The following is a 71,645-nucleotide window of genomic DNA, read 5'->3' as shown; positions in this document are numbered from 1 at the left end:
AACCAACATATCTCCTTCAATATAAGGTCAAATGGAGTGATTCAAGAGCCTAAATTGACTAGAATTTCACAATGAATCCATTGGAGGAATCAAAAGTGAGTTTTCAGATATTTTGGCACAAGAAACGAGGCAGAACGGTGTTAAAACGAGGGTTTTGTTCATTTAACATATTTTGAGTTGGGGAGCTCGGAATTGGGCAATTTTCGAGGCAATTTTCAGCATATAAATTGGAGTAAGTGTTCTCTACTCCATTTTGGTTATATTTCGTGAATCTATCTTCGATTTTAGCTTTTGGTTGATGAATTTTAAAGAAGAAACTAGGGGTTTTGGCCTAAAGTTTCATAATATGAATTTTTGAGTTTTGAACACCGATTCAGAGTCGGATTTGAGTGAAACTAGTATGGTTGAACTCGTAATTAAATGGGTTGATAGATTTTGTGAGTTTTGTTGGGTTTCGAGGTGCGGGCCCGAGTTGGTCTTTTTGGCTGATTTTGGGTTTTTTTACTAAAGATTCGATCTTTTTCGATTGGGATTGGTTCCTTTAGCGTTGTTTGATGTATTTGAGCTGTTTTTGATTAGTTTCGAGCCGTTCGAAGGTCGGAACACGCGTGATGGCATTCTTGGAGCATTGCTTGGCTTGCTCGGTGTCGGAATTGACTTGTTTAAGATAAGTAACTCTTCTAAACTTAGTACGGAGGGTATAAAACCCCAAATTACGTGTTATGTGATTGATATTGAGGTGACGCACATGCTAGGTGACGGGAGTGTGGGCGTGCACCCTGTGAGTTGTGAATCTATTGTCTCTAGGGCACTGTTTAGTGGCCCACTTTGGTGATAATTGTATTTTTCACTATGTGATAAAGTAATTGAGCTGTACATCACGCTAGATATCACGTTTAGGCTTTATATTGATATTGTTGGGACCCATAGTGGTCTTTTCTTGCTGTATTCTCATTGAATTCATTGATATTTTGTACTCAGTCACATCCATGCATTCATATTATATCTCAGTCTCAGTTGTTACTTATTGATACATCATATCATTTTTCCGGGTCAGTTTTCATGACATTATGAGCCCGTGGGTAAGACTGAAGAGATTGATGACTGAGTGAGGCCGACATCCTGATTATGAGTGACAGTTACGGGATCGGGTTGCACGCCGCAACATATTTTATTGATTATTAAGTAAGGTCGAGGGCCTCATTGATTTATGCCATGATTGGTTTATTATAGCGCTTGGGCCGTAGGAGCCCCTCCGGAGTCTGCACACCCACAGTGGGCGTGATTGATTATTTTGAGGGATGGATCTTCCTTAGACATGAATCTTGTCTGAAGCATTTATAAGCCTGGAGATGGATCTTCTCCATGGGGACGGATTGGCCTTCCTCTGTACTGAGTGACTAATGGTCAGTGATATATATATATATATATATATATATATATCTTCCCTGGGCCGTATAGGCCATATACAGTACTGAGTGGTTGAGTATGATGAGTGAAAAGTGTGATACAGTGAGGTTGAGTACCTTGTGAGTGTGAGTACATGATTCATCTCTGAGATATGGCATTGGCATGCATATATGACATACATGCATAGAGACGCATTTTCCTCATGTTGTACGGTATCACATCATTCATGACTTTGACACATTGGTATGCGGTCATAGAGTGGTATTTCATACTTGTTATTTGGAAAGGAAATGAAACATGTTTACTTATTGTGGAAAGGATTTTTCAGGAAAAAATACTATTTTCAAACTATCTCATGATATTTCGATGATTTCGATAAAGGATTTGGATTTTTCACTAATATTCTTGAAAATCGAAACTATTTTTGGAAAATTGTGTAAAAGTTGAACATTTTTATCTCTAAGAGTATTTACTTGTTTATTTGCTCTACGTTGTACAAACTGCTATTGGTTATTTGTGTTGGACCCAACGTATGTTCCAGCCCGTCACTACTTTCAACCTGAGGTTAGGTTTGTTACTTTTTGAGTACATGGGATCGGTTGTACTCATACTGCACTTCCTGCACATTGCGTGCAGATACCAGATGTCGATATTGTTGTGTTCGACAGTTGTTGGAATTGAAGGCGTACATGCGTTCTTACTGTAGCGCCCTCTTGTTCACGATAGCCTTAGATTATATAACTTTGTTTATGTACTTTTCAAACAGAAGATGTATTTGTTTCCTATCAGTTTTGAAATCTCTACTCTTAGAAGCTCATGATTTGTACTACCAGTCCTTGAAAAATGTAATAGATCCACATAATTTATTTTGTTTAATTGACTTGTTAAAGTTATTAAAATTGGATAGTTATTAGTTGGCTTACCTAATGGGTTGGGTTAGGTGCCATCACGACTAGTGAATTTTGGGTCGTGATAAACATTTACTAGTGAATAAAGTAAAATACAATAATTGTTCGAAATACAAATTTGGACAGAAAAGAAAATACAAATACTCTAAACGAGACTCTGCTGGCTGTGGATCGTACACAAGATGCAGCTCGCCTCAAGTCCCCGTATCAACCACGTTGTTGCGTCGACAAGGCCACAAAATATATATATGCCTATACAACAAGTGTAGTATGTGTACGAAAACAACGTGTACCCAGTAAGTATCCAGTCTAACCTCGAAGAAATAGTGATGAGGGGTCGACTTCGACACTTACTAGTGGTCCAATAATGTCAGGTACAGTAAAGAGGTAAATAAATGTGAGACACTATAAATAAATAAAAGAAACAAGTATAAAATACGTAGTAAAATTTCCCTCTTTACAATTAACTCAAGCTTTCAACTAGAAAATTTCCTCCTTAACCAGAGCATATATATACATACATACATATATATATATATATATATATATATATATATAGTGGATTTCATCAAAAAGGTTGTCATAATTCAAATCAGGGTAAAAACCCACAACTACACTCGCTTCTTACCAAATATTACGCACGATTCCATGAGAATATTTTATAGGAAATGATGAGGCATACGACCCGATCCAACATAAAAGTAAACTTTGCACTGCTGAGGGTCGAACGACACGTATCAAGATGCATCTATTAACCTGCCAAGGCGAACGGCCTGCTCCTAGAGTATCTCGTACTACACCCAATAGTATCTCAATCATATCAAATGAAACTAGAAAAAAAACTGTAATGCTTCAATTTAAGGTCAATTTGATTAGTATTAAGAGTGATCGAAAAAATTATTTATTTTTAATGAATTATTCATATATGTCTTTAAACTGGAATAAAGACATAAACTTAAACTTTCTTTTTGATGTTGCGATCACATAAAAACATAAACTTTGAGGAGCAATATCTCCCGAGAGTATCTTTTCTCTAACAAAGTGACAGTTAGTCTCAATGTGTTTAGTTCTCTCTTGGAACATTGGATTTGACACAATATGAAGAGCAACTTGATTATCACACACAAGTCTCGTCTGACTAATCTCACCAAATTTCAACTCCTTAAGCAACTTTTTGATCCAAATTAGCTCACATGTCGCCATAGTCATTGCTCGATATTCTGCTTCTGCACTAGATAGGGCAACCACATTCTGTTTCTTGCTCTTTCAAGACACCAAATTTCCTCCTACTAAGACACAATATCCAGACGTAAAACGTTTATCAAAAGGTGATCATGCTCAATCAGCATCTGAGTATCCAACGATCTGCTCATGGCCTCGATCCTCAAACAATAAGCCTTTGCTTGGAGCTGATTTTATATACCGAAGAATGCGGACAACTGCATCCCAATGACTATCACAGGGAGAATTCATAAACTGACTCACAACACTCACAGGAAAGTAAATGTCAGGTCTAGTCATTGTGAGGTAATTTAATTTACCAACCAACCGTTTATATCTTCCAAGATCGCTAAGAGGTTCCCCTGTCCTAGCAGAAGTTTAGAATTCGGATCCATCGGAGTGCCAACAGGCCTACAACCTGTCATTCTTGTCTCCTTAAGAATATCTAAGGCATACTTTCGTTGTGCGATCACAATACCTGAGCTAGACTAGCGACCTCAATACCCAGAAAATACTTTAATCTGCCTAGATCCTTAGTCTGAAAGTTTTGAAAGAGATGTTGCTTCAACTTACTAATACCATCATGATCATTGCCGTTAATAACAATATCGTCAACATAAACGACCAGATAAATACAAAAGATTTGAAGCAGAATGTCGATAAAATTCATAGTGATCAGCTTCACTACGAGTCATGCCAAACTTCTGAATAACTGTGTTGAACTTACCAAGCCAGGCTCGAGGAGACTGCTTTAGACCATAGAGGGACCGGTGCAACCGACATATAAGTCCACTAGACTCCCCCTGAGCAACAAAATTAGGTGGTTGCTCCATATAAACCTCATCCTCAAGGTCACCGTGAAAAAAGCATTTTTAATGTCTAACTGATAGAGAGGCCAATGGAAAACAGCAACCATGGATAGAAAAGGGCGACTGATTCTATTTTAGCCACGGGAGAGAAAGTATCACTGTAATCGAGTCCAAATATCTGAGTATACCCTTTGGCAACAAGACGAGCCTTAAGTCGATCAACCTAGCCATCTGGACCAACTTTAACCGCATACACGCAACGACAACCAACAGTCGATTTACCCGAATGAAGAGAATAAGCTCCCAAGTACCACTCGTATGTAAAGCAGACATCTCATCAATCATAGCCTGTCGCCACCCGGGATGAGACAGTGCTTCACATGTAGACTTAGTGATGGAAACAGAGGACAAAGATGACACAAATGCACAATGGGACGATGATAGACGATAGTAACTTACACCGACATAATGAGGATTAGGATTAAGTGTGGACCGTATACCTTTTCGTAGTGCAATCGGTTGATTAAGAGGAGACAAATCCGCAGTATTAGTAAGGTTAGGTGCAGGACGTGAATCAGCTGGGCCTGATGCTGGATGCGGGCGACGATGATAAGTCAGGAATGGTGGAGCTGTAGAAGGTTGAACTGAACTAGGTGGTGGCACTGGAGCTATAGTTAGTGGCATTGGACTCGGTGGTGGAGCTGCAACTGGAGCTATGGAGGAAGATGAATGGGAGATAGTGACTGAATCTCCAAAAGACGGAACTGGTAGCACCTCAGAAATATCTAAGTGATTAACTGGACCTGTGAAGTATGATTGGGTTTCAAAGTAGGTAACATCAGCAGACATAAGAAATCGCTGGAGGTCAGGAGAATAACATCGATATCCTTTTTGTGTTCTCGAGTAACCCAGAAATATGCACTTAAGAGCACGAGGAACTAACTTATCTTTTCCTGGAGTAAGGTCATGAACAAAACACATACTCCCAAAGAAACGAGGTGGAAGAGAGAATAAAGGTAAGTGGGGAAACAGGGCAAAGAATGGAACTTGATTCTGGATAGCTGAAGATGGCATACGATTTATAAGATAGCAAGATGTAAGAACTGCATCCCCCCAAAAACGCAGCGGAACATGAGATTGTTGAGTAGGGTATGAGCAGTTTCAATAAGATGTCTATTCTTTCTTTTAGCTACCCCATTTTGTTGGATGTGTACGGACAAGATGTTTGATGAATAATCCCATGGGAGTAAACTGCTGAAATGGGGAAGACAAATACTCTAGGGCAATATCACTATGAAATGTGCAGATAGAAACCCTAAATTGATTTTGAATTTCAGCGTGGAAGGTCTGAAAAATAGAAAACGACTCATATCGATTTTTCATCAAAAATATCCAAGTGCACCTGGAATAATCATCAATGAAATTGACAAAGTAGCGGAATCCCAAGGTAGAACTGACCCGACTAGGACCCCAAACATCTGAATGGACTAAAGTAAAAGGTGACTCTATCGATTATCAAGATGCCGCGAGAAATGGGAGCGGGTATGCTTACCGAGCTGACATGACTCACACTCTAGAGTGGACAAGTGAGATAAGCCAGGTACCATTTTCTGAAGTTTTAACAAATTGGGATGTCGCAACCGTTTATGTAATAAATCTGGTGAATCACTAACGAGACAAGTTATTGAAGGAAGACAAGATGCGAGTCTATGTAATTTTGCAAGGATAAGGTAATAAAGTCCATCTGATTCGCGTCCGGTACCAATGATCCACCTTGTACTGCGTTCCTGTATAAAAATAAGGTCATCAAGAAATAAAACAACAGATTTAAGTGATTTGGCCAAGCGACTAACTACTATGAGATTAAAAGGACTACCGGGAACATAAAGAACATAGTCTAAAGGTAAGGAAGTAAGTGGACTTGCTTGACCTATTGCAGTTGCCATGGCTTGAGACCCATTGGCCAATGTGACAGTTGGAAGAGATTGAGAATATGAAATACTAGTGAAAAAAGATTTGTTACCAGAAAAATGATCAAATGCACCTGAATCAATGACCCAAGACTCAAGAGGCTGAAGATTAGGAGACACAAGTCACGCTACTATCTATTGGAACAACGGAGGCTATCCCGAAGATGTCTGTTTTCGTGCTTTGTACTGAAGGAATTCAATATAATCCGGTAAAGAAACCATCTGGATTGAATTCAATGCATTAGATCCAACGGATTGTGAGTTAAAGGCTTCTGATACGAATGTCATTATAATATTGCGCCGGAGAGAGCACAAATTTTCCTGGAATTACTGTTCTTGCCGAAAAACTCACTGTTCCTAGCAAAAAATCACTATAACTGCTAGAAAAAGTTTAAAGTGATCAGAATAAAAAGAAAATATAATGGGTAGGCTCAGATTGACAGTCGAACACACTGTCCAAAGGAACTTGTGCAAAAACTGACCGGAATAGTGCCCACGCGCACAGATACATCGCCAGTGTCAGTGATTTAACACGCGCGTGATGGCGCATGTTAGGGTTTCTGCCGGGGTGGTTTCTTGGGGTTTGGTCGTCGCAGCCTTCCAAGTATGTTGGTGGTGTTGGTTTTAGCACAACACTCACTAATAGAGAGGTGGTGTAATCAGATCTGGAAAACAGTTGCCGGAAATTGATGCACAATGATTGTCTGACCTTTTCGGAGTTTCTCATTGATGCTCGTGGATGGAGAACACTGTGGTGGTGTTGGTTTATGTAAAACACCAGTAAAAAGGTTGTTTTGACACAAACAGCTTCTCAGGTTATTGGAAAAGTGCACGGTGACGACTGATTTCTTCCCAGATGTCGTTGGAATGATGCACAACGACAATTATCTCACCAATGCTCTAATACTGTGATGACCCAAAGGGTCAACACCTGTTTTTAATTGCATTCTGTGCTTTCGGAGCCTTGAAAACCTCATTTAGAGTCGCCTCAATTTGCGTACGCAGTTCGGGCGCGTAGCCGGAAAGCTTAAATATGAAATTCTGTGAAAAATGATGAAATTTGAGTTTAAAATAAATAAATTTGACTTCGGTCAACATTTTGGTTAAACGGACCTGAACCCATGATTTGACAGTCTCGGAGGGTCCGTAGGAAAATATGGGACTTGGGCATATGCCCAAAATCGAATTCCGAGGTCCCAAGCTAGAGAAATGAATTTTTAAGTAAAATTATTTTCTGAAAATGTTTAAGGAATTTTGAAATGAAATCTTATTAGAAAGCGATGGTATCAGGCTCGTATTTTGGTTCTGGCACCTGGTATAGGTCTTATATATGGTTTAAGTCATTTTTGTAAAATTTGGTTGAAAACGGGGTCCGTTTGACGTAATTCGGACCTAAATTTCTAAAGTTGATGTTTTATGAAGTTTGAGAAAAATCATTTGATTTTGAGGTTTGATTCATTGTTTTTGAGGTTATTTTGGCGATTTGATCGCACGGATAAGTTCGTATGAAGTTGTTGAGTTAGTACGTGTGTTTGGTTAGGAGCCCCGAGGGCTCGGGTGTGATTCGGATGTGTTTCGGAGGGTTTCGCACTTAGAAAATGTTGCAAGTTTCTCAGCTGTTGGGTTTGTGGTACTTCTTTCTTCGCGTTCGCGGGAGTACCCACGCGAACGCGATGGGTTAATTGTTACTGAAGGAATTTCCTTCTACGCGAACGCGTAGCTCAGGTCGCGAACATGAGGCTTTGGGGGGATAACCCTTCGCGAACGTGGTCCTGGCCACCCGAACGCGAAGGCCAAATGGGCCTGGGCAGGGGGTGGGGTAGTTGTCTTACGCGAACGCGAATGCGAGGGCTCGAGGAGATTACTCTCCGCGAACGCGAGCCCATGTACGCGAACACGAAGGCTCACCCAGCCTGACCATCGCGAACGCGAAGGGTCAGTCGCGAACGCGAAGGGTCAGTCGCGAACGCGAAGGGCATTTTCGCCTAGTGATTTTAAAAAGGCGGGATTATATAAAAATTTCACAAACATCTTCTTCTCCAAAGCCTTTAGGCGAAGCTTCTCTTCACCATAATCTCTTGGGTAAGTAATCTTTAACTTGTTTTCTTCATTTTCCATCAACACCCACTAGATTTTTAGGCCTAAAACATGTAATTAAGGGTAGAAATTAGGGATTTGGGTAGAGTTAGGGCTTTTTGATTATTTGTGATTTAGACTTCGTTTTGGGGTCGGATTTGAAAACAAATTATATATTCGGGCTCGTAGGCGAATGAGTGATCAGGTTTTGGTCCGAACCTCGTGTTTTGACCAAGCGGGCCCGGGGTCGATTTTTGGAATTTTGGGAAGAATGATTGGAAAGTTATAATTGAACATTGGAATTGGATTGTTTAGCACTTATTGATGATATTGAGTCAATTATGTATAGATTCGATTGGGTTAGAGCCGAATTTGAGAGGAAAAGCAGTGTTCGAGGCTTGAGTTGGCCGTGAAAGTTTGAGGTAAGTGTTCGGTCTAACCTCAGCTTGAGGGATTAGGAGTTGAGTCCTATTTGCTACTTGCTTCTTGTTGAGTGCGACGTATAGGCATGGTGACGAGTATTTATACGTTGCTGTCAAGCATGACCGTGAGTCTTAAATTTGAACGTTGTTGTGCTCTTAGATGGCACTTCGGATGCTTTAATTAATGATCTCCTATATTGAGTAAAGATTGATTTTATCCTCGTAGATCTTAGTTATGATTGAGTATTGTCATTAATTGAGTTGAGTACAAAATGAGTAAGGATTTGGTTATAGTTGATTCTCCCTTGCCGGGATGACTGTTTCGATATATTGTTGTTCCCTTGCCGGGAAGTTATTATATTATTTTTGTTCCCTTACCGGGATTTCTTGAAATTTTGTGATGACTTGTAAATGGGAGAGGGTGGTATGCCTACCACAAGATATAATGAAATGGGAGCGGGTGGTACGCCTACCACAAGATATGATGAAATGGGAGTGGTGGTATGTCTACCACAAGATCGATGAAATGGGAGCGGGTGGTACGCCTACCACGACATATAATGAAATGGGAGCGGGTGGTACGCCTACCATAAGATATGAGAAATGGGATCGGTTTGCACGCCTGCAACAAGATGAAACTGAAAGTGAAAGTTGCCTTATTTCTTTTTATCCGTGTTAGAAGTTAAATTGTAGTTTCCTTATTAGTCTTTGATATTCTGTTTTATCTGCTACCCCCGAAGCATGTTCCCCTTCCCCAGCTTTGATTGCTTATTACCTGTTTACTTTTTTCGCTATATATTATATAACTTTACAGGTTTATCTGGAGTCTGGTCCTAGCCTCGTCACTACCTCGCCGGGGTTAGGCCACACACTTACCAGCACATGGGGTCGGTTGTGCTGATGCTACACTCTGCACTTATATGCAGATACTGGAGCAACGTTTGAGCAGCAACATTAGCTCGGGAGTCAGCCTTTAGTTCACCTAGACACCGAGGTAGTCTTGCATGCGTCCACAGGCTCGGCGTCTACTCTATCCTATTTTATATTCTGTTATCTCATGTATTCGAGACAGACAGCGTTATCTTTCGTTCAAACTAATGTATGTAGTATTCTTAGTAGTCCGTGGATGATGTGACACCAGGTTCTGGGTAGAGACATATATTGGTTTCTAGATATTTGGGTTTCATATTTATTTAAGACTTTCGCTAAATTTTATTTTTCGATGTCATTTAAATGCTTAATCATGGATAATTTAACGAATGAGTTAGTGGTTTCTAAGTTCATGGCTTACCTAACTTCTACGAATAGGTGCCATCACGACTCCCGAGGGTGGGAATTCCAGGTCGTGACAAGTTGGTATCAGAGCTCTAGGTTACACAGATCTCACAATTCACGGACAAGCTCAGTAAAGTCTGAGGGATCGGTACGGAGACGTCTGTGTTTATCCCCCAAAGGCTACAGAGTTAGGAAAATTTCACATTTGTTCTTTCCTGTTGTGCGGTTTTGTTTCTGAATACTGATTGCCTTCCTACTCTATTCTTTCGTAGATAGCGAGAACACGCACTTCCTCATCTACCGCTCAGCAGCCCGAGCCCCCAGCAGCAGCTCCTATGAGGCGCAGAGGGCAAGGCCGAGGCCGTGCTAGAGGCCGAGGTAGGGGAAGATCTCACCCCCGAGCAGCAGCACCAGTGGCGGAGCCTCAGGCTAATTTTGACGAGGAGGTTCCGGTGGGCCCAGCTCAGGTCCCGGATGGGTTTATTGCTATCCCAGTTCTTCAGGATGCTCTGGTCCGATTAGTGGGCCTCATGGAGAGTGTCACCCGAGCAGGTTTACTTCCTGTAGCACCAGTCGTCTCTTAGGCTGGAGGAGGGGCTCAGACTCCTGCTACTCGCACTTCGGAGCAGGTGGCTCCTCAGATTTAGACTCCAACGGTTCAGCTAGTTGGGGCAGTCCAGTCGGGTGTAGTAGCTCAGACCAGCGACGGAGCAGCCATGTCTACCGATGCTTTGTGGAGGCTGGATAGGTTCACCAAGCTCTTCACTACTACTTTCAGCGGTGCTTCTTCTAAGGATCCCCAGGATTTTCTATACAGTTGCCACAAGGTTGTCAGGAACATGGGTATTGTTGAGACCAATAGGGTTGATTTTGCTACATTTCGCTTTTCTGGATCTGCCAAGACTTGGTGGAGGGATTATTGCTTAGCTAGACCAGTCGGTTCGCCATCCTTGACTTGGGAGCAGTTTTCAGTGTTGTTTCTGGAGAAGTTTCTCCCCATTACTCAGAAAGAGGACTATTGGAGTCAGTTTGAGCACCTCCAGCAGGGTTCCATGACTGTTACCCAGTATGAGACCAAGTTCATTGACTTAGCTCGCCATGCTCTTGTCATACTTCCTACCGAGAGAGAGAGAGGGTGAGGAGATTTATTAGTGGTCTGATTCAGCTAATTCGTCTTCAGATGGCTAGAGAGACTGGGAGTGAGATCACCTTTCAGGAGGCGGCCAATGTGGCCCGCAAAGTTGAGATGGTTCTGTCGCAGGGAGGTGGTCATGGGTCAGATAAGAGGCCCCGTCATTCAGGTAGATTCAGTGGTACCTCGTTTGGAGGTAGAGATTCATATGGTTTGAGGCCATCCTCCTAGGCCCTTTAGCTTTCAGGTTTCTCACGGTGCTTCAGGTAGTCGTGGTCCGCCGATGCAGTATTCTGATCAGCAGTCCTTCAATGCACCACCAGCACCTATAAGTCCACCACCGCTTCAGAGTTTCCAGGCTCGTCAGCCCCAGCAGTCGAGGGCTTGTTTTACTTGTGGCGACACGAGGCATATTGCTAGGTATTGCCCTCGAGCTTCGAGCAGTTCTCCGCATCAGGGTTCTCTTGCTATGGTTCAGGCCCCAAGTGTTCCACAGGCCACCCAGTCAGCTAGAGGTAGGGGTAGAGGTGCTAGAGGTAGAGGTAGAGGTCCTAGAGGTGGAGGCCAGCCAGCAGCAGGCCGTCCCAAAGAGGTAGTTCAAGGTGGTGGGGCCCAGCCCCGATGTTACGCCCTTCCATCCAGGCCCAAGGCTGAGGCTTCAGATGCAGTCATTACAGGTATTATTCTGGTTTGTGATAGAGATGCTTCGGTGCTATTTTATCTAGGGTCTACGTACTCGTATATGTCGTCTTATTTTGCATCGTATCTGATCATGCCTAGTGATTCATTGAGTGATCTTGTTTATATGTCTACACCGGTGGGTGATTCTATTGTGGTTGATCGAGTCCATCGTTCTTGTATTGTGGTGATCGGGGGTCTTGAGACTCGCGTGGATTTGTTGCTTCTAGACATGGTCGATTTCGATGTTATATTGGGGATGGACTGGTTATCCCCGTACCACCCTATCTTGGATTGCCATTCCAAGACTGTGACCTTAGCCTTACCGGATTTGTCCCGTTTAGAGTGGAGAGGGACTCATAGTCATTCTACCCGCAGTGTTATTTCATATGTGAAGGCTCGACGTATGGTCGAGAAGGGGTGTTTGTCCTATTTGGCTTATGTTCGTGATTCTAGTGTTGAGGTTCCCTCTATTGATTCTGTGCTCGTGGTTCGTGAGTTTCCTGAGGTTTTCCCTTCAGACCTACTAGGGATGCCACCCGATAGGGATATTGATTTTTGCATCGATTTGACTCCAGGCACTCAACCCATTTCTATTCTGCCATATCGCATGGCCCCGCCAGAGTTGAAAGAGTTGAAGGAGCAGTTGCAATACTTGCTTGAGAAGGGTTTCATTAGGCCCAGCGTTTCGCCTTGGGGTGCGCCGGTGTTGTTCGTTAAGAAAAAGGATGGTTCGATAAGAATGTGCATTGATTATCGGCAATTAAACAAGGTTACAATCAAGAATAAGTATCCACTGCTGAGGATTGATGATTTGTTCGATCAGCTTCAGGGTGCCAAGGTATTTTCAAAGATTGACTTGAGATCTGGCTACCATCAGTTGAGGATTAGGGCATCCGATGTCCCTAAGACAGCATTTCGCACTTGGTACGGGCATTATGAGTTCTTGGTTATGTCATTCGGGTTGACAAATGCCCCAACAACTTTTATGGATTTGATGAACCGGGTGTTCATGCCTTATTTGGACTCGTTCGTGATCGTCTTCATTGATGATATTTTGATATATTCCTGTAGCCAGGAGGAGCACGAGCAGCATCTCAGAGTGATTCTTCAGACTCTGAAGGATAGTCAGTTATATGCTAAGTTCTCAAAGTGTGAGTTCTGGTTGAGTTCAGTTGCATTCCTGGGTCATGTTGTGTCAGTAGAGGGTATTCAGGTTGATCCGAAGAAGATTGAGGAAGTCAAGAACTGGCCTAGACCAGCATCAGCTACAGAGATTTGGAGTTTCTTGGGATTGGCAGGCTACTATCGTCGGTTCGTGAAGGGGTTTTCATCTATTGCAGTCCTGATGACCAGGTTGACCCAGAAGGGTGCCTAGTTCAGATGGTCGGATGAGTGTGAGGCGAGCTTTCAGAAGCTCAAGAAAGCTCTGACTACGACACCGGTGTTGGTTTTGCCCACAGGTTCAGGGCCTTATATAGTTTATTGTGATGCATCTCGCATTGGGCTTGGTGCAGTGTTGATGCAGGATGGCAAGGTCATTGCCTCTGTTTCGAGGCAGTTGAAGATTCATGAGAAGAACTATCCGGTTCATGATTTAGAGTTGGCATCCATTGTTCACGCATTGAAGATTTGGAGGCACTATCTGTATGGCGTGGCGTGTGAGGTGTTCACGGATCATAAGAGTCTTCAGTATTTGTTCAAGCAAAAGGAGTTGAATTTGAGGCAAAGGAGGTGGTTGGAGTTGTTAAAAGATTATGACATCACTATCTTATATCACCCGGGAAAGCCAATGTGGTGGTCGATGCCTTGAGTAGGAAGTCAGCCAGTATGGGCAGTCTTGTTTATATTCCGGTCGGTGAGAGACCGCTTGCCTTGGATGTTCAGGCTTTGGCCAATCGATTTGTGAGGTTGGATATTTCTGAGCCTAGTCGTGTATTAGCTTGCACGGTCACTCGTTCTTCTTTATTGGAGCGTATCCGTGATCGACAGTATGATGATCCTCATTTGTGTGTCCTTAGAGACACGGTGCAGTGTGGAGGAGCCAAGCAGGTTACCTTAGGTGATGATGGAGTTTTGAGACTGCAGGGTCGAGTTTGTGTGCCTAATGTGGATGGGCTGCGAGAGTTGATTTTAGAGAAGGCCCATAGCTCTAGGTACTCTATTCATCCGGGCGCCGCGAAGATGTATCAGGATTTGCGGTAGCATTATTGGTGGCGTAGAATGAAGAAGGATATTGTAGCATATGTAGCTCGGTGTTTGAATTGTCAGCAGGTTAAGTATGAGCATCAGAGGCCTGGTGGATTGTTTCATAGGATTGAGCTTCCCGAGTGGAAGTGGGAGCGGATCACTATGGACTTCGTTACTGGACTTCCGCTGACTCGGAAGAAGTTCGACGCAGTTTGGGTCATTATTGATAGGCTGACCAAGTTAGCGCATTTCATTCCTGTGGCAGTCTCTTATTCATCCAAGAGGTTAGCTGAGATCTATATCCGGGAGATTGTTCGCCTTTATGGTGTGTCGGTATCTATCATTTTGGACCGAGGTACGCAGTTTACTTCACGTTTCTGGAGAGCAGTTCAGCGAGAGTTGGGCACCCAGGTTGAGTTGAGTACAACATTTCATCCTCGGGCGGACGGGCAGTCCGAGCGGACTATTCAGATATTGGAGGATATTCTCGGAGCTTGTGTTATTGACTTTGGAGGTTCGTGGGATCAATTATTGCCTTTAGCAGAGTTTTCCTACAACAACAGCTACCAGTCGAGTATTCAGATGGCTCCTTATGAGGCTTTATATGGTAGGCGGTGTCGATCTCCGGTTGGATGTTTTGATCCGGGAAAGGCTCGATTGTTGGGTATGGATCTGGTTCAGGAGGCCTTGGACAAGGTTAGGATCATTCAGGATAGGCTTCGTACAGCTCAGTCTAGGCAAAAGAGTTATGCAGACCGCAATGTTCAAGATGTGGCTTTCATGGTTGGTGAGCGAGTATTGCTCCGAGTGTCGCCTGTGAAGGGCATGATGATATTTGGGAAGAAGGGCAAGCTTAGCCCTAGGTTCATTGGCCCGTTTGAGATTCTTGATCGAGTGGGAGAGGTAGCTTATAGACTTGCATTGCCGCCGAGCTTATCAGTCGTGCATCCAGTGTTTCATGTGTCCATGCTTCGGAAGTATCACGGCAATCCATCCCACGTGTTAGATTTCAGCACTATCCAGTTGGACAAGGACTTGTCTTATTAGGAGAAGCCGGTGGTTATTCTAGACCGACAGGTTTGTCAGTTGAGGTCGAAGAGTTTTCCTTCTATTCGTGTTCAGCCTCCTGAGGCATCGACCTGGGATTCCGAGTATGATATGCGGAGCCATTATCCTCATCTTTTCCCCGACTCAGGTACTTCTTTTTTCTATCCGTTCGAGGATGAACGGTTGTTTTAGAGGTGGAGAATGTGACGACCCAAAGGGTTATTGCCTATTTTTAATTGCATTCTGTGCTTCTGAGACTTTGAAAACCTCATTTAGAGTTGCTTCGATTTGCGTGTGCATTCCAGGTGCATAGCCAGAAAGCTTAAATATGAAATTTTGTGAAAATAATGAAATTTGAGTTTAAAATGAATACTTTGGTCAACATTTTGGATAAACGGACCCATACCCGTGATTTGATGGTCCCGGAGGGTCCGTAGGAAAATATGGGACTTGGGTGTATGCCCGGAATCAAATTCTGAGGTCCCAAGCACGAGAAATTAATTTTTAAGTAAAATTGTTTTTTGAAGATGTTTAAGGAATTTTGAAATGAAATCTGATTAGAAAGCGATGGTATCGGGCCCGTATTTTAGTTCCGGCGTCTGGTACAGGACTTATATATGGTTTAAGTCATTTCTGTAAAATTAGGTTGAAAACGGAATCCGTTTGACGTGATTCGGACCTAAATTGCTAAAGTTGATGTTTAATGAAGTTTGAGAAAAATCCTTTGATTTTGAGGTTTGATTCATTGTTTTTGAGGTTATTTTGGCGATTTGATCGCACGAATAAGTTCATATGAAGTTGTTGAGATAGCACGTGTGTTTGGTTAGGAGCCTTGAGGGCTAGGGTGTGATTCGGATGTGTTTCGAAGGGTTTCGGACTAAGAAAATGTTGCAGGTTTCTGAGCTGTTGGGTTTCTGGTACCTGTTTCTTCGCGTTCGCGGGAGTACCCACGTGAACGCGATGGGTTAATTGTTGCTGAAGGAATTTCCTTTTACGCGAACGCGTAGCTCAGGTCGCGAACGCGAGGCTTTGGGGGGGATAATCTTTCGCGAACGCGGTCCTGCCCAAGCGAACACGAAGGCCAAATGGGACTGGGCAGGGGGTGGGGTAGTTGTCTTACGCGAACGCGAACGCGAGGGCTCGAGGAGATTACTCTCCGCGAACGTGAGCCCGTGTACGCGAACGCGAAGGCTCACCCAGCCTGACCATCGCGAACGCGAAGGGCATTTTCGCCTAGTGATTTTAAAAAGGCCAAAAACAGAACACTTTTGGGATTTTATAAAAATTTCACAAACATCTTCTTCTCCAAAGCTCTTAGGCGAAACTTCTCTTCACCATAATCTCTTGGGGTAAGTAATCTTTAACTTGTTTTCTTCATTTTCCATCAACACCCACTAAATTTTTAGGCCTAAAACATGTAATTAAGGGTAGAAATTAGGGATTTTGGTAGAGTTAGGGCTTTTTGATTATTTGTGATTTAGACCTCGTTTTGGGGTCAGATTTGAAAACAAATTATATATTCGGGCGAATGGGTGATCGGGTTTTGGTCCGAACCTCGTGTTTTGACCAAGCAGGCCCGAAGTCGATTTTTGGGATTTTGGGAAGAATGATTGGAAAGTTATAATTGAACATTGGAATTGGATTGTTTAGCACTTATTGATGATATTGAGTCAATTATGTATAGATTCGATTGGGTTGGAGCCGAATTTGAGAGGAAAAGCAGTGTTCGAGGCTTGAGTTGGTCGTGAAAGTTCGAGGTAAGTGTTCGGTCTAACCTCAACTTGAGGGATTAGGAGTTGAGTCCTATTTGCTACTTGCTTCTTGTTGAGTGTGACGTATAGGCATGGTGACGAGTATATAGACGTTGCTGTCGAGCATGACCGTGAGTTTTAAATTTGAACGTTGTCATGCTCTTAGATGGCACTTCGGATGCTTTAATTAATGATCTCCTATATTGAGTAAAGATTGATTTTATCTTCGTAGATCTTAGTTATGATTGAGTATTGTCATTAATTGAGCTGAGTACAAAATGAGTTAGGATTTGGTTATAGCTGATTCTCCCTTGCCGGTATGACTGTTTCGATATTGTTGTTCCCTTGCCAGGAAGTTATTATATTATTTTTGTTCCCTTGCCGGAATTTCTTAAAATTTTGTGATGACTTGTAAATGGGAGCGGGTGGTACGCCTACCATAAGATATAATGAAATGGGAGTGGGTAGTATGCCTACCACAAGATATGAAGAAATGGGAGCGGGTGGTACGCCTACCACAAGATCGATGAAATGGGAGCGGGTGGTACACCTACCACGAGATATAATGAAATGGGAGCGAGTGGTACGCCTACCACGAGATATAATGAAATGGGAGTGGGTGGTACGCCTACCACAAAATATAATGAAATGGGAGCGGGTGGTACGCCTACCACAAGATATGAGAAATGAGATCGGGTTGCACGTCTGCAACAAGATGAAACTGAAAGTGAAAGTTGCCTTATTTCTTTTTATCCGTGTTAGAAGTTAAATTGTACTTTCCTTATTATTCTTTGATATTCTGTTTTATCTGCTACCCCCGAAGCATGTTCCCCTTCCCTAGCTTTGATTGCTTATTACCTGTTTACTTTTTCCGCTATATATTATATAACTGCACAGGTTTATCTAGAGTCTGGTCCTAGCCTCGTCACTACCTCATCGGAGTTAGGCTAGACACTTACCAACACATGGGGTCGGTTGTGTTGATGCTACACTCTGCACTTATGTGCAGATACCAGAGCAGCGTTTGAGCAGCAACATTAGCTCGAGAGCCAGCCTTCAGTCCACCTAGACATCAAGGTAGCCTTGCAGGCGTCCGCAGGCCCGGCGTCTACTCTATCCTATTTTATATTCTGTTATCTCATGTATTCGAGACAAACAGTGTTATCTTTCTTTCAAATTGATGTATGTAGTATTCTTAGTAGTCCGTGGATGATGTGACACCAGGTTCTGGGTAGAGATATGTATTGGTTTTTAGATATTTGGGTTTCATATTTATTTAAGACTTTCGCTAAATTTTATTTTCCGTTGTCATTAATTTAACTGGTGAAACATGTATAAAAACGAATGAATTAGTGGTTTCTAAGTTCATGGCTTGCTTAACTTCTACGAGTATGCGCCATCACGACTTCCGAGGGTGAGAATTCCGGATCGTGATAGATACCATGTGAGAAAGCATGGATAAAAATATTATTAATTAATATTCTATGTTACCATATGCCCTATTTATATGTATACATAACACATAAGCTACTTGTATTACACAAGAGACTAGGACAAATTACATAACTATTCTAACAAATTACATACATTCACATAACGCTTCTACCAAATATTAAGGCGTTGCAGCAGAGCCATTGCAATTCAATTCAATCTCTGCTGGCTGCTTCAGTATCTGACGGTCTAATCTCTGCTATTAACTTGGGTGTGTGATGGAGTTATTAGGGTTCAATAGAGTTAGAGCTTTGCACAATTCACTTTCCTCTGTACAATCTTTCTCCTTCTTTTTTTTTGGGGTCAAAGCTACCAAGTGTTGGTTGGGTAGCTTTGGCTAACCCCAACTTGTTCATTTCATTCAGCAGAAGTACAAGGAGGTAGGATGTACAATCATTCTTTTCTTAACTTTTTCTTACTGTTCTAGATTTTGAATTTGTTCCCAAAAAAATTTTAAGTTTAAATTTATGTATAGTATCTAAAAGTTCCTGTGGTGCAAGGTTGCTGTTTTGGTCCCTCAATTATTAGTCCTACTACAGATAAATGTTTCAAGATTCTGTGTTTTTAATTATTATATCATGAGATTACTCATTTTATGCCTTGGAGAATTTTTAGTACCTTTTGTTTTATGATAATATCTTTTGCATTTGCAGAAATTTGGTAATGGAGGGGACCAATAGCTGACTGTATTATTAATAAAAGGATCTAAATGTTTCTAGTGTCAAGTATGCCAGAAATCAAAACTAGAATTTGCCATAATAAAAGCACAATTATCCCTTCTATGTATTTCTTTTGCTTTAAACAGAAATGTAAGAAGGAAAAAGAAGGAAAGAAGCTTGTCTGAACAATTAGTTTTTTGTCAAGGTAGTATCAGATCTTCATGTATTTCTTTGATCCTATAGTGGACTTTCTGGCATATTATATCGTGGTCATACTAGTAATGATACAGGTTTAAAAGTTTTCTTTAGACACGTGACACATTCTTTTGATTCCCCATCTTGCTTGGACTTAGACATAGTAGTAGTTGTTCTTCTGCACATTTTTCTGATTATTGGTCAGATATTGTTTTAATAGAAAGTAGAATGTGCAAGCACAAATTGGGTTCTCATATTCTAGGCCTTCTTACTGTTTTTAAGGTGTAATCTGATATTTCTACATCCCCACGTGATGCAGAAGCTAGTAGCTGGGTAGAGAGTAGCTGTTGGAGGTCTAAAGTGAGGTTATGGGTTCACGACGATCAGCAAAACGTCTCCGTGCCTCAGGAGCTGTGTTTAAGTTAATTTGTGTCTATTCTAATTTTGTAAATTTATTTGTCTGTTTTAATTCTAGTAAACTGTTAGCTTATTTTTAGTCTAGGTGTCTATCAGAAGCTCATGTGGTCTAAGTGTGTCTTTAATTCCTTATCCATGATCAAAGAAGGAACTCCTCATTAAGCAAGAACTGTAACTAAGAACGGAGCAGTTCAATTTTGGGTACAGGAAAAACTCTCCTAGAGCAATCTATTTTCATCGAATTTTTCCAATTGATAAGAAAAGCTAGTCTGAAGTCCAATAAATTTCAATGAGTCTACTCAGTCATTTTGCCAAGTGAGTAATAATTTCCAGCTTATTATCATTGGCCTTCAGGTGATCATTCAACTATGTCGTACTACTTGTAAGTCTTGCTTTGTATCCAGCCTCTTGAGCAAATTATGAATGACACTATGTTTTGCTTGATTGTGTTGTCTTGATCCATTGTGAAAGGTGGGTTTGCTTGATTGTGTTGTCTTGATCCATTGTGAAAGGTGGGTTTCTATGAAAACTGAATGGTATTTCCACTGGTGCACCACTTTTCCTTCTCCCCTTCTTCTATTGCTTTCTGCCCCACTTCTGCAACTTAATCCTTTCTATATTTGCGGTAATTGTTTTGCTGCTTCTTCTTTTTTCTTTTCTTTTTCCCCTCTACACCGTTTAATGTTTTCTTTGCTTGACCTAAGGTATTGCCTTCTCCTCCAAACTAGCAGGAATGAGAAGCCATTTCCAGCTACTGGGCTTGCACATTTCTCCCTGCTGTATTTTTTAGCTATTCTTGAGCCTTAAGTTAGCTTCAAGATGGTGAAGAATTATACCAGCAAATGTAACAATCAAAGTTAATAAAGTGCTTAATTAGTACAGTAATGTTTGACAGTCCAATGCTGATACTTAACTTGCTGTCACAGTGATCCCAAAGTTCTGCTCTTGTCCTTAACTAGCTGAAATTGAAACCAGATATGCAGGAAGGAAGGATTCACACATCCTCTCTGTCCTTAACTAGCTGTAACTGTAACGAGATACGAACTCCAGTTTAGGTGTCAGTGCTACAGGTCTGGGGACAGAAGTAGAGATTCAGCTCAGTAAAATCTGTTGTTCGAGTAGACAAAAACAACAACAAAAAAAAACCAGTGAATTCCTTCTAGTGTTGTTCGAGAAGGAATTCTAGAAATTAGTTCATGAAGAGATTCACTTATTGCAATATTTATTTACTACATGAGTGATAAAGCATACGAAAACTTGTGGTGGTTTGTCTTACTTTTGCAAGAATCTAGATCTTTCCGTATGAAACATCACTAATCTATTGGATACATGGCAAGCTGTTAACTGAGATCTCAGTTGAGGGTTCTGATGTTGAAGTTGTAGAAGTGAAGGTTGACTTTGCTATACTTAGCCGCTTTGTCTTAGGAATAATAATTCTTTATAGGATTAAACGTTTCTCTTGTAGGCGATCTCTCATCATTTGTTCTCCTTATTGTGTAGGCGATCTTTTAGCACATCAGTCAAATGACATGGAAGGGTCCATCTATCAGTATATGGGTACAGCTTTATTCTCTCCAGAACTATAACTAGCCTTTTTTTTAACCCCAGCTCACTGGGTGATGTAACTTCCATATTTCATCAACCTCAGGCCTAAATGATCTTCTGTTTCTTCAACATTTTTCTGATTTTTTTTTTCTGTTTATATATGTTGAGAACTGTGTTCAGGATACAGCAGCTGTTCTTGAGCTGTTTGTTTTTGTCATGCTTCAATTGTTTTTGGGGCATGTCATTCATGCTTTTGTTTACTCATGCAGTTGTGCTATATGGTATCCTATTATATATTTATATATATATATATATATATATATATTTTAATGTAGTCTGTCTGTATCTTCCAAGTCCATCAGCATGAGAGCGGGGATTTACAAATATGGATTTTGTCCTGTTTGTGTAGTTCTTACAAGCGAGCCTGTTAGACTTTATTTCTGCGTTAGACTTTCCATGACGGCATGACCCTCCATGCCTGTCTCGCGTTATCATTTTGTTGTGCAGGAAATAGTACCTTCGCCAGAGTCTCTTGATAACTCTTCTAAACATGAAAGTAATGAAGAGGAAACACCCAGGACAAGTGCAAAGAGAAAGCAGCGTGCTTCAGGCAAGGACAAGGTAAGCATTTTAAATCATTGTTCATGTTGTTTAATCCTTTCTTATTCTGTGTGTTTCTATCATACTAATGCTCTGTGCTATTCTTGTTCTATTTTGCAAATGTAAATTGTCTTTATGCTGCAATTCTTCCAACTAATTCTTGTTATAAAAGTCGATAGTGGTTAGCAAGTAGTATAGACTTACCACTTGTTGCCACCTGTTAAGTGCTTGTATACACACACACATATTTTGCTTGTTCTTTAAAATAGCTGTTTGTTTCAAAACCTAACATTTGTGTTAGGAAACAACAAAAGCCAAATGCAAATGTCACCTTAATCTTGCTGAATGCGTATTTAAATTTTTTGCTCTTATGGGAAGGGGACTACTGCGCTTCTTTCTCCAACCGTCCCTCTTCTGTGTTACTGACATTTGTTGGCACTCATTTCTGATTGCTTATTTTTATTTGAATTCACTCTTTTTTTATAAGGTAAATTGTATTAATCACAAGGGATAAAACTCCCGTATGCAAGAAGTATACCAAAAAATAGAGAATTTACATCAGAACATGATTCTCTACAAATGAAGCTCAATCTTCTATACAAGTAAGGGTTATATGAGTGCACCAAAAAGCGATCAAAGATAAAAGACTACTCTTAAGATGTGAAAAAGGAGACTCAATCCCCTCATAAGCTCTCTATTTCTCTCCCCCAGAACTATCCACATGAGAGCTAACGGTGCGAACTTCCATGCCTTTTACTTTCTTTTTCTATGGAAACCGGCCCAGCTATTTAACATTTCCTTTACAGTGCTTGGCATCACCTATTGAACACCAAAAAGATTCAAGATTGCCCTCCGCAAACCCGAGGACACAGGGCAATGCAACAAAAGATGATCAACTTCTTCCCCTAAGCTTTTACACATGTAGCACCAACTAACAAGTGTAATTCCTCTCTTTCGCAGATTTTCCGCAATCAAGATCACTCCCCTCGCCGCTAGCCATGCAAAAAAGCACACCTTCGTGGGCGCCTTAGGATGACGGTTATCGTTAGTCATGTTTTATCTTGACAAATTGCTTTATTCTAGATTAAATTCATTTAGCTTCTACAGTACTGTGTGATTACCAAGTTGTTTGCCTGGGAGATTAATACCTAACCACACTACCACTGTACTGCTTCTACTTGTCAGGTGAGCGAGAATGTGCAACATGGTGAGAGCCTGTTTTTTTAAAAAAAAATAATTATAAATGATAATTAGCTTTTTTTTTCTCAATCACTATATATTACAAAAATATTTTTTTAATGTTACCACCTGGTATCCTTTACCCGTTTTGGGACCCGACTAACCCGGATTCGTGCCAGGAAGTCCCACTTTGGGGCGTAAAGCGCTCCCTACCAAAGGAAACTCTGTACTTAGGGTTCAAACCTCTGACCTCATGGCAAAGGATGGGAAGTATTTACCTCATGGCTAAGGATAGGTAAGTATTTGCCACTCCACCACAAACTTTTGGTGTTAATCCTCTATAAAAATGATCTTTTCTTCATATTCTAGCAGTACGAGAATTCTTTGTGTTTCTTTGACTCTGGTTTCGCTATGCCAGGCAGAAGAAGAAAAAACCTAGAAATGCTGATCATCAGCGAAGCATGAAAGATTGGAGGCTTCACCTAAAAGGTTGTATACTCTCCTTAACCTTGTGCTTGTGTGATGTATTAACATGTTGTTGGGAAGCCTAACGGTTTCAGTGATGGATCTCTTTCTGCAGCAAGTCAAAAGACACGACAACAAAATCTGGACAGAAATCCAAGGATGATGGTAAGCTTAAGCACAACTTAAAAGATGGCACCTCAAAATCTGGCAGGAGAACTGACGATACAACCAGCAGTAAATCTAGGGCCCAATCTAAAAAGAGCAGTGGCAAATCTGTTGATGATACTGAAAAGCCATCTGCTCGGTCTAAAGATGTTAGCAGTAGTACTCCCAAATCCAAGTCCAAGCAAGATACCCCGTCAGCGACTGGCAACAAGTCCAAGCAAGAAACAGTTACAGCTGCCGTCAAGTCCAAAAATAAAACCCCTCAAAATGGCGGCAAGCCCAGTGCCAATGGCATGGAGAAGCTAAAATCTCGCTCGTCGAAGGTTAAAGGAAGTGGGAACGAGAAGGAAAAAGCAACTAATTTGGCAGAAGACCCTGATAGCAGCTCTAAGGGAAAATTCTCTAGTGCGTCGAAGGATCGAGAAAATGAGGCAAAGAGTGGAAAGAAGCGTGGGAGAGGAAAGAACTGATAATTTGATGCACATCTGTAATAGTGGAGCTGCTCTGTTAGTGCCTATGCTATATTCTTGGACCTGTTACAGCTCACTGAAGAGGCTATAGAGCCTAAGTATGCCTTGTATGCTATTTGCTCTCTGGCACAATCTGGAGTCACAGCTTGCAAATGTGTCTTAGGTTCTTAGTTATGTTGGTACTAGTTTTCTGCGTAGTCTGTCAGTAAAGCATATTGGTAGCTGTAATTGGTTAGTTACAGCTTGAGGGGAGTCAATTCTCATAACACGTCTGTACTATTTGCCAGAATGAACATCTTTGCCAGTCTAAAGAGTAGATATATTGGTTTAAGTCTACTCACACTTCCTTACTGCACGTATGTCTTGCACGCTCAAAGCTACAAAATATGTTGAATGTTTTGCAGATTAAGTTAATCAAGTTGAGCACGTGAAGGTAAATTTACTGGGAGTTGTAATATTTGCATGAGTAGCATCTGGAAACTATCCCCTTTTACCAAGTGCTATAGAGGGTCGGTCAAAGTACGAAAGTGAAGGATCTGTTGCTAAAAGACTTATCAATTTCTATAAAAATAGGTGTTGGAGATACAATTATCTCCGAGTTCCTCTACTTGGTTTCTTCTCAAGTTCTTCTGAATTGGTACTGCTACCTTTTATGCCCAATGTATATTTGCAGCTAAGTTGATCAAAAAAGAAATTCCTCTAAGATTGTGTCCTATGTAGTTCCATACTACTAGAAGAAACATGCGATAAGATGTTGTCCAGAATCACCACTAATAATTCCTGTTAATCAACTCCTTTATATCTATTTTCTATCAAATGTTAATACCTTTTCATATGACAGTCGCCAAGGAAAATGGATAAGAGCCTAAAAGTGTCAAAATGAAAATAATGCCAACTAGTTTGTTATAAGGGGCTGTCTATGTATTTGGTCTAATCTCCCTTCATTTTCTGTTTTATTTTTGGTTTTCCTAAAAATATAAAGCCAGCTTCTTATGGTGGCTATGTTTGTAATCGCTTGTTAAAATTAACAAACTACTATCTTTGCAAATAAAATTCAATATCCCTTGACCCATGTAGAGAGAAATGTGCTCTTAAACCGAAAAAGATCAAGTCTCTGAAAACTGGCAGTTGTAGTTGCTTCATTCAAATAGTAGAAGCAATCAGTAAAATTCATTAAAACCCCTAAATACAGAAAATTTCGAAGCAAGTGTTCACAAGCTATAATGTGCTAAACACTTTCTAGTTCAGCAAAATATTACATATAATCCACAAAAGTAGAAACTAGGAAAGGGTCTGTAAACTACCATGGTGAAAATACACTAGACTACAAATGCTTGAGCAGTCACACCACAAAGAGAGCTCTAGCAGATAGTAACTATGATTATCGGCAATTGCACGACCTGACTAGCCATGACTCCATCTCTGAAATTACAATAGAAAAGGACCATTAGCATTTTAAGAACAATATACTAGATTAGAGTTTACTTATGTTTATCCACCACAACAAATAAAAGATGTCTTGCATTTACATATCTAATGTTTATCCACCATAGAAACAGAAAATTTTTTAACTCCCCACCGCATGCTTAAAATACACCAAGCGACACAAGATTGTAAGTGAGATACAGGTATCACCAATATGAGTTGCTCCTCTAACATAAGTTTATTAGAACTGAGGTGTGAGAAGGATGGCTTGCCATTGAGATGACATACCAAATTTTGCAAGGCCACAATGATGTGATCTCACATCAAGAAACTTTATAGCAAGGGATTCATGCACCCTTCGAGAAAGCTCCAGCAGCAAATAGAAGATTTCTTCGAGAAAACTGCTCTCAGAGTATAACAAGCAACTTTTAGAGGATCCCATAATAAAACCATAGAAAGAAAGAATCATGATAACTCTTACGCGCAGAGCATAGACTGGAGTAGCTTTTGTCGGCAGGGTCTTCAATGATCGAAGCCTATTGTTAATTCCAGGTTTGCTGTTTGAGAGAGAGCACTTGGTATTAGCAATCTAAAAGAAAGTAAATGCCAGAGTATATGTTTGCTTAAGTCAAACTTACTTCTCTTCTTTCAGTGGCGCTTTTGTGCTTGTGGTTACATCCCATAATTTCACAGTGCAATCAGCAGAGCCAGATGCAAGAAGTGAACCTTCACCACTGAAATAGGACAAATAAGCTTGAAATATCAATCATCTTTCATGAACTTCATACTTGAGTGCACCTCTGAAAGTACACGGAGAAAAGGTTTAGTTCTATAACTGAAAGTCCTTCCCTACCTAAAAGCAAGTGACCATACACAGGAGGAGTGTCCAACCAAAGGAGTAATACAACGTCCACTTGAGAGATCCCACATCATGACTGTTCCATCTTCATCACCTGATGCCATATATCGACCATCAGGAGACATTGCCAATGACAGGATCATACTCCTATGACCAATGAAAATCCTGACACAGTTGCCACTTTGGACATCCCACAAGCGTACAGTTTTGTCACTTGATCCAGTTGCAATGTAATTGCAGTTTGCATGCCATTGCACACACTACATGGTGAATTCAACATGTTCTTAGATTTATGTTCATTGAAAGGAAATTACTAATTGAAAATGCTTCCAGGCAACATCGCAGAGCAACTGAACAGTTCTATCCTACCGGTATTTTACTATACCTTCTTAGACCATTTTAATGATCAATTGTAAATTCATTATGCTAATGAAATATAGTTTTTAATCCAAATTCAGAATATTCTGTTATGGTTATAGTAAGAGCATTTCATTAGTGCCCAATCTCTCCAAATAAAATATTCAACCTTCATTCCTTTTCTAGTATAATAGTGGTCGCCACCAACGGAGAAGGAAAAAGAGTAAATCACTTTTTCTCCTAAGCGTAACACTCAGAGTGATTTAGTAAAGCATGATGACTTGTTTGGAATTAATTAAGTACATTAAATAATTGCCATTTATTTTAAATAGAAAAATTACAATATGGATGTCTATCATGCACCTCCAATGCTACTTCATAGAACTCAACCATTTCTGCTAAAATTCATCCCACAAAATAAATTTCCCTTCGTATACATGGTACAAACTAGGTAAACACTTCCCCAAATGTTATCCAAGTTTAAAAAAAAAAGTTGCTCTTGTTTATAAGCTACTTGATACCAAGGTAAAAGTTACTCTCCCCGTTCCATTTGCAGAGACTATAAAAATAAAGATAGATGGATTATCATATTGGAGTTAGAGATACATTAGAAATAACAGTTCACATGATGAAGAGTCAATTATTGTTGAGAATATACCAAATCAACGCGAAAAGAAATATTATACTACCTCTGTCCCATTAGAAAACATCATAAAAAAAGTTTTAAAATATGAATAGTTAAACAAACTTGGATTCTTGTAATTTGTAAAAGCTATATAGAGCAATATTAGCATTGGTATGATGTCGAACATTTTGGGGCATCCCAAAACAGACAGATATCATATAAATCGGGATGTGAGGGAGTACTAATTTGGTTATTTGAACATGTAAAGCTTGCCATTTTATAGAAGTAGCCAAGTAACTATGGGGGACAAATATGAAAGTGGGTCAAGTAAATTAAGATGTATAATACCAGCCACATAGAGTGATATGGATGCCTACATAGATCAGATCAGAAAATAGTCACCAGTGAATGGGGCACAAAATAGGTACTCACATCCACATCTGATAAGTGTCCGGCCATTATTCTCAGAGGCTGTATTCTGTCCATAGACCAGATTCTTGCAGTGCGGTCATGTGAACAACTGGCAAAATAATGACCAACTGGACTAAACTGCACACAAAACGTGAAGTGAAAACTATAACTCACCATGAGCAAGCACCAACTGCTCAAGAGAGGAGACAACTAAAACATGTTAACAATAGAAATATGGTAATCTAGCTAGCTCAAGCTGCAATAAGCGGTAGCTATAACACTATGAAACTTCTTTTTGACACTAGAACATGGGTTCCTGTCATTTATCTCCAAGGGAAAACTTATAATTTTTGACATTAGAACATGGCTTCAATAATGCATAGAAAATCCATTAAACTTGGGCTGTATTTCATTTGACGACCAATAAAACAAAGTGGAATAAGACATGCCCAGAAGAATATAGTCTTTTAGGTGAGTTACTCAAAGTGATTGCAAATATATTACTACCACATTTACAGTCAAAAAAGGAATCATCATACCAAACTTAACAAATGACAAACTAGCCACCAACCTGAACATCCCATACTGGGTAATTGTGGCCTTTGTAGCAAACAAGATTAGCATTTAACCTTGTACTCCATAAGCGAACTGCATAGAAATATTTAGCAAAAGGGTGTCATACGAGCTCATGGTTAGAGTGTGCACACCAAAACTGCAGTAACTATCAGAATCTAAATGAATAAAAAACGACATAGAGCTAATAGCAAGAAGAGTTATATGATATCATACTTGTTGAATCTGATGAAGAAGATAGAAGAAAATCCCCGTACGGACTAAAGGACGCAGAATAAACAGGGCCAGAATGGCCCTGAAATAATGTATAACATCTTCTTCCACCACTTGAGCCAAGCACATGCTCACTAGAAGGTGAATCAGTTTCCCCCTGCAAAAAAGCTGGTTCTAGTACTGTTCATCAACTATTCCTTTTTCGTTGTGTGTGTGTGTGTGTGTGTTTTTTTTTTTTTTGGGGGTGGGGGGGGGGGGCATTAACAATGACTTCTATTGTAATATCTTAAATGCGTACAAGTTTACACTCTGCTAAGAGACAAGGTTACTTATTCTAATTTAGGACATCATAGAGTTGAGAATAACACACACTTCCAAGTTTCGATTATAGCTAGCATAACTAGAGCTCCACAAAAGAATCCCTTCCTGGCATCTAAATACTACTTTTACGTAATCAACAATTATGCATGAGTACATTTTCAGCTCAAAAAGAAATCTTAATCATCACCAAGTAATGGCGTTAGCATGGTCAAGACTTGGGTGTCACAAGTTAATACATGCACTTGCACGTGTAAAATGAGCTCCACAAAAGAATCCCTTCCTGGCATCTAAATACTACTTTTACGTAATCAACAATTATGCATGAGTACATTTTCAGCTCAAAAAGAAATCTTAATCATCACCAAGTAATGGCGTTAGCATGGTCAAGACTTGGGTGTCACAAGTTAATACATGCACTTGCACGTGTAAAATGAGTTCCACCCTACATTACCATGACTATACATGATAATGCTCATGGCAAAGCAGGTAAGAGCTGCAAACAGGTATGCGTGCTTGTCTAAGGAAGAAGTAAGACCGTCTTTGGTTATAGAACCAGCAAGAAAGAGTGGGACATCTATTAGACCAGAAGGTTGTTCAATTAATATTTGGGGGTTGAGCATGAGATATCTAACATTAATCCCATTCCAGAAGGTTGCTAGACATTACGCATGGAAGCAGGGGACAAAGTGGAGAACAAAGGTCAATGGGTAGTTCGTGACCAAGTCTTTTTAATTGTTCTTGAAAAAGCTGGGCCGCAAAGGCACCTAGAACAATACTGCCTTGGCCCGAAAGTAGTCCTATTTTGCTACTAGAGAGTCAAACAAATCGATCCTTGATTGAGACTTTTATATATTTTCATAGCTTTGAAATGAAAGAATAGCAACTTGTAATCTTTCATATGGTTTTGATGGCAAGAACAACGACGACTACTCCCTCAATCAAAAACAGTAGCCTTTCATATAGTCTCTGAATATGTAGATTCTAGTTTTGATAGATGAATTATTCAAAGTTAGCAGCCTTTAAAGTGGCTTAGATTCGCCCTCAAAAAACAATTAGCATGAAGATAGTAGTTTCTTTTCTTTTTCCTTTTCTGCTGACTGAGAAATCCTTGAGGGCTAGCTGAGAACCTGTTCGAAACTCGGTAGATAATGGGTCCATCCCTCTCCCCCTCTCGACTTAAATACCAGGCTTTTGTCTGCTAAGGTTCGAACTAGTGACGTGCGCCTAATAGACACATGGCGCGCAACACTCTTACCACTTAGACCAAAGCCCTACGGGCTGGAGAGCGTAATTTCTTATCTAGTGGATATCAGTTTAAGAATTAATCTCGACTGCTGATGTGACATAAAGAATAGTGTATCAGCTGATTTCACAGGATTTTGTAGGGAACTATGAGATATCTGTCTATATCCCTTCTGCAAGGTGAATAAGAGCTATCAAATCCAGTAGCTTAGAGGTAGTTAAGCTTTAGTGTCCCCTATCCCTCCCACCAAGAGTCTTTGTGATGTAACTAACTTCACAACCCTACTGCAGTTTTACAGTGAAATAATATTTTATCTACTTATCAAAGAAATCAAAAAAAGGACAAGAAAAATTGCTGTCTGGTTTGCCAGTTGTACTCTGACTTACCGAGGTATTACAAGGCACCCATACCACCTCTATTGACTAATATACATCTTGAAACATGAAAATAGCAATAGCATTGGGAAGGACTATCATGTTGGACTTACATGGACCAGTTTGTTGCCCAAGCTTTGCCATGTCCCAAACCTGTAAAATGTGGACTTAGATAAGAAGGTGGTCAAGGATCAACAGACACATTACTTTGTGATAACAAAATATCAACGCTATTCAGAAGCTACAAACACCTTCAAAGACGAGTCTGAGAATCCACCAGCCACGAGTGATCCGTCGTGTGATATTGATGCACAGTTTAGTCTACAAAGATTTACAGGTAAACTCAACTAAGAACAGGACAACTGGAAAGAAATTCTACACAAGATTCAAGATCCTGAAACTTACCCATTATGTGTATTAACAAATGTATAGAAGCTAACAGAGGGCAATGCTGCATTACTCAACTGCACACGGTTCCTCAAGTCTTCCAGAATAGAATGTTCTACCTCTGCAGGACTGTGACAAATATTTTCTCAGTTATAAGAATGATCCAAGATCCTAGAAATAGGAAGCAGCATATGTTTTAGATCAATTCTGTCAAAGATTTACCAACTTCAAATCAAGGAAAAGTCTCAGAGAAAGCTTTAACTAAAGTAGGATTTTTGGGAAAAGAAAACAAAGAGAAAGAATCAAGAGCAAAAGACCATCTAATATATAATTTCATTTTTTTGAGAATGATAACATACGTAAAATATAATTTCATTTCAGGAAATATGCTCCCCTTTCCAAAGATATGACAAATAGTATGGTTGGTACAAGCATACAAGAAAACACTTTATTTATCTGTTCCCTTGCATCCATATTTTTCATGCTTAAAGACCACTATATATTGGAAGAGAATGTGAATGAACATACGGAAATATACTATGAGCATGACATGCTGCAGCGGATTGCTGGTCAATCTTATTTTCCTCATCCTATGCAATATTCCTTTTTGATACAACTCCTTAGCAGTATAAATGTTTCCCTAACGGATCAACAACAACAACAACTACGCCTCAGTTATAACAAGTTGGAGTCAACTATACGAATCCTTACTGGCATGTTTCCCTAACAGATCATAACAGTATTTGAAATAAAATTACGACCTCCGAAAGAGTGTCTTTTCCAAGTGAGGGAAGGGGAATGTAGTAGTGAGAGAAAAAATAATAGGGCATCCTCTTTTTTTCTTTTGGTAAGTAAAATAAGAGGACAATCTGAGGAATACATAGCAGGTAAAGCAAGTTCCGGTTTGACACGTGGTGCAGTTGTCACTGTGCTGCCCTCTGTACGAGAAGATTTTCCTGTTGCAACCCCAACTTTGTCCTTCTTTTGCTTTTTAAGAGATGCGCCTTGCTTTCCACCTTCAACTGACTTCTTCTGAAAAGAAAGCAGATACAAACGGTAAATGACAAAGGATGTCATCTTTTCAGAAGAAGAAAAAATGTGGAAGGATGTACACCAAATTAAATTTACGCCAATAATGAAATATAAGATAAACAATAATTTAAGTGGGAAATACTTATCAATTAATTTAAGTGGGAAATGAACTGACAGGAACTCAATACCTTGTTTTCTTCCACTTCTCCTTCCTTAGGATCTCCATCAAACTTTTCCGAATCTGGAACCATACCTCCTGTCTTTTCTAACCGTTCTTCTAAAGAGTCTTCAAGCAGCTGCCACAAGTTAAATTGTTAACACATCTCCTGGGAATAAAAATTTAAAACACAGAAGACCTACAGTACACAGATTCTTGAAAGAGCGTGAGATATGATTCATGTCAAGGTGTCAGGCTCGAAAAGTTCTGTCTAGGATATGTGGATACCAATGGAATATCAAAGGTAGGTCATGTTATGAAGCATCATCACATTAGGGCTGCTACCATACTTTTGCATAACTTATTAAGCCTATCACATATTTGAGCCAAAAGTTATGTGGAAAAGCCCCTCTTAAAGGAAGAAAAAGCTACCATCCCCAATAACAACAAAAAGAGAATGAGGGGAAAGAGAAGGGGAAAATCCATCACTAGGTTCTTTATCTTTTGACTCTCTCCAGTCTCTTCATCTGCCAAATGAAAGTCAAACTATTCACCTTATTTGACCAGATCCAACATGAATTCCACCCGCACCAGGTGTCATGTCAACACCAGGCATTTGGCCAAAACGCTTAGTCCAAGTAACATAGCAGCACTAGATACTAACACATTTAAGCTAACACTTTCTCTTAACAGTTCATTTAAGCCAACATTTTTCAAAAGCATAACCCAAGCAATCCTCAATATCACAAAACACGAACCTAGAATAGCTACAATCAGCATGCCTCGGTGAATATGTACCAGGGCCTTGTACACGCCGCCTGTCACACCTTGGGAATTGGTTTCACCCGAAGCATCGGAGCAATGATCACCCAGGACTTCTCTCATTAGCCAATATTAGTAGATAGTACGCAAAGGAGTAAGCTTATCACATGTCAACAACTAGTAGCTCATTTTTATATATAAAAAAGGTGTCGGACCAGCTGTTACGCGGCGCCTTCCTGAGATTCCTTGGAAGGGCGACGTAAGGCTAAGCAACTGATGTCAGTGCAGTTGCTGTCCGCCAACTGAGGTCCCCTCCGTACACTAGACTAGATTGTCAGTGCCGTACGGGAAAACCAATGTCAAGAGCAATTGAGAGAACAGGAATGAGAATTGAGAATGAAAGAAAGCTTGATTGCATTAATGAAAGCTATTACAGAAAGGCAACGCGGTGTCGAGGGGGAGAGACACCAGTACAGAGAATTGTTTGCTTGCTAGAAAGTTTGATTGCTTGATCCCCCTAATAATGCTTAAAAAAATAATCCAAAGCTACAAGACTAGACTTGATTAAGCTAGAGAAACATAATGGAAGTACATGGAATAAAACTACTCTATATTTACAATGAAAAAGACTTAGTTTGCTATAAGGCAGAAACAGGTCCGTTGTCAACAGCATAGTCTTTGGCATCCGGGTCTGCGCGCGCGGCGCTGTTGGCATCTGCCTGCGGTTGGGCGCTGGCGAGGGATATCGGTGGGGCGACAGAGGCACATGCGCGCTTGTCACTTGGCGCGGCCAAGACCACGGGGCCGTCCGTGGCGCTAGGCATTGGAAGGCTTGCTAGGACGCCACGGGGCGCGCCCAAGGGGTCATGGGGCACGGCTGAAAAGCCGCCCATGACATTCTCCCCCACCTGAGTTGGCGACGTCCTCGGCGCCTTACTTGCAAGATAATCTTCAATTAGGCTCTTGTAGGCTTTGAGGTTTGTTCCCGTCTCCCAAGTGTTCTCCTCTGCATCACAGCCCTGCCATTTCACCAAGAACTCTTGGTGATCTTTCCTTGAGGCATGAATCACTCTATCATCAAGTATAGCTTCAACACGCCTTTTCCCGGTTGAATTGGGCCCTCGAATATTGGGTATTGTGAGCTGGCTCCTTGAAAGATCCTCCGTGTCTTCCCGAAAAGGTTTCAGGAGGCTGACATGGAAGACAGGATGAATTTTCCACCAAGCTGGGGTATCCACCCGGTATGCAACTTTCCCAATGCGCCTTTCAATGGACAAGGGTCCAATGTATTTTTGCAATAGGCGAGGGTCATGGACCCCCGCAAATAAGTAACGCTTTGGAATTTTGACCATCACTTTGTCTCCTACTTGGTATTCAACAAAGCGACGATCCTGATCAGCATGCCTCTTCATCCGCTTTTGAGCCTTGACAAGATAGCTCCCCACTATCTCCAAATTTTGCTTCCACTCTTTAGAGAAGCTAGCAGCTCGAGGAGATTTAGACATATTTGGTGCATTGACTGTGTGTGGGAGTAGCGGTTGCTGTCCGATAACAATTTCAAAAGCGCTTTTATTTGTACTAGAGCTCTTTTGTGAATTGAAACACGATTGAGCAGCATTCAGAAGCTTCACCCAATTCTTCTGCGATCCGGTTACAAAATGACGGAGATATTCCTCCAACATACCATTGAACCGCTCCGTCTGGCCATCAGATTGCGGATGAAAACTTGAGCTGTGACTCAGCTTCGACCCAAGGCACTTAAAGAGTTGGGTCCAAAAGTTACTAGTGAAGCGTGAGTCACGATCACTAACAATGTCTTTGGGCAGGCCCCAATATTTGACGACATGAGAGAAGAAGAGTCGAGTTGTATCTTCTGTTGATATATATTGTGGGGCAGCAATAAAGGTAGCATACTTGGAAAACCGATCTACCACAACCAAGATAGTTGTTAGATCTCCGACCTTGGGCAATCCGGTGATGAAATCCAGGGAAACACTTTCCCAAGGTCTCTTTGGGACAGCTAGTGGTTCCAAGAGTCCCGCCTGCGTTAAGCGGTCTTAATTGTCCTTCTGGCATACTAGACAAGTCTTCACATACTGAGCACGTCATCGGCCATTTGAGGCCAATAATATGCACGGCGAAGTAATGCCATGGTGCGTTCTTCACCGGGATGGCCGGCCCACAGAGTATCATGACATTCCGCCAGAAGAGTCCTTCGCAGATCTCCTCCTTTAGGAACATAAAGTCAGTTCCCTTTCACTTTCAGAAAACCATCTTCCATGTAAAACTGGCGAGTCTTGCCCTGTCCTACCAAATCAACCAAATACTGTGCAGCAGGATCTTTGATGAGTAAATCCTGTATCTGGTCCTTGATGGAGGTGGCTACTTCGCTCCCCCTTAGGGTGGCGAGTAGGCACACCGATGCTAGATCAGCTCTTCGACTGAGCGCATCAGCAACATGATTGGTCTTCCCACTTCGGTACTCCAGGTTGAAGTGGAATTCAGCTAGGAGTTCCTGCCACCTGGCCTGTCGACCATTCAACTTCGGTTGGGTCATGAAATGGCTAACAGCTGTGTTGTCTGTCTTGACCACGAACGGGGTCCCCAACAGATAGTGCCTCCAGAGGCGCAAGCAGTGGACGACAGCTAATAATTCTTTCTCATGGGCGGCATAGTGCCGCTCAGCATCTTTCAGCTTCCGACTCTCGTACGCTACAGGATGCCCTTCTTGTAGCAGGACTCCACCGAGGGCATAGTTAGATGCATCTGTTTGTACTTCGAATGGCTTGGCCAGATCAGGAAGGGCCAAGACGGGGCTACTAGACATAGCCGCTGTCAATGCGTTGAAGGCCTCCGCTCGCTTGGGTCCCCATTCCCAAGGCGTGACCTTCTTGAGGAGTTCTGTCAATGGTACTGCAATGAGGGAGTAGTTTTTCACAAATCGTCGATAGAAATTGCATAGACCAAGGAACGCCCTCAAGGCGTGGATATCCTTAGGCGGCGGCCAATCTGTGATTGCCTGAATCTTCTGCTGGTCCATCTTGATCCGCCCTTCCTCGATGACATGTCCGAGGAAGTTAATTTGCTTTTGAGCAAAGGAGCACTTAGATAGCTTCGCATATAGTTCATGCTCCCGCAATCGAGCTAGGACCTTCCGCAAGTGCATCAGGTATTCCTCCAATGTTTGGCTATATACCACAATGTCATCCAAGTAGACCACCACGAATTCATCAATATACTCTCGCAAGACTTGGTTCATCAAAGTGCAAAACGTAGCTGGGGCGTTAGTCAAGCCGAATGGCATAACTAGGAAATCGTACGACCCATATCTTGTCACACAGGTCGTCTTGTGCTCATCACCCTCTGCAATTCGAACTTGCCAATAACTTGTCTTCAGGTCTATTTTGGTGAACACCGTCGCACCACCCAGTCTATCGAACAAGTCTGCCATTAGCGGAATAGGGTACTTGTTCTTCACAGTAATTTTGTTTAGAGCCTGATAGTCCACACAGAGTCGTAGACTACCATCATGTTTCTTTTGGAATAGCACAGGGGGCCCGTATGGGGATTTGGAGGGCACGATAATCCTTGTGTCTAGCATTTCCGTCAATTATCTCCGAAGCTCGGTGAGTTCGGGTTGTGACATTCTGTAAGGCGCCCGGGCGGGTGGCTTCGCACCTGGCATCAGCTCAATCTCATGGTCCACAGTGCACCTAGGCAGTAGTCGTTTTGGCATGTCTTGTGGCATGACATCTTCAAACTCTAGTAGTAGCTCCTTCACGGGCTCAGGAATGGGGCCCGAGGAGCGTTCTACATCTTCAATGCAGAGGGTTGCCAGGAACGTGGGTTCATTTCTTTTGACCCCCTTCTTCAACTGCAAGGCCGAGATGTTTTCAACGGCCATCTTCATGGGTATGCACGGGATAATGCAGGGCTTGGTCCCGTTTGCTCCCATCATCAGTAACATGTCAGCATACGGTACAGGCATGGTGTTGGTTTGCCTCAGGAATTCCAATCCAACTATCAACTCAAAGTCATCTATGATCACCACGCGCAGGTTGAATTTTCCTTCGTAAGGGCCAAGCTTCACCGGTACTTCTTTGGCTATTCCACCCACTGGCTGGGGAGGTGAGTTGATAGCCTTGACACGGCCTCTACCTTTCCCTACAACTAGACCAAGGCGCTCCACCTGAGTCGAGGCTAAGTAGTTGTGGGTAGCACCCGTGTCTACCATGGCCCGAATGGGCTTGCCATTCACCTTCATCTCAACGAACATTAAGGTCCTCTCGTGCTTAAGAGGAGTCTCATCATCCGCCTTCTTTTTCCCTTTCTTGGTGACGGGACATGGGTCCTTCTTCTTACGGATACCAGCACTAGTCTCTGCTAATGCCTCAGAAATGGAGCCAACAATTGCATTGAAGGCACCTACGGGTTCAGTCTGATCCGCATCGTCTGAATCGTCATCTGTCCCATCATCAAAAGTCTGATGGGCATTCATCTGTGCATGTGGGCACTCATTGTTCCAATGTGGTCCGCCACAATGACGGCACCCTGAAGGAGGCTTCCTCCCCCGATCATTGTTGTTAGATGCAGCACTGTTGCTGCCTGTGGAGGGAGCCTTAGGTTTGGTTGAGCTTCGATCTCCCCCACTTCTGCTAGGGCCACCATTGCTAGACTGGCCCCCTTTGAATCCCGCTCGGGCAGGCGGCTGAGGCCTATCCTTCCGAGCTTCCATTTGATAGTCCCCAAGGCATTCAGCTGCTTGGATCGCCTTGGGCAGGGTATCTACCCGTTGTCTTTGTAGCTCCATACGGGCATAAGGTTTTAGCCCTTCTAGGAAAGTGAAGAGCTTGTCTTTGTCCCCCATGTCGCGTATGCTTAGCATGAGCGCGGAGAATTCCCGCACGTAGTCCCGCACAGATTTGGTCTGACGGAGCTCCCGTAGCTTTCTCCTTGAATTGTATTCAACATTTTCGGGGAAGAATTGTAGGCGGATGGCTGCCTTCAGTTCTGCCCATGTTTCGAGAGCATCTTCACCGGCCTTGATGGCTTCGTATTTCACCCGCCACCAGAGTTTAGCATCACCCTGAAGATACATGGCAGCAGTTGCTACCTTCTTAGCTTCTTCTAGGCCCCCAACAGCATCGAAATATTGTTCGACATCAAAGATGAAGTTCTCCACTTCCTTGGCATTCCTAGCTCCACTGTATGGCTTTGGCTCAGGAATTTTCAGTTTTTGTGTCGCGGAGGTGGGGTTTGCAGCGCCCCCGATCTGGTTTCCACCGCCTCGCAGCAGGCCCGGTAAAGCAGCATTGACGACATTGAGCTTGCCTGTCAAGTCGTCAATAGTTTGTTGCATGGCAGTCACCCTGTCTGCCTCTTGTGCCCTGTAAGCTAAATCCTCGGCACGCTCCTGTTGGAGGCCCTCGAATTTGCCAAAAATTTCGGGTGCCTTTGTGGCTGCCGTTTGCCGATCTACCTCGGAGTCACGACTGATGTTTTCTATGTCAACTTCGGCCTGGAGCACCCTGCGGTCCAGGTCGTCCAACCTTTGCCCTAGGCTGGTTCTTAGTTCAGGCACCGTATCCATGATGGGCAGTAATCCGTCAACCGTCTGTTCAAGGGCCGCAATGCGGTCCCCATGATTCACCATGGTCAGAAATGGTGGTAATGGCAATGCGTTCCCTCATCCGATGTCGAGCCTAGGCTCTAATACCAACTGTTACGCGGCGCCTTCCTGAGATTCCTTGGAAGGGCGACGTAAGGCTAAGCAACTGATGTCAGTGCAGTTGATGTCCGCCAACTGAGGTCCCCTCCGTAAGCTAGACTAGATTGTCAGTGTCGTACGGGAAAACCAATGCCAAGAGCAATTGAGAGAACAGGAATGAGAATTGAGAATGAAAGAAAGCTTGATTGCATTAATGAAAGCTATTACAGAAAGGCAACACGGTGTCGAGGGGGAGAGACACCAGTACAGAGAATTGTTTGCTTGCTAGAAAGTTTGATTGCTTGATCCCCCTAATAATGCTTAAAAAAAATAATTCAAAGCTACAAGACTAGACTTGATTAAGCTAGAGAAACATAATGGAAGTATATGGAATAAAACTACTCTATATTTACAATGAAAAAGACTTAGTTTGCTATAAGGCAGAAACAGGTCCGTTGTCAGCAGCATAGTCTTTGGCATCCGGGTCTGCGCACGCGGCGCTGTTGGCATCTGCCTACGGTTGGGCGCTGGCGAGAGATATCGGTGGGGCGACAGAGGCACATGCGCGCTTGTCACTTGGCGCGGCCAAGACCACGGGCCGTCCGTAGCGCTAGGCATTGGAAGGCTTGCTAGGACGCCACGGGGCGCGCCCAAGGGTTCATGGGGCACGGCTGAAAAGCCGCCCATGACACAGCTTGTGCGCACCTCACCTATTTCCACGAATTACCTGCTACCTCCCACCGGCACTGGATAACTCTATCTACCAAAGCTTAAATAAATGAGAAAAATCACGTGCTCCACCCTCTTCTTTTTCTCTCGTTTTCCCCTTCACTAATGATGTTATTTGGGCCAACTTGCGCACATCACGACTATTCCACCGAGTATCTGCTACCTCCCACTAGCACATGTTCATGTAACCCTATACATCAATACTTAGGCAGATGAGATGCAATCACCAAGTATTTTTGTCTCTGTTCAGAACTATACTCTAATCTCTCACGGTTTTTACCCAAAAGAATTTAATAATGGGTCCAGATCTGAATGCAAATAGTCTCTGATTACTTTGATGAACTATAGGGCACTTTTTTCCAAAAAAAATCCTGGAAGAACACCTCAATGCACTCAGCCCTCCACTATCTGCTGGTTTTGCTATTCTCCCACTAATTACCCTCCTCTCAACAACTCAATGCAGTCCCTCCACTATCTGCTGGTAAGGGAATTTGATTATATTGTTTTTTTTTTTTTTGGTTTTTTTTTATTTCAGTCTTCCACATTAGCATGGGAAGATTTCTCAGCTATTGTTTCATGGGCAGCTAACCAACAAACAAGAATATTCATCAAATAGCTCGAGGTATTGACAGATAAAATAGTCTAAGCTGATAGTACTACATCCTCCATCGAAAAGCATAAGATTGCTTTATTGGTACGATCGTTTTCTTACCCCCCAATGAATTTCTTTCTGATTTAAGAGGCTAGCATCAGGGCCACTTCCAACGAGAGTTACAACTTCTGCATCATCAGATATGGAGCCAGGCTGTCCAGGAGAAACTGCCATTTGATAGAAATGAGCTTAATATTGTACTTAATTTAATAAATACATAACTCTAAACTACAGTAGATGATTATATAATGATTGAAGAACAAGGTAAAGGGTTCTGTCACATGTGTGGTTTTCGAGGGTAAAGATGGTTAATGATCATTGGAGGGACAAAACAAACAATGATTTGAAAGAAAGGAGGTGATTTGGAATTGTCACTTTTCTTTTTCCCTGTCTTTCTTCAGTGGATGCACTAATGGGCATTTGTTGTATCAGGGGAAAGGGATCAGAGAAAAGAGGGGTTAAATGTGGAAGGCTTCAGTTCTCTCGCAACTTTTTCTATTCTTCCTTCTCATTCGGTTGGGTTACCTTAACAAAGAAGATAGAAAGATGTTTTTGCTCCTCTTTAAGCATTTAATGGTGAAATAAATATTAAACTAAATGAAAATGGTCAAATTAAAACAGCTGAAAATAGAAAGGACGAATGAAGTTGTGCAGAAAAGGTGGGAACTTTGTTTGTCAGACGAAGATGGGAACTGCACCTTGAAAATTTATGCGCTCATTGATGATTCCAAGCATTGTAATAGACTCTGTCTTGTGCAAGTATTGCAGCAAAAGGTCATACGAGTACTGTTCAGAGTAGAAAAGCAAATCAAAAAGCTAATCAAGTTGAAATCTACATGTGTGCATGGTGCAAAGACTGAAATACTCAAAAAATAAATATGTTTAAGGTGTTACACTACATACAAGAAGTTAAGAATTTTCTTTGAATTGGGCAAGAAGTTAAAAGTTAAATATCAAATGGTGTTAGATCTGTCTCATTCGCCAAGAAACAGTTATCAAGTTGCACGTAAAACCACCACACTAGACAAATTATTAGGCAGATGACTTCTCCTTTAATGTGCATAATGATAATAATTCTTGGTCATGAGAATAGCACATAAAATATCATAGTTCAGTTCCACAAACATACATGACCTTGAGATGAACTAGTCACTCCCCCCACCCCCCACCCCCCACCCCCAACCCTTCCATCATATTTCTCAGTAAGTTAAAGTAGTGGCCTTCACTATGTTATCAACTTAATGAATAGGAGTTTTGCTACTGCACGAACCAGGAATATGGCAAATGTTACAATTTCACGCTCTTTCTTTTTAGATCAAGTTGTTATGAATTTCATGCTTTAATGTTCCCAAAAAAAAATACAGATCTTTAAATCATGTTGTTTCACAGCAGAATAAAGGTGGTCCAAATCAGGAAGTAAAAGAGAACACAATCTAAATTAAAATATCACACAAGTTCGTTTTGTTCCCTCCTTTTTAATACAATATGCATTTGTCAGCAGTTGCTAACAACCCCAGACACGCTTGGCTTGCACAGTTGAGACATTAACAGGCACTATAGCAACATATGATAATTTCAGCCTGAAAAAGCAGAGGGATCAAGAGAGTACCTGGCACATCTTTATGTTCACTTTGCTAAGCCGTATAGAATGAGCAAATTCCATTTCCTGCATTTTAAGATATTCAGTAAGCATATAACACACTTAAGCATGCAAAAGGATGCCTGCATAGGTGCTAGGATAGTGATGTACCTTTAGATGGGACGGTGAGAGAACACCTTCTAACTTCTGCAGATCACGCAAATGCATCATCTCATGGTCTTCACGGTAACTATCAAAAAAGGCTCGAGCTGGTAATAGAAGAACTGTGTTATAATTTTCTCCCAATGATACAGAAACAACCAAAACGTAACTGATAAAGTATACCTTCTTGAATATGACCTCTAGCGACAAGTTCCATGAAACAATGAATAAACACAGGATATAAAACACGAAGCAACTCGTGCTGCAAGATTGAAATATAAATGTTCAGATGAATCCCTCATTTAACGAATGAAAGAGGATAACAATAATTAACAAAAATAAGGTTATCTTAAATGAGCCTACACATTGAAAATTTGAGTCTACATATTGAAAGATAAAGGCTGACAATCCCGATATAGTAAAAAATGGTCAACCTGTTAGAATTAACAAAGGTTAAATATCAACTCTGCGAATCAGAAATGTATTGTAACCCGTAACCGCACTGCATGAAGAGGCAAAAAGCGCAGCCCAGTGCCCTAAGCTCCTGCTATGCGCGGGGTCCGGGGAAGAACCGGACCACAAGGGTTTATCGTACGCAGCTTTACCCTGCATTTCTGCAAGAGGTTGTTTCCACTGCTCGAACCCGTGACCTCTTGGCCACATGGCAGCAATTTTACCAGTTACGCCAAGGCTCCCCTTCCAGAAAGAGAAAAGACCAAAAGGAAACAGAATACTCGCCATTAACATTGCTACATGTGTATCTGTAATAGCTCCTATATTAGGATATGAAATTCCTTCCATTTGAACAGAAAGGATTTTATGGAGAGAGATGGATGAATGACAGAAAGAGCTGATAACAAACCCTAAAAGGCAAACAAAAATGGACAATAAATTGAAGGTAGCTTCAATGATTAACTGAAAACACAGAATAATGAAGCCTAAAGAGATTAATTCAACAGAAAGGATCTTCCTTGTACAATCACACAGCCTAATATAATTGTCATGCTTTTTTTTCCTAATTGATAACCGCGGTGTCCGGGTCAGCTTGCGTACACCTTGACTACTTCACCGGGTACCTACTAGCTCTCAACAGCATAGGTACCAAGTAACTCTATCCAACAATGCTTGGACAAATGGGAAGAAAACACCTTGTGTTTTTGCCTCCGCTGGGACTTGACCTAAGACCTCATGGTTCTCAATCTACTTCATTAACCACTAAGCCATATCCTTGGGTGCCTTGGAATGCTTATGTTTACCGAAACTCTAAATTGACTCACTGCTACGCTTATAGCACAGGCAATAAACCAGAGATGAGAATCAGAAATATGTGAACTCAATTCCAAAGACCTCACTGCCAGAAAGACATAGCACCTTAAGAATTAAGAGGTCAAGATGCTCACTTAATCGCCCCAATACATTATATTGAGGAATAGAAATGCTTAAATAACAGAGGACCTCTACATATGTGTTCATTTTTTATTTATTTTACTTTAATTTTTTTGATAGGTCTTTTCCATATGTATTTATTGCCAATGCTTTTTACTGGTGACAGGCCTTTTATTTATTTTTATTTTTTATGAAGTAAGGGTGTTTCATAAATAGGCATCAAGCAGATGCAAATGAGTACAAAAGATAGGCAAAAGTTAGCTCCAATACATGAGGACAAAAAACTATGCTATGACCACGGAGCTAATAAAGTACAAAAATTCAACAGGGTAAATTGTTCCAGCAAAAAAAACTAACTAAACACCCAGCTTTAAGAGTGTACATAGGGGTTAAATTGGTGACAGGCCTTACATTAGTGCATCACATGTGATTTGATCAAGGAAACAACCATCATTATACTACATCAAATACCTCCTATGTATACTGCTTCAGCACAATTCAAGGGACCAACCTTATATAAATCAAGTGAACTATAAGCCCATGATCGAAGCTTGCTATATTCTTCTTGGTACCGTTCAGGACCAGTTTCAAATCTGAAATCATGAAAATTAGATTCACAATGCTATCAAAGACGCGTGTAGGAAAACTTCCAGAAAAGCTTTGCTTTATTACAACATCCAAGATTTTCACTTAGAGTCGGTCAGCGTTAAACGAGAAGTTATAGTAAAACAACCCTTTCCATGTGTTCGTTTCATTTAGCGAGCACAATCACTAGATTGAAAATCCAAAGTTCCTAAAGGAATCAGGAAAATGGTACAATGTTATCACTAGCATATTATGATACACAGAAAAATTGTGAAGCAGTATCAAGAAAAGTTCAAAATGACAGGGATACATCATTACTTGGAAGATTGGTTCTAGATCATAATGTTGCAGTTTCTTACTGTAAAAACAACTAGCAGACCCCTTATATATCAACCAACTAAGAATCTGTTTTGCCTTAATTGAATAAAAGTACTCTTAAGCACTAAGTACTGGAGTTGATTTCATGAATAAGCAATTATATGTCAGGATAGAAATGTTGAAGCTGAAAATAAGCAGTTATATGAGGTTGGTAAAAAGGTCCAAATAAACAGCATTTAAAACTGTTTATTGGAATGAAGTGGAGTTGAGAACCATGAGGTCTCAGATTCCAATCCCGGTAGAGGCAAAAACACAAGGTGATTTCTTTCCATATGTCCAAACCTAGGTAGACCTGGGGTAGCAAGTACCCTATGGAATTAGTCGAGGTGCGCGCAAGCTGGCCCGAAAGTACACCACGGTTATATAGAAAAAGTACAGCTGAATTGCATATTTGACAAATTTTCTAACCACTATCAGAGATAAACAACGTATAATTTATAGCCTACATAGTCCAATTATTTACCTCATATATAAAATGATCCAGGTAGTCAAACAGTAACAATTACGGAAAAGAAGAGACTTACTCAGAGAAAGAGAGGATTTTTTTGGTAATGTCAGGGTCAAGCTGGGAATTTGTGTTTTTATTAAGTTGTTGTTCTTCTTGAAAAGCAAGCTCAGTTTGCTTGAAACCCTTCTTCTTCAAATACGCTACCACTGCTTTCTCTATTTCTTCTTCGTCCATGGCGAAAAAATATAAGGACTCGTGAAGCAGCAAATTGGGGTTTATAGGCTCACAAGTAAGATGGAGAAGTTTGATTTGAGGTTTCTGGAGGGAGTAATACACCGTCGTTGTGGGTCTGTGTTCAAGAAAGCTTAGTAGAGATAGTAACATTTATCTGAGGCATTACAGAAATATGATTGAATAATACAGTAAGAAAGAAGAGAGATCAAAAAATAATTCCAAGCTTGTCTGAATTCCATTTTTTTAAATGAAGAACTCCTATCATAACAAACATCAGGGGACACTGACAAGAGAGACAGATCAATTAACAATAACCAAATAAAGGGACTAAAAACAAGAAAGAACATAGCTGGAATTCTCCAAGTAATTCAAACATGGTGACCAAAATTGTTTTATAAAAAAGAAGTATCAAGTCTATCAGAATGTCCAAAAAACTATTCAAAACATATTTGGACTGTGCTTTGCTGTTTTCCCCCCTTAGATAAGAATGAGTATTTGAAGTCAAATTTAAACTCTTCCCTGTATTTAGCCGTAAGCATATGGTAAGAAGGTGAGGGACTATAAGGGAAAAACTTGGGAGAGAAAACACTGAATGATTAAGATTGTTTGTTTTTCAACATCTGAATACGTATATATATATATATATATATATATATATATATATATATATATATATATATATATCAAGATAAAAACATATACAATTCAAAAAAAGTGATTAAATATTACATCAATTAGTGAAAATATTAATTTGAACAAAAAAAGTTATTATTTGAGATAAATTGAAATATTATAAGATATAAATTAATATTTTATGTAAGATCCAATTGTTAAACTATTTGAACTATAAATGAAAATTATATATAATAACAACAATTGTAGTAACGAAATGTAACCAAAAAAATATTTTGAACGTAAAGTATTCATACAAGATATATGACTTTTAGCTTCATTTAGTAATATTATTATTTATATTATCAATTGTTAATTCAAATTAGTAAGATGTTAGCCATATGTTTGCAATGCATTACCTTGGATCTTGATGTAAAAAAAATTATTTGCTAATACAAAGATTTGAGTAGTTTAATTTGAAGTTCTAGAATATTTCTTATGTTAAAAAGTAAATATTCTTTGTTTTTTTAAAACCTTTTTTTACGCGAATTTTATACTTTTTTCTACAAAGTTCAGAATTGTCTAAGTCAAAATATTATTACACTTTTGGGGCCTCAAAATTTTTGGGGCCTAAAGCGAAGGCTTTACTAGCCTCACTCTTGAGCCACCCATGAAGATAAGTTGTATATTTCTAAGCAAATAATAATCTGTTTGAAGATTGCAAAGATGTAGTAAATGGTATGATCTTAACCACAAAATAGGAAAAAAATTGAGGAAGTAAAGAAGCTATTCTTGAATAAACAAAAGAAAGCATGGTTCAATTATAAAACATGTAACATATGACGAATAATTCAAGATCAATAGCACATAAATATTCAGAAAGCACTGAAATATAAATCTTACTTATGTATACATAATCAGAATTCTAGCCAAATATGAAACTATAACGGCTCTAATTTCAACAACACAGAACTTCATTATCCGAATTCTAGCCATAGCAAAGTTTCTTAATTTTGGACGAGCTTCATAAACACCAATTAAGGTTTATATTTCAACTAGAGAAATTGAATTTCAGTAACTAATATGCAATTCTTGAAGAAAACAAAAGAACGTTCAAAAGGGACTATGTGAATCTGCAAAAGAGAAAAAAACATTGCTAACAATTTAGAACACGTCCCAATTAAGATTTACGATTTAGAGAATCAGGATGTCAACAAAATCAAGAAAAATTACAGAAAATTCAGAGATTCAATCAAAATAGAATATCCAAAAGTGAAATAAGAGGCAAGCAAAACCTTCTAGTTTAGCCCCTTCTCAATCGTATTTTAAAAGGGGGGTTTTTAAACCCTAAACTCGAAACTGAAATTTACCATTAGAAAAGTGGAAAGAAGATGGAGAATTCCAAGTATAATTTTCAAAATCTTATCCAGAAAAAGATTCGGCGGCTGCTTGATCCTTGAAGAGAGAGACGTGTGAAGGATGAAATTTGTTTTGGGTTTAGAAGAAATAGCCTGATGTCAAGAGAGAAAAAAGGAGCGCCGAAAAAAGAGGCGTGTTTTTAACCTCTGCACGGAATGAAGACTCAATTAAAGGTCTGACCGAACCAGACCTATCCAGACTTATTAAAAATAAAAAACAAATATACTTAATGGGCTAAGATCTGATTCATTCAGATTCAGACCCTCATTAATTGCAAACAAATGAGCTCTTAGTCCTTTATTTTGGGACATTTGCATCTATACCCGTTTTTTGTATCACATTTTAACTTGTGCCCGTTTTGCAAAAAAAATTACAAGTGTACCTGCTTTTTCGCATAACTTCAACACACGGGGCTAAAGTAACAAAGGCAATCACGCAAAACTTCAGCATTCTAGTAGACGGGCCTGAAGTTCAGCTCTAGAGCTGAAGTTTGTGTTGTAACTGAAAAATTTCAGCTCTAGAACTGAAGTTTTTGTCTTTATAACTGGGGAATCCCACTATCAAGATGTTCTAGTTTTTGATAAGTCACCCAAATTTTATGTAATCGGATCCAATTCAGAGTGTTAAAAGGAATGTGGTAATTGATGTTTTTCGATTGATCAATCCGCAAAACCATGATGCCAAGGCAGACAACGTCGAATCTGGGGCGTCTGAACAAGCCAGTAAAATTATTTATTTTTTAAGTTTTTTGTAGAAGATATTATTTTTTCTGAATATATGACATCCTAAAGAAAAGAGAAAAGAAAAAGAAGAACAAACTCCATGTGCATGGGAAATAATGAATTTGAAACTTACCGTTAGAGGCTGGAGCAGAAACATTCACGGTATCAAGTAAATTTCCAGCAATGGATGACGGAGTTGTGTTTCCAGACAATGAGGAAACTAGTTTTTAATGTTATAATAATCCAAATGGAAGTCCTCAGTATATTTGCTTTAGCTTCATTAATCAAATAGAGCAATGTTGAAGTCATCGTTGTAGAAGAAGAAAAAAGAAAATGAAGAAGGAGGAGAAAGGGAGCTGAAATTGTTAAAAAAATGGGTACAAGTTAAAAGTTTTTAAAAAATGGGTATAGGTTAAATGGGAGCGACCAAATAGGCCGCCCCGTGCAATTTTTACCTTTATTTTACCAAAAGGTTATAAGTATGTTTGGCATGTTAAATATTTAACAAACTCTACGTGTTATATTTAGCATGCAACTATGCCATTTCTCTTTCCCATTCTTAGTTCTCTATGATTATCAAACTTCTTCCAAAATCTTACCCTTCTCTTTTTGAACTTATATGTGATGACCCGCCATGTCATCATGCCACATAGGCGTCATTTGGCATATATTAATGCCATAAAGAAGCTTACATAAGAAGAAGGCTAGCATTTGTGAGAAGATTCTAGAGAGGTATGGACATTTCCTTAGGAAGAACCTAGATCCTTATGGATTTGCTAGGAAAGTCCTTGGAATCTTCTGGGCTTGTAGAGAATTCTCGAAAAAGCCCTTATCTTGTAAATATCAAGGACTTGTGTAATAATTAATATTTACACACTAGCCCCTAGGAGACTATTATATAAAGGGGGTCATTCATTTATAATTCATCAAGCAAACAATTCAAGTTCTCTCTTATACAAAGCTTCCTTTAACAATTCTCTTGTGTTCTTCCTTCCATTCTCTTAGCGATCTTGAGTGTAGTAAGGCTGACTTGACATAGCAAGAACGTGAGCAAGTTGTGCAAGATTGTGAGCGAGTTGTCAAGTGTCACACGTGTACTTAGTTAACAACTAAGGACGTGACAACGTGGTATCAGAGCGAAGGTTTCAACTAAGGGAATGGCGAACGACAGAGAAATTAACGCTGCCAACACCCAAGCCAACATCATCCCGGATGTTGCTGGTAAGAGCGGTCGTAACAAAAAGAGGAATGCCACCAACAAGAGCTAGAAGGTGCCACCTGAGGTTGTGTCAAACAAAGGGCTTACATCCCATGAACCATCTGTCGCTGAGGCGAGCGAGGATGAAGTGGAGGTCTTTCCAGAGGACGTCTCGCTCGGTAAAGAGTGGGTGATGAAGATGAACGCGGGGATTAACGCCGTGGAGATCTTTGGCCAACGCTTGGGGAAGGTGGAAGGCACCCTTAACGTTCTTGAAGGGCACACTCTTGAAGAGATTGAGAATATCCAAAATGACTTGGAGGGACGTACACAGACTGAGATGGAACTAAGGCAAACCATCACTGCCTTAGAGTGCAGATTCATGGAGGCTTTGAGTACTATCGATGCTATGAAGGCAAAGATAGAGTCACTCGAGGAGCATGTCAATGCTGGCGTGACCGAGGTAGCCAGCAATGTTGTGGTGATGAGGGAGGCCAAGATCGAGGCTCCCAAACCCCCGATGTTCAAAGGTGTTCGTGATGCACAAGAAGTGGAAAACTTCCTTTGGCACTTGGAAAACTACTTCAGGCACGGCAAAGTGAGAGATGACGAGGCCAAGATCAACACTACGGTATTGTACCTCTCAGAGACTGCCATGCTATGGTGGAGAAGAAAGATGGCCGACGTGGATAAAGGTCTATGTACTATTAGCACATGGGATCATTTCAAAACGGAGTTCAAGCGACAATTCTTTCCAAACAATGTCTTGTACGAGGCAAGGCGCAAGCTTAGGGAATTGAAACAAACGAGGAGCATACGTAACTATATCAAGGAGTTCACTACCCTTATGCTTCAAATCCCCAACCTGACCAATGATGACTTATTGTTCCACTTCATGGATTAGATGCAAAATTAGGCTAAGCAGGAGTTGCAACGCCGACAAATCATTGATATAAACCAAGCCATAGTGGAGGCCGAATCATTGATGGATTTCAGGCATGACAAGCACGAAAAAGGCAATGTCAATGAGTCAAAGGTTAATTCCAAAAGTGGGGGAGACCGTGGCAAAGTTAAGGAGATACAACGACAATACTCCAAGACTCAAGATTTCAAAAATTCGAGTGGTCATCAGGGCCACACCGAGAAGAAGGCGCAGGTCGAGAAGAAGGGATGCTATATATGCGGAGGGCCACATGACTTCAGGAATTGTCCTGACCTCAAGAGCCTTAGTGTCATGGTATGTGAGCGAAAAGAGCAACCACAAGGAGAGAGTCCAGGAACCGCACAGTTGGGTATGATCGGATTATGTGGTGTTGTCATGAAGCAAGCTATCCAACCTACCGAGAATGGCAATCAGTACGTGGATCTCACCATCAATAACAAGCACACTCGTGCAATGGTGGATACTGGAGCAACTCATAATTTCGTGACTGAGGCTGCCGCAAAGAGACTAGAATTAAAGCTTGCTCCAACCAACTCTCGCGTCAAGACCGCTAATGTCGAGATACAGAATGCTCGTGGGGTAGCTAATAGAGTTGGTGTCAAATTGGGAACTTGGAAAGGTATGACAAACTTTACCGTAACTGCTATGGATATCTTTGACATCATACTAGGGCAAGAGTTCTTTAGACATTGTCATACTTTAATCGACCCCTACCTCCAACGTCTCTTGGTTATGGAGCAAGAAGGAGCTTACATGGTACCTACAGTGACTATGCCACACGGACAGATCCAAGCACAACTCTCAACTATGCAGGTTGTCAAGGGGATCAAGAAGGGGGAGCCGATGTTCGTGGCAACCATTGCAAGTCTAGAGGAAGACAAAAATTTTCAAGAGACAGTGCCGCCTTGCATAGAGAAGTTGCTTAAGGAAAACAAAGATGTCATGCTCGAGGAGTTGCCTAAGCACTTGCTGCCCAGGCGAGAGGTGGATCACAAGATTGAGTTGGAGCCAAGGCTAAGCCACCCGCATTTGCCCCATATCGTATGGAACCTCCCGAGCTAGAGGAGCTCAGGAAATAATTGAAGGAGCTGCTAGATGTTGCGCACATTTGCCTATCAAAGGCACCTTTTGGCGCACCAGTATTGTTCCAGAAGAAGAAGGATGGATCGTTGCATTTATGCATAGACTACCGAGCACTTAATAAGGTCACCGTGAAAAATAAGTACCCGATCCCGCTCATTGCTGACTTATTCGATAGACTTGGGCAAGCCAAGTACTTCACCAAGACGGATCTTCGAAAGGGCTACTACCAGGTTCGCATTGCGGAAGGGGATGAGCCAAAGACAGCATGTGTAACGAGATATGGATCCTTTGAGTGGTTGGTGATGCCCTTCGGCTTAACCAATGCACTGGCCATATTTTGCACCCTTATGAACAAGATTTTCCATCCCTACCTTGATCAGCTCGTGGTAGTCTACCTAGATGACATAGTCATCTACAACAACATCTTGGAGGAACACATGGAGCACTTAAGGAAGGTTTTCCAAGTCTTGCGGGAGAACGAGCTATACATCAAGAGAGAGAAGTGCGAGTTTGCACAATCAAAGGTGCACTTCTTGGGCCATGTCATTAGCAATGACGAGCTACGCATGGATGATGCTAAGGTACGTGATATCTAGGAGTAGGAGGCACCCATAAAGGTAACTGAGTTGAGATCCTTCCTTGGCCTTGTTAACCACTATCGTCGGTTCATCAGTGGATACTCAGCAAAGGCCGCACCATTGACTGAGTTGTTAAAGAAGAACAAGCCATGGGTTTGGACGGAGCATTGTCAAAAGGCGTTTGAAAGCCTTAAGGCAGCTGTAATAGAGGAGCCAGTCTTGACATTACCTGACTTTGCCAAGACTTTTGAGGTGCACACAGATGCCTCAGACTTTGCCATTGGGGGTGTCCTGATGCAGGATAAGCATCCCATAGCATTTGAGAGCGGCAAGTTAAATGAGACGGAGCGGCGTTACACGGTACAAGAGAAGGAAATGACTGCCATTGTGCATTGACTTCGTACATGGAGACATTATCTGCTCGGGTCGAGGTTCGTGGTCAAAACTATAATGTGGCTACTAGCTACTTTCAGACACAGAAGAAGCTCACACAAAGTAGGCTAGGTGGAAGGATTTCTTGGCCGAGTTTGATTATGCACTGGAGTATAATCCAGACAAAGGTAACATTGTAGCCGATGCCTTGAGCCGGAAAGCTGAGCTTACTGCAATCACTTCAGCGAGATGGGATATTCGGGAGGCTATAAAAGAAGGCATGCAACATGATCCAGCAGCCAAACAACTTATCGAGTTAGCCAACTAGGGCAAGACGAGACGTTTTGGGTAGAAGAAGGCATATTGCTTACCACGGGTCGGCGGGTCTACGTGCCTAAGTTTGGAGACATTAGAGGGCGGATCATAAGGGAGAGTCATGATACAATGTGGGCTGGTCATCCAGGCCATCGTCGCACCAGGGCCTTGGTTGAGTCAGTCTACTATTGGTCATGCATGCGAGATGATATAGAATGTTATGTGCAAACTTGTCTTGTATGTCAGCAAGACAAGGTTGAGCAACAATAGCCCGGAGGACTTTTGGAGCCACTACCAGTTGTAGAGCGTCCATGGGAGAGCGTGACTATGGACTTTATCACTTGCCTACCAAGGTCCGATGGTTATGGTACTATTATGGTGGTCGTGGATAGATTTTCCAAATATGCCACCTTCATGCCCGCCTCACCAGGTTGCACAGCCAAGGAAGCCGCCAAGCTATTCTTTAAGAACGTGGTGAAGTATTGGGGCTTACCAAGGCATATAATCAGTGATCGAGACCCCCGCTTTACTGGAAACTTTTGGAGAGAGTTGTTTGACATACTTGGTACGGAGCTGCACTTTTCTACTAGTTTCCACCCACAGACGGATGAACAAATGGAACGAGTCAATGCCTTACTAGAATGCTACTTGAGGCATTATGTAAGCGCACATCAGAAAGATTGGGTAAGGCTCATAGATATCGCCCAATTCTCTTATAACTTGCAGCGGAGTGAGTCCACGGGACGGGCACCATTTGAGCTAGCCACAGGACAACAACCACAAACTCCACATTCCTTACCATCCGCGTTCGAGGTAAAGAGTTTGGGGGTTTATCATATGGCCAAAGGATGGGAGGAGCAGCTCGATACTACTAAGTCCTTCTTGGATAAGGCAGTTAAGAAAATGAAGAAGTTTGCGGACCGTTAGCGGCGTTCCACGTACTATAGAGTTGGGGACATGGTCATGGTGAAGTTTAACCCAAGACAGTTCAAGGCACTACAGGGCATGCATCAGAATCTGATTCGCAAGTATGAGGGGCCATTCAAGATCGTCGCTAAGGTAGGCAAGATCTCATACAAGCTTGACATGCCATCGTATCTTAAGATCTACCCTGTCTTCCATGCCAGCATGCTTAAGCCATATCATGAAGATAAGGATGATCTGAGTAAGGGCCAATCAAGTCGGGCGTCAATGACTGTCACCGCCTCGCATGATCGAGAGATTAAGGCTATCATAGATTACCAGGCCAGGCAAAAACAAGGGCAAAAAGCCACCGCTATGTTCCTCGTCCATTGGAAAGGACAATCACTGGAGGAGGCCACGTGGGAACGATATGAAGACTTGTGGCAATTCAAAGATAAGATCCGAGAGTTTATGCAGCAACATTGTGCCGCGATCGTCGCTATATTGGGTGGGGGAGAGTGTGATGACCTGCCATGTCATCATGCTACATAGGCGCCATTTGACATATATTAATGTCATGTGGAAGCTTACATAAGAAGAAGGCTAGCATTTGTGAGAAGATTCTAGAGAGGTATGGACATTTCCTTAGGAAGAACCTAGATCCTTATGGATTTGCTAGGAAAGTCCTTGGAATCTTCTAGGCTTGTAGAGAATTCTAGAAAAAACCCTTATCTTGTAAATATCAAGGACTTGTGTAATAATTAATATTTACACACTAGCCCCTATGAGACTAGTATATAAAGGGGGTCATTCATTTGTAATTCATCAAGCAAACAATTCAAGTTCTCTCTATTACAAAGCTTCCTTTAACAATTCTCTTGTGTTATTTCTTCCATTCTCTTAGCGATCTTGAGTATAGTAAGGCTGACTTGACATAGCAAGAACGTGAGCAAGTTGTGCAAGATTGTGTGCGAGTTATCAAGTGCCGCACGTGTACTTAGTTAACAACTAAGGGCGTGACATATATCTCTAAAACTAATGTTGAAAACATATCATTTTCATAAAACTTCAGCAATGACACTATTATATCCATTACAATATAACCTTGAAGTCGTTCATATTAAGAAAATCAAGATGGCTATGTTGAAATCACTAACTACATTTTGAATCTTTACTAAAGGTCATTCTTTTATTCTGTTTTATTTTATATAACTTAATTTAATTGGATTCAAACTTTAAGAATAAAAAAGGAATTTTAAATCTCGTGATCTTAAATTAAAAGTATGAATAACATACTAAAATACCTATTGAATATTTGTCTCCAACATGCCATATCATTGCTATAAAAAAGTGTCATTGAGAAGAAGATCAGAATGTTGTAATAAAAAGTTTTTTAAATATAGATAGATGTCCTTTTTAAACAGACTAAATGTAAGACAAATAACTAAAACGAAATATAGTGCTATTCAACCAATAATTGTTTGATAGCAAATAATAATGTAGTCTTTTAGAGTGTAACGTCGAAAGTATATCTAAATATGGAGATATGAAGACTGGTGTACAACTTGCCTTCGTGTATTTGACTAAAACACTATTCAATATGACGAGTAAATAAGAAATTAAAGTTTGTTGGATCAGGAGGTGCAAGGAAAAGTGGAAATCAAGAAAGCAGCATATCTGAAGCTAGTGGAAAGTGTAGACGAGGAGGAGAAGAGGGCGAATAAAGAGCATTATAAGTTGGCTAAGAAAGAGGCAAAGTTAGCAGTTACGACGACCAAGACTGCAACTTTTATTCGTTTGTATGAGGAACTCGAGAGTCGAGGTGGGGATACGAGGTTGTTCAGGTTAACCAAGGCACAAGAGAGGAAGGCATGTGACTTGGACCAAGTGAAGTGCATCAAGAACGAAGAAGGTAGAGTTTTGTTGGATGAGGGGCTTATCCGTCGGAGATGGAAGACCTATTTTCATAGTCTCTTGAACGAGGAGGGGGACTGGAGCATTGTACTGGGTGATTTGGAACTCTCCGGGAGTCGTTGTTACTTTGGGTATTGTAGGTGGATTAGAGTTAATGAAGTTGAAGGGGGTATGCGTAAGATGAGAAGGGGCAACACAACCGGACCGGATGAAATCCCGGTGGAGTTTTGGAAGAGTGCAGGCAAGGCAGGTTTGGAGTGGTTCACTGGTTATTTAATGTCATTTTTAGGACGAAAAAAAATGTCTGAAGAGTAGAGGTGGAGCACGATGGTTCCTGTGTACAAGAACAAGGGTGATATCCAAAATTGCAATAACTATCGGGGGTATCAAGCTGCTTAGCCATACTATGGAAGTTGTGAGAGAGTGGTAGAGCTAAGGTTAATGGGGAGTGTGTCTATTTCCGAGAACCTATTTGGGTTTATGCCAGGGCGTTCGACTACACAAGTCATACACCTTGTTAGGAGATAGATGGAGTAGTATAGGGAGAGAAAGAAGGACTTGCATATGGTGTTCAGCGACTTAGAAAAGGCGTACAATAAAGTACCGAGAAAGGTTTTGTGGAGATGTTTGGAGGCTAGGGGTGAACCTTTTGCCTATGTTAGGTTGATTAAGGACATGTCCGAGTGAGGATGGTGGGTGGGGACTCAAACCATTTTCTGGTAATGATGGGGTTGTATCAGGGGTCAGCACTCAGCCTTTTTATTGTTTGCTTTGGTGATGGACGTACTGACGCGCCACATCTAAAGGAAGGTGTTGTGGTGCATGTTATTTGTAGATGATATTGTATTGATTGACGATATGCGAGACAATATGAACGCACAATTAGAGGTATGGAGATAGACTTTGGAATCCAAAGGTTTCAAGTTGAGCAGGACCAAGACAGAATACGTAGAGTGTAGGTTCAATGGCGAGACTCAATGAGGGAATGGGAGGTGAGGCTGGACTAGCAGGTCATCCCTATGAGAGGAAGTATTAAGTACCTTGGGTCTATTATTTAAGGGGATGGGGAGATTGATGAAGATGACACACATCATATTGGGGCGGGATGGATGAAATAGAGACTCGCTTCCGGTGTTTTGTGTGACAAGAAGGTGCCACCAAAACTTAAGGGTAAGTTCTATAGATTGGTGGTCAGACCAATGATATTGTATAGGGCTGAGTGTTGGCCAATCAAGATCACTCATGTCCAGGAGATGAAGGTAGTGGAGATGAGGATGTTGAGATGAATGTGCGGTCACACCAGGTTAGATAGGATCAGAAATGAGGTTATTCGCGACAAGGTGGGTGTGGCCCCTATTAAAGACAAGATGCGGGAAACGCGACTTAGGTGGTTTGGTCATGTGAGGAGGAGGAGCACAGATGTCCCGGTGAGAAGTTGTGAGAGGTTGACATTGGAGGGACTACAAAGAGGTAGAGGTAGGCCAAAGAAGAGGTAGGGAGAGATGATTAGGCAAGACATGGTGCAGCTTTAGCTTACCGAGGACATGACCCTTGATAGGAAGGTATGAGGTCGAGGATTAGGGTAGTAGAGTAGGTAGTCTAGAGTGTTCATAATACTAGTATTGGCACGCAGTCCTGCTTTCTTAGGGTAGTAGGTTTTATGACTAACCGTTGTTTTCTTTCATTGTTGATCACATTATTGTCTTGTTGTTTTTATTCTGCTTTTATATGGCTTTTTGGTACTATCCCTTCTTATTTATATTTTCATTAATTTGGTGTTTATGCTTTCTTGAGCCGAGGGTCTATTGGAAACAACTTCTCTATCTTCACAGAGTAGGGGTAAGATATACGTACACACTACCCTCCCTAGACCCCACGGTATGGGATAATACTGAATATATTATTGTTGTTGTTGTTGGATCAGGATCTGAACAATTATGGAAGAAAATTATAAATAGATGTGGAACTTAACAATACGAGACAATAATTATGATTCACTACAAACAAGTTGAGCTCAAGATGAAACCTCACTAATCATGGTATTCTATATATCTAAACTCATCATATACCAATTTTATGAGAGTATAATAAAAAGTAAAAGATATATATTGTCCAAACATATAAACCTCTAAGGGGTCAGTTGGTAGGGTGTATAGCGAAAATAATACATGTATTAGCTTTGGTATTAATAATTCCTATTAGAGTACAAGTTAACTGCCTACTAATTTACTGTCTTGGCCACTTCTTTAGCTAGTAGTTAGGATTTTCTTGGTTCTTTATTTTCTCAAATAATTCTCCTTATTCAAGGAGTTTGTTCAGCAAGTAGTTTAGTCCTCCTCTTCTAGAGAAGTTAGTTTATGTTAGGGTCGAGAACCCAGGTAGTGCAAAATTTAGCCTTAGCAATGTTAAAATAACAATAACAAAGACAATGCAAGTTAATAGCAATGACAATTATAGCATATAAAGAAGATACAAATTTAACGTAGTTCGGTCAAAGTGACCTACGTGCACAAGTGGAGAGGAGCAAATTTACTATACTAATAAGAGTACAAGATTAGAGTAAATACTCCAATTAATCCTAAATACCCCCGAAAAAATAACCTCACAAGATCACTCCAAAGAAAGGGGATCACACAAATATTTTCCAACACTCAATTCTCTTACAAACAACTCTCAATAAATAAAGGAGGGGAGGAAAAAACAAGAAATGAAGACTCAAATCTTGTTGGTGTGTTAAAAATGAAAGAATAGCCTTTCTTTTTATAGGCAAAAAAGTCTTGGCCTCCAAGCTGTAATAAAAAAATTATACATCTTTTGCAAATGATATCCATCACACAATGCAATACTTTGCCCCAAAGAATATTGCCAGCAAAGTTACTTTCAGATAGGCTTATGCTTATCTGAGATGTACTCCACTAGCCAAAATATTGGCCATATTACAAATTTTTACCTTGTCCTAATTATGGCTGATATAGTAAATTTGTTCCACTCTCTCCGCAAAAGCCTTTATGGGCTAAATCATTCTTCATAAATAACAGTCAAATTCAAGCAGTGTAATGACACGATCGGTTATTTTAAGTATTTTAGCCCTGATCCCCTAAATTATGCTTCTTCTATGCTATATAATGGTTATGCAACTTGACGGGGTGTTTGGTTTTGTTCTCGGGAGAGTTTCGGAGTAAAATGGGACACATAAGTTGGAGGTTTAAGTTGTAGCAGTTGACCATAGTTTGACTTGTATGAAGACGACTCTGCAATGGAGTTTTGATATTTTCAATAGCTCCGTATAGTGATTTTGGTCTTAGGAGCATATCCGAATGTTGATTTGAAACTCCATAGGTCGTTTCGGCGTGAATTAGCGAAAGTTGGAGAGTTTGAAGATTTTGGAAAGTTTTTCCGAGAGTTGACTTTATTGATATAGGGGCCGGAATCTAATTTCGGAAGTTAAAATAGGTACATAGTATTATTTATGATGTGTGTGCACAATTCGAAGTCAATCGGAGTTGTTTTGGTATGATTCGGCATTGGATTCGGAAGTCCATAATTACTTAAGCTTGAATTTAGGTTGCGATTCATAGAATTTATGTGGTTTGTGATTTTTGGCCTCGAGTAGGTCTATGATTTGTTTTGTAACTAGATGGTATATTCAGTTGGGGGGCCCGGGTGTGATTCGAATCAAATCTAGAACAAGTTTGAATTTTTGAGACTGCTGAAGTTGGGCTATTCTGGTGTCATCGCACCTGCGGAGGGATTGGCTGCAAGTGTAGGCTCGCAAAAGTGTGCATTTGGTCACAGATGTGGAGTTGTTCATACGAAGCTGGGGTCGTAGGAGCAGGAAATGTTCCGCAGAATCGACTTTACTTTTGCGATGGAAAGAAGCGCAGGAGCGACAGTGGTCGTAGGTGCGACGCTTTCGGCGCAGGTGCGCATGCGCAGACGTGAGCGATTTTACGCAGAAGCGAATTCCTTGGACTTAAGTGAAATTTGCACATGCGATGGTTTTTTTGCAGGTGCGGAGTCGCAAAAGCGACCCAAAGGCCGCAGAAGCGGAAGTCACTGGGCAGAAAAGGGAAATTCAAGGCTTTTGATTCATAATTCATTTTTGGGCTTAGGGAGCTCTATGGGAAACGAATTTTCGAAGGTTATTCAAAGAAAACTTTGGGGGTAAGGAATTCTAACTCATTTTTTATTAATTTACATGAATCTATTGATGATTTCATCATTAAATTAGTGTTTTGGAGCTGGAAATTGGGGGGGGGGGATGGTTGAAACTCCTTAGGCTAAATTTTTGAGTTCTTAAAGGCGAATTGAGGTTGGATTTGGGTAATTCTTATATGATTGGACTCGATATCAAATGCGTGTTCGGATATGTAATTTTAGTCGGGTTTCGAAACGCAGACCCGGATTGACTCTTTGGATCGATTTTTTTAATTCTTTGCAAAGATTGTAATTTCATTGTTTGAATTAGTTACATATAGTTATATTTATAGTATGAAATTATTTTGTCTAGAATCGAGCCGTTCAGAGTTGGAAAATCGAGGGAAAGGCCTTCTAGTGGATTGATTTAGCGTGGTTTGAGGTAAGTGGCTTGCTAACTTTGTGTAGGGAATTTTTTCCTTAGGATTGTATTGCATGTGATAATCGTGATGTGTAAGAGCCGTGTACGCAAGGTGATGAGTGTGTACATGAGCTATATGTGGAAATTACCAGTTTTTTGCTATGTAAATTCCTTTTATGTCTTAATTGAGTTACTTTAACATGTTATAGTCATCCTTCTTAGTCTAATTTCATATGTCTACTTATCTTATCTCTTGCTAGCTAATTGCTCTACATGTTTAGTTGAAATTCTTATTTCTCATATTCGGTATTCATTATTTAACTGTTGAATTCTTTACTTGAAATTGCTATTTTTTGGAATATTTTGTTGTTGAAATTGGTATTGAGTTGCAAAGGTCGTGATTCCTATTGAGGCAAAGTGTTAAATTGTTAAATATCATTCTATTGAGTTATTCTTCAGGTGGTTATTTGTTGAGACTTCGTGTATATTGTTGTTGAACCGTGGACTCCTTATTGTAAAATTCTGTTATTATTTGGTTTCTCTGGAAAATTGTGATATTGGGAACGTGAGGTACGATTTGTGATATGTTGTGATATTGAACACATGCGGTGGTATAAGGTCTAGGTGTTGAAACGCATACAGTGAGATAAGGTGGGCTTGATACGCATTGCTAGTAGGGGAACTACTAGAAGCCATGCGATGTGATAAGGTGGGCTAAAACGCGTGATGTTATTTCGGGAAAAATGATTTTCAAAACTAAATATAAAAGCTCCCGCGGTGATATAAGGGAAGATTGTGATTTATTTTTGTGATTTGAGACTACGATGCGGTACCTCGGTAGTGATGTTTGTTGACATTTCTCCATTCTTTTGTACTTGTCTTTGATTGTTGTTTCCTTAGCATATTATTAATTGTCTTTCTCCATATTGCACTATTTACTTAGTTATGTGTAGCTAGTGTTATTATGTTATTCATTGTTTTAATTTCATTACTGTCTTTATTACACTGTCTATAATTGTTCAGTCTTTTATATATTTCCAGTAGGGCCCTTACCTGACCTCGTCACTACTCTCCCGAGGTTAGGCTTGATACTTGCTGGGTACCGTTGTGGTGTCTCATGCTACTCTACACATCTTTTTATTCAGATCCAGGTACTTCTTACCAGCCCAGGCATTGGTCGGGATTCTTCTGCGAAGACTTCAAGGTATACCTGCCGGCGTTCGCAGGACGCGGAGTCCCCCTCTCTCTAGTTCTCGTATTTCATTATCATTTATATATAGACATGATGTATAGGGTTATCCAGTATTCGTACTTAGAGCTTGTGACTTGTATTTTTACTGGGTCTCTGGATTTGTATATATTGAGTTGAAGCGTTGTGTTATATATAATTGTTGAGTTCGAGAATTTTATTTATTATCATTTCAATTATTCTGCATGTTGTTAGGCTTACCTAGTCTTAGAGGCTAGGTGCCTTCACGACATCCTATAGAGAAAATTTGGGGTTGTGACAAGTAGAGCTTGAACTTACCAACTGGATGAGGCTTTCTGAACATGTCAGCAAGATTGTCTCTAGTGTTGATCTTCTAAACAAAGTCTTTTCCACCATCTAGGGGTGTCAATGGTTCACTTCGGATGGTTATATTATAAAATGTATGTCATACCAATTTTTTGATTACTCTATTATGTATATAACCAAAATTAGACTTTTCAAAATCGTCCCAATCATGTTAGTTTCTCTTCGGTATCTATACGGTTCGGTAAATTTTCGGTAATTTTTTTAAATATCATATAAAAGTCACTAGTAGAAGTAGAATGCAATAACATACCTACTTTTATAGGACTTAGAAAAACTCTCTAAACATTTTTTAATTTAAAAGGTGATGAATTAAGAAAATATGAAAGATGGCTAGAGTATAGATCCATCAACTATTCTACATTAGTGTAAAAGAAACTAAGCAAATACAAAAAAAAACATAATCACACGAGTCGAAAGATATTAACCAAGTTGGGATTCAAGAATAAAGTCTAAAGAAGATTAAATATTCAAAAAGATAAATCTAAATCGTACGAAATCATACATGGCAACTAAGGCAAACAAGACACGAATAAAGTTATGTTTAACAACAGATGAGAAAATATCATTAAAATCAACTCCTTGTAGTTGTACATGACTATACCCTTTGCAACTAATCGTGTCTTATACCTCGCATATTCAACCCCTAGAATGCCATCCTTTTTCTTGAAGACCTATTTGCAACCAACAATTCTCTTCCTGATAGTGGCTTCACAAGAGACACAGTACCATTCTTGTGGAGAGACTCAATATCTTCATTCATTACAATCCGCTACTTGGCTGAATCAGCACCAGAAACTGCTTCTGAATATTTTTATGGTTCTCCAATTTCTTCAGTTTCCCATGCAACTGAAAAGGCAAATGCAACATAATCTCCAAACCTTAATGGTTGTTTACTTTATCTTCTTGGTCTATGCTTGGCTATAGAATGCTCCTCTTCGTCCAGTTCAACTTTATGAGTCTCAACTTCAGGAATTTCAGCTTCTGGTTCAACTTCAGGAGTTCCAACTGTATTTTGCTCCAAAGTTGGTGGAACGACCGGATTGGTCGTTTTGCTTTCTAGAACCTTGTTCCCCTAAATAAGACTTTTCATACGTGTTTTTACTGTTTTATGACTTTCGGGGATGTTTAGTTCAGGATTTGGAAGGGTTCGGATTGAAATAAGAACACGTGGTTCCTTAAGGTTGTTAAGTTTGACTTCGGTCAACATTTTAAGTAAATGAACTTGAAATCGGGATTTGACGGTTCTAATAGGTTTGTATAATGATTTTGGACTAAGGCATATGTTCAGATCAGTTTTTGGACGACCCGGGAGCATTTCAGCACATAATAGTGAAAGTTAGCATTTTGAGTGAATTTTATAAGTTTGGGTTGAAGTGGATTTTTACATTATAGACGTCCTTTTGGGATTCCGAGCCTGGGAATAGCTCCGTATAGTGATTATGGACTCAGCAGTGCGTCCAAAAGTGGATTTGGAGGTCTGTAGGTCGTTTAATAGTCATTTGACGAAAGTTAGAATTTGAAGTTTTTGGAAAGTTTGACCGAGGGTGGACTTTTTGATATCAGGTTCAGATTCCAGTTCCGGAAGTTGGAGTAGGCCCGTAATGTCGTTTAAGACTTGCACACAAAATTTGGCGTTATTCTGAGTTGATTTGTAGGAAATGGACGCGCGGATGTATTTTTAGAAGTTTTTGAGTTCGTGAGTTAATCCATGTGTTTTGGCATCCGATTCGTGGTTTTTGTAGTTATTTTGGTGTTCTGATCATGCGAGCAAGTTTGTATGATGTTTTTAGACTTGTGCGAGTGTTTGGTATGGGGCCCCGAGGGTTCTGGTGAGGTTCGGACGTCCGGAGGATGAGAAAACACTTTAGTTTTCTGGTGTTTCTTAGCAGCAGTTGCAGATCTCGCAAATGCAAGAATTTATTCGCATTTGCGAACCTCTCAATTGCAAGAAAGGCTTTGCAATTGCGATGGAGCCTGACCTGGGGCAGAGTTCGCATTTGCGATAACTTGGTCGCATTTGCAACCTCAGCAGAGTCGGTATTTGCGACTCCTTGGTCGTATTTGCGACCTTGGCAGTGGAGACCCATGTTCTCATTTGCGATGGTTTTGTCGCATTTTATGAAACAGGTGTCGCAAATGCGACATCTGAGGCCTGTGCACAACTTATTAATTGCGAGACTTAGACCATTTAGCTCATTTTCTTTCAACGTTTGGGCGATTTTTGGAGCTCTTGGAAGGGGGTTTTCACCTAGCACTTTGAGGTAAGTAATTTCTGCACAACATGAGTTAAATACATAGATTATGGGTAGATTAACATGTAAAAATTGGTGAAAATCAAGGGTTTAAATGAAAACCTAGGTTTTGATAAAAATGAGATTTAACCACGAAATTTGTTATGGAATTTAGTAAAAATCATATATTTGAGTTTATGGGGTTATGGGTAACAACTTTCTTCGAAAATTTGCGTAATCCGGGCATGTGGGCCGGGGGTGAATTTTAGAAATGTTGCAAATAGGCTCGGAAAATCACTTTAATGTTGGGATATGAACTTGTGAGCATGTATTTATTACTTTATATGATATTTGACTAGTTTCGAGTCGTTTGGCACCAAATTTGGCAGTTTAGCACAATTTTTGGACCGAAAAGTAGGCCTTGAGATGAGGAAAGTCTCTTTTCTAACCTTGGAAGGTGAATTAAACGAATATGTGTACCTATTTGTGGGGGCTACGTACGCACGAGGTGACGAGAGTCCGTACCTAGCTACTAATTATGCTATTGTCCGGGTAGTCTAGGACCCATATCATGCTATACTTGCGCCCCCTACTTGATAACTTAATTACTTAAGCCATATTGAAATTTATAAGAAAAATTATAAAAGGTTAAATTTCACTTACTTGAGGTTGTAAATGAAACACTTGACTATTATTGAAAATTTGTGCTTCTCTAAAATATTTTCTATTTATGGAGCGGGTCGAACACCTCGATAGCATATAGATACATCTATGGTTCGTTCCATTCGACCCTCGATAATGCACAGTTTAAATATTATGTTGGATCGGGCCGTACGACCTCGACATAATTCGTACATGATAAATCTCTTGAACTATTCATAATTGATATTACTTAAATGCCTTGAGATACAAACTGTTAAATGATGAAACTAAACTTGGGATTTAATAGTTGCGAAAGAAGAATTTACTATTTCCTTTTATTGAGTTTTCAGTATTATTCATGAAATCCATGCTTAGTATAAAATTTTGATATATCATTGTTAGCCCATAGTAAGTGTCAAAGTCGACCCATCGTCACTACTTCTTCGAGGTTAGACTGGATACTTACTAAGTACATGTTGTTTATGTACTCACGCTATACTTCTGCACTTAATTGTGCAGGATCTGAGGCAAGTACATCTGGTTATCAGTCCGACGTGCATATTTGATACCCGCTACGAGACTACACGGTGAGATGCCCTTCCGAGCCGTTCTGCAGCAACCAGAGTCTTTCTTTTATTTATTTGTTCTGTCTATTCCATTCCGGTCAGTAGATTAGAAATCTTTTGTATATTCTACTAGTAGCCCATATACTTGTGATACCGGGTCTTGGTATATACTAGTACACTTATGATTTTGGGATGTATTTCTACGGTTATGATTTTTTTAGTTGCTTCATTTTGATTACTTTAAAATCCGTTATTCATTAAATTCTTTAAATTTAGGAAAGTTAGTTGTTTGGAAAACTTATTAAAAATGGAAATCACTAGATTGTTCACTGTTGGCTTGCCTAACAACAGTGTTGGGCGCCATCACGACCTAAACTAGAATTGGATTATGACAACATAGTGTCACAGAGCACTAGGTTCACATAGGTCTCACAAGTTTTGGGCAGACCTAATAGGAAACTACCCTTTATTCATCTCATATCGTGCAGTTGATGGTATACTAAGTTTTTTTTTATTCTCTCACGGATGGTGAGAACACGCATGACAGATGTTCCGAACCTAGGAGGAGTTGTTCCCCTGTTGCTAGCGGCTGAGAAAAAGGATGGGGGAGAGCACCAGCCCGAGGCAGGGGATGAGGACATCCCAGAGTTTCCCCAGTTGTAACACCAGCAGATCCAGTAAAGGATCCCATTGTTAAGGAGCAGCCGAGGTGCCCGCGGCAGAGCTAACCCCGGTAGATTTCATGTCAGCACCGGGCTTTCAGGAGGTCATGGGCTGTATGTTGCGTTTCATGGATAATATGACTCAGGCTGGTCTATTTCCAGCGGACCCAGCCACATCTGAGGCGAGAGGGGGAGCACAGAGCCCTACTGCCCAAGCTCCAGGGCATACAACTACCGTACATCAAACCTCGGGTGCACTACCCGTGGGCGGAGCCCATCCACTTACTACAGTTGTACCTGAGCCTAGACCAGCTGCGGCCAGCGAGCCGCATAAGCTTTTGGACAGACGGACTAGGCTATACCCTCCTGTCTTCGGAGATGAGCGACATGAGTATCCCAAGACTTCATTGATCGGTGCAGGGACATACTGCACAACATGAGGATATTGGAGTCCCATGGAGTGGATTTCACCACTTTCTAGTTGGATGGCAGGGCTCGTAGGTGGTGGTAGTCTTATCTTCTTAGCAGGCCAGTAGGTTCACCTCCCATGACTTAGGACCAATTCATACGGCTATTCTTGGACAGGTATATTCCACCCTCTCAGAGGGAAGAGTTGCAGTTTCAGTTTGAGTAACTCCAGTAGGGTCAGATGTGTATGACTGATTATGAGGCGAGATTCTCTGAGTTGTCTCGCCATACACTTATGATACTTTCTACTGACGTATAAAGAGTGCAGAGGTTTGTTGTGGGGTTGCACTCAAGTATTAAGGCTATTATGGTCTGGGAGGTCGAGATGGGGATTTCTTATCAGCTAGTAGTAGAGATAGCTCAGAGGAATGAGGGTTACCATTTGAAAGGTAGAGAGCAAATGTAGAGGGACAAGAGGGTCCATTATTCTGGGAAGTTTAGAGGCACCCCGGCTAGGGGCCGAGGTCAGTTTGGGAGGGGTCAGCCTAGTAGGCCCACATATCTAGCACCACCACCTCCTCGGGGTGCTCCGATGTGACCATATTTTAGCGCCATGCTAGAGAGTTCTTACCGCCCACCAGCCATTCAAGGTTCTTCCAGCTCCTATTTCAGTACCATGCCAGAGAGTTCATATTGCCTACCAGCTATTTAGTTTTCTTCTAGTGGGTCTTCAGGCCATCAGGATCAGACTTCAGAGCAACAGATCATCGCACCGAGAGGTTGTTTCGAGTGCAGAGATCTCAGTCATGTGCAGAGATTCTGCCCCAGGCTTCGAGGCAAGGCAGTGCAGTAGGACCATCAGCCTATGATTACATCACCAGCTATCCGACCGCCAAGAGGCAGAGGGCAAGTAGGTAGGGGCCATCCTAGAAGTGCAGGCCAGGCAGAGGCATGTCAGCCAACTACTGTTCAGTTAGGCGGAGGACAGCTAGTCGACGCTCCAGCTAGGTTCTATATTTTTTCGGCCAAACCAGGTTTAGTGGACTCAAATGTCGTGATCACAGGTATTATTTTTGTCTGCGGTAGGGATGCTTCATTTTTATTTGATCCAGGGTCTACTGATTTATACGTGTCATCTTTGTTTGCTCATTTCCTGGATATTCCTGGTGAGTCCATAGGTACTCCAATTTATGTGTCTACTCATGTAGGCATTTTTGTTGTTGTAGATCGGATCTACCGGTCCTATATGGTCATATTCTATGGTTACGAGACTAGAGCGGACCTTCTGTTGCTTGATATGACCAACTTTGAGGTCATCCTGGGCATGGATTGGTTATCCACATATCACACCATCCTTGATTGTCATACTAAGACTGTTACCTTAACGATGCCATAGTTGCCTAGATTTGAGTGGAAGGGTTCGTCTGTTAGTACATCTAGACGGGTTATCTCTTTTATGAAGGCTTGACATATGGTCGAGATGGGTTGTTTGGCCTATCTAGCTTATGTTCGGGATACTACCGCAGAGACTTTGGTGATTGATTCAGTGTCGGTAGTCCAAGAATTCGCTGATGTATTTCCTTTTGACCTTCCAAGCATGCTACCAGATCGTGATATTGATACTTCTTCATTGACTTGGCTCTAGGTACCCAACCTATATCCATACCACCATACCATATGGCTACGAAAAAGTTGAAAGATCGGCTTGAGGAGTTGCTAGCAAAGGGGTTCGTCAGACCAAGTATATCACCTTAGGGTGCACCAGTGTTATTTATGAAGAAGAAAGATGGGACTATGCGGATGTGCATTGATTACCTCCAGTTGAACAAAGTTACCATCAAGAACAAGTACCTGTTGCCACGTATTGATGATTTGTTTGACAAGTTACAGGGTTTTAGTGTGTTCTTAAGATCGACTTGATATTAGGGTACCATCAGTTAAAGATTTGGGACTCAAATATTTCTAAGACTGCTTTCTGTACTAGATATGGCCATTATGAGTTTCTAGTGATGTCCTTCGGCTTGACTAACACCCTAGAAGCATTTATGGATTTTATGAACAAGGTGTTCAGGCCTTATATTTATTTGTTTGTCATTGTCTTCATTGATGACATCTTGATCTACTCGCTTAGTATGGAGGAGCACCAGTAGCATTTGAGAGTGGTGCTTCAGATCTTGCGGGAATAGAAGTTATATGCTAAGTTCTCCAAGTGTGAGTTTTGGCTAGATTCTGTGGCATTCTTGGGGCATGTTGTATCAGCGAAGGCATTAAGGTGGATCCCAAGAAGATTGAGGTAGTTCATAGTTGGCCTTGTCCCACTTCGGCGACTGATATCATGAGCTTCTTTGGGTTGGCAGGTTATTATTGCTGGTATGTGGAGGGTTTCTCATCCATTGAGGCACCTTTGAATAGATTGACCCAGAAAGGTGCTCCATTTCGTTGGTCCGATGATTGTGAGACGAGCTTTCAGAAGCTCAGGACAGTTTTGACTATATCACCGGTTCTAGTGTTGCCTTCTGGTTCAGGGATGTATATGGTTTATTGCGACGCTTCACGCGTTCGTTTGGGTTATATACTGATGCATGAGGGGCGAGTTATTGCATATGCTTCATCAGTTGAAGATTCATGAGAAGAATTACCCTATGCACGATCTAGAGTTAGTCGTGATTGTTCATGCTCTTAAGATCTGGAGGCATTATCTTTATGGGGTGTCTTGTGTGGTTTACACTGATCATCATAACTTGTAGTATTTGTTCAAGCAAAGGGATCTCAATTTGAGGCAGCGCAGATGGCTTGAGTTACTGAAAGATTATGACATCACCATTCTTTATCATTCGAGCAAGGCGAATGTAGTCGTGGATGCCTTGAGAAGAAAGGTAGAGAGTAAGGGTAGCTTGGCATTCATTTTGGGAGGGGAGAGGCCACTAGCTTTAGACATTTAGTCCTTGGCTAACAGACTTATGAGGTTGGACATTTTAGAGCCCAGCCGAGTTCTTGCATGCGTTGTTGCTCAGTCTTCACTATTGGAGTAGCTCAAGGCTCGACAGTTTGATGATCCGTATTTGATGGTCCTCAGAGAGACAATACTACAAAGTGGTGCCAAGGAGGTTTCTATCGGCGAGGATGGTGTTATGCGACTCCAGGGTCGTTTATGTGTTCCTAATGTTGATATCTTGAAAGGGAGAATTCTATAGGAGGCACACAATTCTCGGTATTCCATTCATCCAGGTGCTACGAAGATGTATCGTGACCTGGGGCAGTATTATTGGTGGTGGCGGATAAAGAAAGACATAGTTGAGTATGTATCTAGGTGCCTAAATTGCCAACAGGTTAAGTATGAGTACCATAGGCCAGATGGCCTACTCTAGCAGATGACTATACCGAAGTGGAAGTGGGAGCGCATTACTGTGGACTTCGTAGTTGGGTTGCTGCGGACCTTGCGGAAGTTTGATACAATTTGGGTCATTGTCGATAGGTTGACCAAGTCGGCACATTTCACTCCAGTTGTGACTGCGTATACTTCAAAGAGGTTGACCCAGATTTATATTCAGGAGATAGTTCGGCTGCATGGAGTGCCTGTTTCTATCATATCAGATAGAGGCCCTCAATTTACTTCATATTTCTAAAGAGCCGTATAGAGTGAGTTGTGGACCTGTGTAGAGATCAACACCGCATTTCATCCACAGACCGACGGGCAGTCGGAGCGGATAGTTTAGATCTTAGAGGACATGCTCAGAGCATGTGTGATTGACTTTGGAGGGCAGTGAGATCGATTCTTGCCTTTGGACGAGTTTGCTTACAACAATAGTTACCAGTCCATCATCGAGATGGTTCCATTTGAGGCTTTATATGGTCGGCGATGTCGTTCTCCTATCGGGTGGTTTGAGCTCGGCAAGGCTAAGTTATATGGTACCGATTTGGTGAAGGATGCCTTGGAAAAGGTAAAGTTGATTCAGGAGAGACTTCGCACAGTACAGTCCAGATAGAAGAGTTATACAGATTAGAAGGCGTGTGATTTATCATTTATGGTGGGTGAGAAGGTTCTATTGAAAATCTCTCCGATAAAGGGGATCATGAGATTCGAGAAGAAGGAAAAGTTGAGCCCAAGGTTTATAGGCCCATTTGAGGTGTTGAAACGAGTTGGGGAGTTTGTTTATGAGCTTGTTTCACCTCCCAGACTATCGGGAGTTCATCCGTCTTTCCACATGTCTATGATCCAAAGGTATCATGCCGACTTGTCACATATGTTAGACTTCAGCACGACTCAGTTAGATGGGAGCCTGGGTTATGAGGAGGAGCCAGTTGCCGTTGTTGCTAGACATGATGGCCTATTGAGAACCAAGAGGATTTCTGCAGTAAAGGTCTAGTGGAGGGGGAAACCAGTCGAAGAGGCGACCTGGGAGTCCGAGGAGGACATGCAGAGAAAATATCCACACTTATTCAACACTACAAGTATGATTATAAACCCGTTTAAGGACTAACGTTTGTTTAAGAGGTGGAGAATATAACAACCTGACAGGTCATTTTGCTTTCTAGAACCCCTTTACTCTAAATAAGATTATGATATGTGCTTTTACTATTTTATGACTTGCGGGGATGGTTAGTTCGGGATTTGGATGACCTGGGAGCATTTCGACGCCTAATAGTGAAAGTTGGCATTTTGAGTGAATTTCATAAGTTTGGGTTGAAGTGGAGTTTTACATTCTAGGCACCTTTTTGTGAATTCGAGCTTGGGAATAGCTCTGTATGGTGATTCTGGACTTAGGAGTGCATCCAGGAGTGGATTTGGAGGTCCGTAGGTTGTTTCTGAGTCTTTTGGCAAAAGTTAGAATTTAAAGTTTTTGGAAAGTTTGACCGAGTGTGGACTTTTTGATATCGGGTTCGGATTCTAGTTCCTTAAGTTGTAGTAGGTCCATAATGTCATTTAAGACTTGCACGCAAAATTTGGCGTCATTCCGAGTTGATTTGATAGGAAGCAGACGCGTGTAAGTATTTTTAGAAGTTTTTGAGTTCATGAGTTAATCCATACGTTTTGGCATCCAATTCATGGTTTTTGATGTTATTTCGGTATTTCAATCATGCGAGCAAGTTTGTATGATGTTTTTAGACTTGTGCGAGTATTTGGTGTGGGGATCCGAGGACCCGGGTGAGTTTCGAACGTCCCGGAGGATGAGAAAACACTTCAGTTTTCTAGTGTTTCTTAGCAGCAATTGCAGGTCTCGCAAATGTGGGAATTTATTCGCATTTGTGAACCTCGCAATTGCGATTGAGCCTAACCTAGGGCAAAGTTCGCATTTGCGATAAGTTGGTCACATTTACGACCTCAGCAGATTCCGTATTTGCGACCTTGGCATTGGAGGCCCATTGTTCGCACTTGTGACTTTCGCATTTGCGATATAAGTGTCGCAAATGCGACATCTGAGTCCTGTGCACAACTTATTAATTGCGAGACTTAGACCATTTAGCTCATTTTCTTTCAACTCTTGGGCGATTTTGGGAGCTCTTGGAAGGGGTTTTTCACCTAGCACCTTGATGTAAGTAATTTCTACACAACATGAGTTAAATACATAGATTATGGGATATGAACTTGTGAGCATGTATTGATTACTTTGTATGATATTTTACTAGTTTCGAGTCGTTTGGCACCAAATTTGGGGATTGAGCACAATTCTTGGACAGGAAAGTAGGACAAGGTAAGTCTCTTTTCTAATCTTGGAAGAGGAAATTAACCCCATATGTGAATTAAACAAATATGTATACCTATTTGTGGGGGCTACGTACATACGAGATGGCGAGACTCTGTACGTAGCTACTAATTATGCTATTATCGGGGTAGTCTAGGACCCATATCATGTTATACTTGCAATGTTGCCCCTACTTGATAACTTAATTACTTAAGTCATATTGAAATTTATAAGAAACTTTGTAAAAGGTTAAATTTCACTTACTTGATGTTGTAAATGAAACACTTGATTGTTATTGAAAATTTGTGTTTCTCTTAAATATTTTCTATTTGTGGAGCAGGCCGAACACCTCGGTAGCAGATATATGCATCTACGGTTCGTGTTTTTCGACCCTCGGCAGCGCATAATTTAAATATTATGTTGGATCGGACCGTACAACCTCAGCATATTTTGCGCATGATAAATACCTTGAACTATTCATAATTGATATTGCTTAAATGCCTAGAGATGCAAACTGTTAAATGATGAAACTAAACTTGGGTTTTAATAGTTCCGAAAGAAGAATTTACTATTTCCTGTTATTGA

At 40.9% G+C, this 71,645-nt stretch overlaps 4 protein-coding genes across 13 annotated transcripts; 3 read left to right on the top strand and 1 right to left on the bottom strand.

The window, feature by feature from the left end:
• The first annotated feature begins 18,430 nt into the window (after window positions 1–18,430).
• On the top strand, window positions 18,431–24,406 carry LOC104242278 (uncharacterized). Of its 5 annotated transcripts, XM_009797307.2 has the most exons (7): window positions 18,431–18,760; window positions 19,554–21,042; window positions 21,152–21,208; window positions 21,704–21,817; window positions 23,155–23,270; window positions 23,394–23,464; window positions 23,556–24,406. In XM_009797307.2, the coding sequence occupies exons 3-7, from the start codon at window positions 21,176–21,178 to the stop codon at window positions 23,624–23,626; spliced, it is 405 nt and encodes a 134-aa protein (XP_009795609.1). In that variant the 5' UTR covers window positions 18,431–18,760; window positions 19,554–21,042; window positions 21,152–21,175; the 3' UTR covers window positions 23,627–24,406. The 5 variants fall into 5 exon arrangements, 2 of the variants coding, with proteins under 2 accessions (XP_009795609.1, XP_009795608.1); XR_011400316.1 differs by adding an exon at window positions 22,757–22,840 and having other exon boundaries at window positions 19,554–21,817; XR_714950.2 differs by adding an exon at window positions 22,757–22,981 and having other exon boundaries at window positions 19,554–21,817.
• Window positions 24,407–25,188: 782 nt separating this feature from the next.
• On the bottom strand, window positions 25,189–46,845 carry LOC104242277 (transcription initiation factor TFIID subunit 5). 6 transcript variants are annotated; one of them, XR_011400313.1, is made up of 21 exons: window positions 46,657–46,845; window positions 44,517–44,789; window positions 43,541–43,622; window positions 41,827–41,905; window positions 41,653–41,750; window positions 41,512–41,568; window positions 40,601–40,688; window positions 39,963–40,069; window positions 32,084–32,191; window positions 31,744–31,892; window positions 30,882–30,992; window positions 30,728–30,797; window positions 30,590–30,629; window positions 28,542–28,706; window positions 28,324–28,400; window positions 27,774–27,890; window positions 26,354–26,619; window positions 26,139–26,234; window positions 25,982–26,057; window positions 25,789–25,901; window positions 25,189–25,497 (listed from the first exon to the last, which is right to left on the bottom strand). XR_011400313.1 is itself a non-coding variant. In XM_070147643.1 (20 exons), exons 2-20 carry the CDS (start codon window positions 44,672–44,674, stop codon window positions 25,480–25,482), a joined length of 1,965 nt encoding a protein of 654 aa, XP_070003744.1. In that variant the 5' UTR covers window positions 44,675–44,789; window positions 46,657–46,845; the 3' UTR covers window positions 25,189–25,479. The 6 variants fall into 6 exon arrangements, 1 of the variants encoding a protein (XP_070003744.1); XR_011400312.1 differs by having other exon boundaries at window positions 31,744–31,895; window positions 46,582–46,844; XR_011400311.1 differs by having other exon boundaries at window positions 31,744–31,895; window positions 46,657–46,844.
• A 2,162-nt stretch (window positions 46,846–49,007) lies between these two features.
• LOC138871714 (uncharacterized) lies at window positions 49,008–49,529 on the top strand. The gene has a single exon (XM_070149612.1). The coding sequence runs from the start codon at window positions 49,008–49,010 to the stop codon at window positions 49,527–49,529; it is 522 nt and encodes a 173-aa protein (XP_070005713.1).
• Window positions 49,530–69,401: 19,872 nt separating this feature from the next.
• On the top strand, window positions 69,402–69,743 carry LOC138871713 (uncharacterized). Its single transcript, XM_070149611.1, has one exon. It carries the CDS (start codon window positions 69,402–69,404, stop codon window positions 69,741–69,743), a length of 342 nt encoding a protein of 113 aa, XP_070005712.1.
• Window positions 69,744–71,645: the final 1,902 nt, after the last annotated feature.

The sequence above is a fragment of the Nicotiana sylvestris genome, chromosome 6 (assembly GCF_000393655.2).
Source record: "Nicotiana sylvestris chromosome 6, ASM39365v2, whole genome shotgun sequence".
NCBI classification, from domain to species: Eukaryota; Viridiplantae; Streptophyta; class Magnoliopsida; order Solanales; family Solanaceae; genus Nicotiana; species Nicotiana sylvestris.
This window is presented reverse-complemented; position numbering and strand designations above follow the sequence as displayed.

Coding starts and splice junctions, on each gene's coding strand:
- LOC138871714 (XM_070149612.1), top strand. CDS start 49,008: ATGGAGGCTTTGAGTACTATCGATGCTATGAAGGCAAAGATAGAGTCA.
- LOC104242278 (XM_009797307.2), top strand. CDS start 21,176: ATGACATGGAAGGGTCCATCTATCAGTATATGG. Junction 21,209..21,703: donor GTCCATCTATCAGTATATGG/GTACAGCTTTAT, acceptor TTTGTTGTGCAG/GAAATAGTACCTTCGCCAGA. Junction 23,271..23,393: donor TACCTCATGGCTAAGGATAG/GTAAGTATTTGC, acceptor TCGCTATGCCAG/GCAGAAGAAGAAAAAACCTA.
- LOC138871713 (XM_070149611.1), top strand. CDS start 69,402: ATGGTGGGTGAGAAGGTTCTATTGAAAATCTCTCCGATAAAGGGGATC.
- LOC104242277 (XM_070147643.1), bottom strand. CDS start 44,674: ATGGACGAAGAAGAAATAGAGAAAGCAGTGGTAGCGTATTTGAAGAAG. Junction 40,689..41,511: donor TGAACATAAAGATGTGCCAG/GTACTCTCTTGA, acceptor TACTCTGAACAG/TACTCGTATGACCTTTTGCT. Junction 28,401..28,541: donor TTCTTCATCAGATTCAACAA/GTATGATATCAT, acceptor ATTTCTATGCAG/TTCGCTTATGGAGTACAAGG.